Source organism: Elaeis guineensis, chromosome 10 (genome assembly GCF_000442705.2).
Source record: "Elaeis guineensis isolate ETL-2024a chromosome 10, EG11, whole genome shotgun sequence".
Lineage (NCBI taxonomy): Eukaryota > Viridiplantae > Streptophyta > Magnoliopsida > Arecales > Arecaceae > Elaeis > Elaeis guineensis.
In genome coordinates, this window is record NC_026002.2 from 65,516,804 (window position 1) to 65,588,892 (window position 72,089).

A 72,089-nucleotide genomic window follows, 5' to 3' on the forward strand; every position below is an offset into this window, starting at 1 on the left:
TTGCTCTGTTCCCGATGCGTAGGATCATATCCCCATCCCTCAGCTTTCTGCTCTCCTCAAGACCCTGCATAGAAGTGCACAAATGAGCACTAGAATCAGAGTCAAGTACCCAACTGGATGCAGAGGAAACTATAAGATCAGATTCTATAACGAGCATACCTCCAGAAAGACCATCCTTCTTGTTCTTCAGGGTGGCCAGGTACTGAGGACAGTTTCGCTTTCAATGGCCGTCTAAATTGCAGTGGAAATATTTTTTCTTTTCAGCAGCCTTCTTCTTCGGTTCCATCTTCTTCTTCTTCCCATCCATCTTCTGCTTCTTTGCAGACTTCTTCTTCCTTTCAAAAGACTTTCTCTTGGAAGAAGTTCGCTCCACAGTAAGGACTGAGCCTTTTGAACCCTTTAAAGAAAGCTCAGCCGTAACCAACATGTTCATTAACTCGGCCAAGGTACACTGCATCTTATGCATATGAAAGTTCATGATGAACTGACCATATGCATCAGACAAAGATTGAAGGATCACATCAATCTGAAAATTTCTATTTAAGATGACACCGAGCTTCTCAAGCTCCTCAAGGTCCTTGATCATTGTCAAACAATGATCTTGGACTGACTGCCCATCACGTATTTTAACCTTAAAAAGTCTTTGGCAGACTTGATACTTGGCTGTATGACTTTGTTCACCAAACAACTCTTGTAGGTGAGCCAACATTTGGCGGGTAGTCATAATATTCTCATGCTGACGCTGCAAGTCATCAGACATGACACCCAATATGTAGTACCTGACTTTGTTATCGTCATCCATCCACTTTTTCAGAGACGCTCTCTGTTCAGCAGTCGGACGTGCTGGTATGGCAGGTGGGTCCTGATCCAAGACATGAGTCAGTTTCTCGAAATCCAGAATAATTCTGTAGTTTCTCAACCAATCCTTGAAATTAGGTCCAGTCAATCTGTGGGTGTCTAGTATTTTAGTCAGGGATTTGGACACAGACATGTTTCCTGTAGAGAGTCAAAAGTTTCTAGTTAAATTTTGTAATCAGACTTAACCAATTTGTTTAGGAGTTTTATTTTTAAACAAATTAGGCTCCCACTATTTTCTCAGATCCCTACACTCCCTAGGTAGAGATGTGAAAATCTTCGTGATTAGTGATTTCTAGTGGGTGGTGCGATCTCACCGACTGGCTCACCACCTCACCTAACAGTTATTGGTGATGGGTCAACCAATGAGTGAACAACTCTTGTCCAATGATTCTCTAATCATGGTGCACCTAAAACTTGATCTCTAATTCATGAAGCTCACCGTGTCTGAAATATTGCTCCAATCCTTAGTTAAGTCAGACCCACCATTTGCACGAATTAGATTCCTGATTGGATCCCTCATCGTATCCGAAATTTTGAGCACAATCCATCCTCTAATCCATAGCATCCAATACCTAATGGATATGGTTGCATCTTCCTGGTGCAACTGAGCCACTGTAACCAGCCGAGAACAATCAACCCCAGGAGGGCCCGCACATCCACAATGGTGGAAGATCTTAGACTTAATATTTTCTTAGAAAAATTTGATTTAGGTCTCATTAAACTTGACTTGACATAGTCATAATAATTATGACTAACTTAGTGACATAGGTTAGCTCGAATTGTTAGCCACCTCAAATCAGAACTAGGTCGACACATATGGCGAGGTAAGTGAGACCGGTGGGAGGGATATGCCATTAACTTGACAAGAATGCATTCGAGTCGAGTAGCTCCCAATTAAAAACCAGTCAGTCGCATCTGTCCAACTTACCTTAGACACCAAATTGTCGAACCAAAATTAATTGGGTTAGTCTACAATCCAGGCTCTAACCACTGAGCCAAATTAGGTCTTAACTTGATCGAGTCACATCTAAATGTGATTCGACCTTGACCTAGACTTAATCCTATTAGGCTGGTCAATTATTAGCTTTCATAATCCCACCTAACCAACTTTTGATTCAGTTTGATCAACCGCTAGACCTAATTGAGCTACCCAAGCCTGAACTCAATTTTATGAAAATGACTTAGATCTGAAATTCTCAATTTTAGACCTAATTTGATTTCATAAGCTTAATTCATTAATTAAGTCTTGGGTTCATAAACAAAACATGTAAAATAAATCCTAGAGTTTCAGGATCTAGAATTTTGCAGAAAAGTAAAATTTAATTTCTGATTAAGGATGAACACGCAGCACCCCTACACGCCATAAGAACACCCCATTGAATGGGAGAAGAGGGTCTTAAACCTTACTTTGTTCTTATGATCGGATGGCCATGAAGAATATCTTAATCAGAAATATTAATTTAACTACAAAACTAGTTAGATCTAAGTTACATATCACATATATAATTTCAGATCTAACTTATACATGCTTTGCATACATCTCATGTATTAAAATCTGATCTAATTAGCATGCTTTCAGATCTGATACATCACATATAATATCTAAAAAATAAGATTTAAATTAAACTATTCAATATAAAATTTATTCTAGATAGTTACTAGAATAATTCTACAATTAGTCTAGGCATGCAACAAATCAATCTTATGTATTAATTAAAATTTTATTTTCTATTTTTTGATCTGAATATAATATCTATAACATCAAAAAAATAAAAAATAAATTAGATCTAATTTATATTTTAATCATATTAAAATATAAAACTATAAGACTATTCATAGATCAAACTACTCCTAGTCTAGTCATGCATCTCATACATGTTAGATCTACTTAGATTTAATTTAAATTTTTTTGATTTCAGATCCTATCACATCAGATGTGACATCTAAAATCTATTAATATCAGATAAATAAAAATAAAAATTAGATCTAAATTAGATCTAAAATAGAGCCATCAACCTGGCTCTGATACCAGTTGAAGAAAAAATTATCTTTTTCCTTGTAGGATCTTCCAGATCTAATGAGATCTGGGGTGGAATATTTTTAAAAAAAATTATCCTACGATATTTCAGATCTAAGATCTATTAGATCTAATTTTTATTATCTGATCTAAAATTAAATCTAAAACTTGAGGATTAGAGGAATACCTCTAGGGTAACTAGATTACCCTGTAGATGATCGCAGCAACGTCCGAGGTTCTAAAATAGCCATGTAGTTGTCTGACCTCTACCGGTATCCACTTGAGCAGGATCTGGATTGTCTTCTCCTCACAAATCTTTACTCCAAAAATCAGATCTAGATCTGATCTGCAAGATCTTCAAAAGATCTTCTGAAGCTGGAGTAGCAGCTTCTCGATAAATCCCTGCAGCCTTCTGATCAGGGAGCCACCACACTTTGGACAAGCACCAGATGGATGCCCAACCTCTTGGACATGAAGAGGGGAGGGAGAGGAGTAGAGGGGGCATAGAGAAGTGGAGGGATTTCACATTTTTACTGGGTGTTGAGTAGATTCTCTAAATCCTAGGCGCAGACAGGGTTTAAATAGACCCTGCTGCGCCATGCAGTGCCACATCATTCGATCAATCAGAAAATTTCAATTAATTCTGAAAAAAATTTGATTGGTGGAGTGATATCATATGATCATATCAGATAAGAACTCCACCAAACCCTCCTACTATTGGCATCCAACAGTTTGAGTCGATCATAACAGATAAGAACTCCACCAACACTAGATAAACATAGTGAGATTGGCGCCCAACAGTTTGAGTCGATCAAGGCATAGAGTTCTCATCTCATGGGACTCTATCTTTATCCACTTGGGGTGCACACCATATCTGATTATGGCACCCACTTTGAGGGTAAAATTAGCAGGTGGACACTCCACAAAAACTCTCCAATGACATCTTGCCAAGTGGCCTTCAGTCCAAGGTCCATGGGTCAACGTTTGACCAATGTCCTAAAATGAAAATGGCAGGTGACAGGAATTGGCAGGAGTTGTCTTAAATTCATCTCATGAATTAAGACAAGATTTTTTTGAACTGAACTAGCTTCAGTCAGATTGAAAAAAACCTTCTCAAGGTTCTCTGGGTGAGTCAAATCATATTTGGCTCAGTCGAGATAGAAAAGATTACACGAGGAGAAAGTTAAGCTCAATCGTGTGCTAGTACGATTTTCTTGAACCTAATTGAATCTAATCTAAATCAATCGATCTGGACTAGCTCAATTGATGGCATCTAGACCCTAACTCTTGTTTGTGTGACCCAATTAGGTTCATTTTCATACGGTAATGAGACATGTCGTGATCTCATCATCGACATCATTGAAACTCCTTTCGATAGACCAGAACTCTTCTGATTCAGACAATTAGAATGATCGATCATCAAGATCATTCTAATTGCGCTCAAAATCTACCAGTAACACCTAACAGTATATGGTGGCAATCCATCGGAAATGAAGACGAACCTCTCGATACAGCTACCTATGTGATTGAGTTTTTCTATCATGAGTCCCGACTGAATTAGGGTTAAGGTGAACTCGTAAAACCCAACATCAGTCATATGAATCAATCGATTGATCCGAGTCCGATGTGAAACCCCAATAAAAATTTTTTTTATATTATTTCACTCTGCCATGGCCATGGACTTAAGGACTCGATCTTTCGATCATCATAGGACTACTCCTCTCATCTATCGAGGTTGATAGATCCCTTCTTGGTGCGATCTGATTCTTACAATGAATATGCTACAGCCAACATACACCTCAGGGTTCTGAATGGCTAAGAGACCGAGTTATAGTGTAGTCAAACTATAACACACTCAAGGTGAACTATCGATGTATCTCAGGTCAAAAAACTAGACACACAGCTGTAGCATCGAGCTAGTCATCGACGAGAAGGTAGACTTCCTTATGACTGCTCGAGGTAGTCATGCTCAGTATTCTCGTTCTCAATGAATACCTGTACTCTCGCTCCGGTGTCTCCACATCGTAGACTCAAGACACATCTATCCTAAGAAAGCGATCGTACACCAACCTTTCAGATCGATCACCATCCTCATGATGATCCTATGGTCAGGAGCTGTTTATGAGTTAGTTATGTAAATTCATGCCTTAAATTTTCAACTTTTGAAAATATGAATTAACATTCCTATTAACTCAAAGGATGTATCACAGACATAATGTACACAATGTGATAGTAGAATAATCCTTTTATTCATTTATAGTCAAAATTATAAATTTGTCCTTACATTTGTATAAGAATATGTCAGCCAATCTAGCATTTAGAGCACACATCTAACAGTGCGGACAGAGAGATGTGGACAGTTGTCGGTGCTCACATGGAGCCGCAGGAGCTCAGGTTCGCTAGGGGCGGGGGTGAAAAGGGGAGGGGACGGTGATACGGGGTCGCGGAGGATGCAAGAGGCGATCGCACAGGGTGCAGGAGGCGTGCAAGAGGCACGGGATGGGCCTGGAGTTGGGGAGGGGAGGGGGGTTGGTGGCGTCGAAGCCAGGAGAGGGGAGGAAAGGGGGTTTGGTGGTCGTGTAGAGTCAAGTGCTGCGTGGATGGTGGGTGCGACGTGGGTAACGATGGGGGCGGAGCCGTGGCTTGGGCCTCGCGAGGCGGTCGTGGATCGTCGGGGGCACAGGGGGCTAGGGGCAGTGGAAGGAAGGGAAGGGAAGGGGGAAAACAAAAAAATATATTTTAATGAGGAAAGAAAAAAAATATTATTATTTTATTATTAATAATAATTTAAATAATAATAAAATATTATTATTTTATTAATAATAAAATATTATTATTTTTGATTAATAGTAATAAAATGTTGTTATTATTTTTGATAATTTTTTATTTTTAATAAAATAATAATAAAATGTTATTATTATTTTTGATTATTTTTGCTCAAGAAATCTAGATTTTTTAAAATATTCTTTTTTAAAAATAATATTTTTTATTAATAATTTAAAAATACTATTTATATAATAACATATTATTTTTAAAAAATTATTTCAAAAAATTAATAATAAAAAAATATTTTAAAAAATATTATTTTCAGATAATAATAAAAATATTATTTTTTTAATAATAATAAAGTAATATTTTTAAAAAATTAAAAAAAATAATACTTTAAAAAATAAAAGTGGGGAGGGAAAAGTGATGAAAATAATAATAACAGTTGACACGAGCGCAGACGCCAAACGGAGGACGGAAAGGCATGGATTTGTCAAGATCGAGAGAGGCAAAGGGATGGAAAAAAATTATTATTTTATTAATAATAATAACTTAAATAATAATAAATTATTATTATTTTATTAATAATAAAATATTATTTAATAATAATAATAAAATGATTCTATTTTATTAATAAAACAAAAACATTTTATTATTATTACTAAAATAATATTTTACTATTAATCAAAATAATAATATTTTATTATTATTCAAATTACTAAATAAAACAAAATGATAATATTTTCATTTTTTTTTTCTTATTATTCAAATTATTATTTTATTATTAATAGTAATTTGAATAATAATAAAATGTTATTATTTTATTAATAATTAAAAAATATTATTATACAAATAGTTTTTTAAATTATTAATAAAAATATTATTTTTAAAAATAATATTTAAGAAAATCCAGATTTTTTGAGCAAAAATAATCAAAAATAATAATAATATTTTATTATTATTTTATTAAAAATCAAAACAATCAAAAATAATAATAACTTTTTATTACTGTTAATAAATAATAGTAATATTTTATAAAATAATAATATTTTATTATTATTCAAATTATTAATAATAAAATAATATTTTTTTCCTCATCAAAATATTTTCTTTTTTTTTCATTTTCCCCCCTCCCTTCCCTTCCTTCCATCGCCCCCCACACCCCCGACGATTCGTGGCTGCCTCGTGAGGCCCAGGCTGCGGCCCCGCCCCGTCATTATCTGCGCCACACCCACCATCCTCGCAGCACCCGACTCTGCACAACCATCAAACCCCCTGCCCTCCCCTCCCCCAGCTCCGGCAAACCTGAGTTCCCTAGCTCCAGCACCATCAACCCCCCTCCCCGACCCCAAGCACCTCCCACACCCCATGCGATCACCCTCCGCACCCTCTGTGGCTCCGCATCACCATCGTCCCCTCTTTTTCTCTCTTTTGATCCTGGCGAATCTGAGCCCCGTGGCTCCGTTCGAGCATTGATGACCACTTGCGCTCCTCGGTAAAGTGGAGTGAGAAAAAAAAAAAAGAAAGACTAACTGCACGATGCACGAGAGAAAAAAAAATAAAAAAAATTTATATATTGAAGATATAATTTTATTTAAAATTATATTATATATATATATATATATTTTATTATCTATGAGGTGTCATCTCAATTTGGAGTCACATGATGTGATTGCAAGTTCGAAAATACATCAATAACGTGCGATTTCGTCGCATCACTGTCAAGCCACTGTAATTAGGATAGTTTCGGAAATAAATTAGATGTAAATAAATTGAAGAATAAGTTTTAAAAAAAATATTAAAAAAAAACTTGAAGGACCGTTTATGCTCACTGCGCTCCAATAGGCCTTTGACAACGATATCCCCTCAGATAAAGTATATCAAAAACTCTTATCTGTTGGTACTGGATCGGGATGCGCTAAATTAGGAAGGATAATAAATTGTCTGGTTTAGCTGGCAAAAATTTTGGAAAAAATAATCATTCAGTTTTTTTTGGTAGAAATAATCATTCCGTTTAAATGGTTCCGATGGAGCAAGCAAACGCTATTGACCCCGCGTCGCTCTCTGTCGCTGTTTCCTCTTTTGAACCAAAGATCCCAACGGCATCGACTTCTATACTTCCCTTGTTCCGGCTCTCTCTTCCTCACCCCCGCGTCTCCCGCGAATTTGGATCCATGTCCGGGCCTCTTCGCGTGGCTTCAAATATGGCCGCAAATCTCCTCCTTCTTTTCCGGAGGCGCCACTGGTGCTCCCCTGACCGACCCCCACCCCCTTCAAAAAAAAGCGATCTTTCTTCACTTTTCCTTCTTTTGGTCCGCCCCCTCGCGCACAAAGACCTCTCCTTTGAGCGGCGGCCGGCCTCCCTTCCCAGCTTCGGGAATCCGATCGGCCCGAAAGGCCTTTCGACTCTTTTGGGGAACTTTTCCTGTCTGGGTTTGATCCCTCTCGGGGTTGTGTTAAAAATTTTGCAGCTTAGAGAGTTTTCTGTTTTCAGGCTATTACTTTCTTTTTTTTTTTGGCTTTTGAAATCTGGGTGGATCTTTTTGGGATCTGGTTCCTAAGAATTCTCGCACCGGATGCTGAAAGTTTGCATCTTTTGAGGATTTCGGAGACTTGGGCGGCTTCACTTGATCCCTGTTTTTGTGGGGGGCAAAATTGATCTTTTTGAGTGAAATCAAAAATTATATCTATTTGATTCTCCTGTAGCTGTCAAGTTTTTTTAGTTCGTTCGATGAAATTTTGGACCTTGGTTTGGGATTTCTACCTATTTGGTGACCACTTGCAGGTTTGGTGGTTGTGTTTGATATCTGGTAGGAATTTCTAAATCTGGTTATCGGAGCAGTGTTACGAGAGATGAGCTGCTTCCCTTGTTTTTCATTTGGCGATAAGAAGACGAAGCAGGGCTCAAGGAAGGAGGTGGATTCGGCAGCGTCGAGTTCTGTTAAGGGCAGCGACTTGACTAAACAGCCTGGTGAGGTTCTCTTTCCTTATCTTTGATCAAGACATAATCCCTTTGATGTTAATTTCTCGAATTTATTCTGTATTTTACCATAAGATTGATAAACGGAGATATTGGGTTTGTATGTTAAAGCACCAACTCAAGTCCACCATAACAACTCAGCTAAGGTTGGTCTCTTTGGGTTTATATATTAGTTTTATGCTATCACTCCAATTTCATGGGCTCAATGTTTACTTGCCATTCGTTAATATACCTGTCACGCCCCCGATCCGAGATTGTGAATCGAAGATCGTAGCAACCGCTGCATACTCATAGAAAATTCTTCCCATAAGCATGCAAGGCATCTTATCATGCTATCCTAAAACAACAACGGAATAATTAGATAATAATTTAAATCCAAAACATAACGACCTAAATTTTTTTCTTTAATGTCTCAATAAATTCAACAATGATTCATAGTCCTTACATCAAATTCAATAAGACTTTCAACCGAAAATAAAAGTATAGAGATTCTGCTGCAGATCACTCTTCCATTTATATTTTGTATCATCTTAATTCCTCAACATCTGTAAAAACAGTAAAATATGAGGTAATGAGCTAGACAGCCCAGTAAGCAATGATCACTTTTCAACAGATTTCATTGGACATTTAAATAAATAATTATTTATAGAAAATAAGCATATATAGTTCATTAATTCGAAATCATTTTCCAATTATGTAATATAATTTATGCCAAATTCATTTCTTTTTCAAAAATTCAAGTTTCTTTTCAGATTTCAATTTCTTTCGTTCTTAAATTTTTTTCGTCAACTATGAGCTATGACCATATTTTCTCTGTGGCAGAGTCATAATACCGCGTATCTGCTTGCGGTAGGCTGCGAATCATCTAGCAGCCATGTCCTTTGGAACTGCTGGTCTCGCTGGCGGTTTGTCGCTGGTCTCTCTGACGACATGTCGCTGATCTCGCTGGCGACATAAACCCTCAGGATAATCAATTGCCAACGTATATGCCCCTATTGACGGGATCCTTTACATAGTCAGGTTGTCAATTCTTATTGTTTCTTATATCATAATTCTTTATAAATCATTTTCATATTCTAATTTCGATAATAAAACATATAATCATGTAGTACCGAAATCAATCAATATAATACATCATGAAATCAATATGTTCCATCGTGCTTCATTATAACATTTCAAATAAGATATTTTCATAACAAAATACCATTCATTCAATTCATGCATCGTTTCACAAATCATGTCAGAAAAATACATTATAATTTGTCGATAAATCTAGAAAAAGTGAAACATTACTTACCTCGAACGCATTCCAATAAATTCACATAATTCTATAAATTTTCTTTCAAAAATTCTGTTCGTAGATCATATCGCGATATCCCATGATCAAACATCCACAATCCTATACAGAATCAATTTCAATAATTAGAAAGAATACGAATACCATATTTCAATGGTTTAGATTGGGTCCGATCATCTAATTTCATCTAATCAAAATCTAATTAGAGCCTAAACGATCCAAAGTTTGACTATCAGATCAAATCGGATTCGAAGTGATAGGACCGAAGTTTCTTTATTAATTTCATAAAATCAAGTAGAGAGAGAAAATCAGAGGAGAGAGAATTCATGAGGTACAATTCGAATTGATCAGGTAACATAATCCAATATTATGATTGGTCCAATATCTCGATTGATAAAATCAACATGATCAAATCAAGTCATGGCTAGATAGAAATCATGAATGATCAAATCTAAAGATTCATGGTCTGATTAAGGTGGGTGCCAATACACTGTCTGACAACCATGGATCAGGGTTCTTCATTAGAATCAGATCAGGACTATTAAAAGAAATTTCTTCATTCACTAACCTTTTTAGGAAGAGAATCAATCAAGAGAGAGAATATTTTAGAGAGAGAAAGTTTTAGAGAGAGAAAATTCTAGAGAGAGAAAACTCATCTTGAATTTTTCAGACAATATGATTTAACAAATTCAATCGATCAGATCAAATCATGCTGAAATTATCATGTGGATAATTCAATAAAATCATGAAAAATAAAATCTAAAAATACCTGATCTGATCAAAGTGGATGTCATTGTACCATCCGACGATCACAGATCAAAAATCCATCACGAGGATCATTTAAATTCATCATCATTCTTCTCAAAATTCTAGAAATCTTAAGAGAGAGAAATAATCTAGAGGGAGGATTCTAGATAGAGAAAGTCCAATTTTAGAGAGAGAAAATACTAGTTTAGGCTGAAGAAAGAGAGGAAAGAGAGAGAAACTCTCTTTCTCATATTTTATTATTTATTAATTAATTTATTTTATTTTTTTCTTTCTTCTTTTCTTTCTTTTTCTTTATTTTTCCTTCACGGAAGAAAGAGGAGAGAAAATTCTATTTATTATTATTATTATATTATTATTATTTTATTTTCTTCTTCTCTTTTTTTTTCTTTTCTTTTTCTTTTCTTTTTCTTCTTTTTCTTTTCTTTTTCTTATTTTTCTTTTCTTTTTCTTTTCTTTTCCTTCTTCTTCTTCTTTTCTTCTTCTTTTCCTGTGGGTTTCTTTTGGGCCGAAATAGGGGACCGTGAGGTCCCCTCATTGGTGTTCCGACCGGCGGCACAGTCGGCGTGGGGCGGCCGTCGGCAGGAGGGGAGCGACCCAACGATGAGAAGAGGGCCAAAACCGATGGTCGGCGGTGACCACCAGCGCTGGAAAAACGACAAAAAGAAAGGTTCTTCCGCAACAAAATCCGACGACTCCGGTCGCCGGCGAGCGTGCACATCGGCACGGGAAGGAAGGGGGAGAAGAGAGGAAGGGGAGGAGGCTTACCTCCGTCACCGGCGAAGTTTTTTCGGTGAGAAATTAGACGGCACAGGGACGGTCTTCCGCAGTGGATTTTCCGGTGATTGCCGTCGATCAGACTTAAAATCTTCGGTGGAAGGAATAGAGGAGGGATCTCCTCCTTAAATAGAGCTGGAGGGAGCTCGTCTCCGACTCCGATTGGGAGCCGGCGAGAGGAGGAAGAAGACTCCCTTCGGGAGTCTTCTCTCCTATTTTCTTTCTGTTTTTTTTTTTTTTTTTGGGGGCTTTGTTACATGGGCTGGGATTTGTTATCGGATCGGACCATCACATTCTTTCCCTCTAAAGAAATTTCATCTTCGAAATTTTTCTTGCCTGAGTCTTCATAGTTTCTTACTTGAATCTCATCCATAAATATTTTAATATTCTAATTCTTGATATAAATTTATTCTTAAATCATTTCATAAGAAAAAAGTCGGTACATCAATATCTATCTGAAACGGAACCATTCATTTTCTTATTTATCAAAATCAACATCTCAAAGATTTTTAATGTTTCAAGATTTCAAATTTATGATCTCATTTCTTATAAAAATCATGTTTAATATCTCACGACTCAAATTAAAATTAAATCTATCTCTTGTGAATAGAAAAAGGTCAATGTCTCTATTCTTGCATAAGAACTTCATTCATCATCATTTATTTATTTATTTATTTATTTCAAAATATTAACCACTCTTAATTTCAACCCATCATAAGATAGAAAAATATATTTCTATGAATCATATGATGGCATCCCAATCAATCAAAATTTAAAATTATTTTCTCTTATTCGTACTTTCAAAGGTTGAAGATTTATCATTTCAATCTCATTCTCGAACTTTTGATATTTTAATTCTCGATACAACTTCAGCATTAAGTCTTTTCATAAAGATCAATATCACCATTGTTGATTGAATCAATATCACTATTTCTAGTCATCGAAATTTTCTTACTCAAACCCTCAAACTCTTAAATATTCTAATTCTTGAATCAAATTTTTATCATTAAGTCATTCCATAATAAAAATCAATAACTCAAAAATTGATCTAAATCAAAACTATATTTTTCTTATAATCGAAATTGTTGGTGCAAAAATTTGCTTGCACCGGAGAAGCTGGAGTCGGGGAAGTCATGGTCGCCGCCGGGACCTGCAAGGGAAGTCTAAATCGGAGGTGGGATTGCTCCGGCAAGACCCTCCGACGCTCAAGTCAGTTCTCTGCCTCAACAAGAATGGAGCGCTCGAACGGAGAATTTAGCAGAGTTTTGAGATAAGAAATGAGCTTAGAGAATAACGTATCTGGGTCCCCCTGACTATGGGCGGCCCACTACCAGATGGTTACAAACGTCGTCATCAATCCGTTACCTCCTCCGCCTATAACGAGCAACCTCGGCCTGGCAGCGTTCCTCCGCCTGGAGGATGTCCCTCCTCATGCGGCTCACCACCTCGATATAGGCGAAGAGCTGGTGCCCAATCTGCAAGGGCGGCTAGGGAATTAGAACAAAGGTCGAGTAGCCGTGTAAATAAAGATCCGCTTACCTCAAGGAAGGACCCCAAAGAGTCCCAAGCCCGCTGCTCTGGATCGGCGCGGTCGATCCTCTCCACGACGTCAGACAGAATGCAGCCGTCGATCAGCCGTCTGATCAAGTCCCTATCATTGAAGGGATTCTCCGATCCCTCCTCGGAGCAAAGGGACTCGTCCGCAGTATTTCGGCGGCTACTCCTCCTGCGGGCCATCGATTTCTTTCTTTTCCCTGCGGCGGGCGCCTCCGTAGGGCGAACCCCCGGAGCGGGGGCCCCCGTCGGCGGACTCCTCGAGGAGGCCTGGGGGGCCGTTGGCTCGGCATCCGAGGGAATGTCGATGGCCGGGGCCACCTGGACGGGTGCAGCTAAGCTCGTCTCCTCCGCCCTGGCCCTCTTCGCCGATCCGGAGGTCACGGCACCCTTTCTCTTGTGGGCCCTCATGCCCTTGACGAGCATCCGCGCTGCTTCGGCGTCCATTCCTAAAAAAAAATAAAAGAAGAAAAAGAGAGAGAGAAAAGGAAAGAAGAAGCAAATCAATCAGTCAAAAAAAAAAAAAAGAAAAAAAAAAGGGGAGAGAAGGAAACAGGGGGAGAAGGAAGAAGGGGAAAAGATAAGAAGAGAAGAAAAGCATGAAGAAAAAAGATAAGGTAAAAGATGAATACTCGCTGGATCCTGGAGGCTCAAGCCGATGTTGGAAAGAAACTGCTCCCTCAGAAGATTGGGAAGGGAAGGAGCGGAATAAGCTAGAAGCTTCTGGGCGGCCTGGAGGTCATCCTCCCCCAGGCTGGGAGCCCGACGGACAGAATCCCTCAGAGAGCCCCAAGGGGGCAGGCCCAGCCTCAGGGTCGGGCAGTGGACGAAGAGGTATTTTTCCTTCCAATTATGGATCGAAGAAGGGGCGCCTTTCAGCAATCCCTTCTTACCGAACTGGGGGGAGAAGTACCACCAATCCTTCGCCGAAGGATGGCACTTGAAGGTGTAAAAGTGCCTAAACAAGGAGAGAGACGGCTGGACCTCGACTACGTGGCAGAGGGAGAGAAATCCTATCAAAAACCTAAAAGAATTCGGGGCCACGGAAGCGAGGGAGATGTCCAAGAAACGGAAGAGGGCAACGACAAAGGAAGGAAGCGGAAGTCGGAGTCCAGCACGGAACACTTCCTGGTACAAACAAAAGCGACCGGGAGGGGGAGTGCTGGCCCGGTCAGAAGGGCCTGGCAGCTCCAAGTCGTACTCCGGAGGAACTCCATACTGAACCCTTATCAGAAGGAGTTCCTCCGAGGTCAAGGAACATGGAATGGCGCCCGGCGCGAAAACCGGGCGGAGCCCAGCCCCAGACGCAAGTTCATCCACAGAGACGGGGACCTGGGGGTTTGAGGCAGAAGAACTCCCGGAACTGCAGGGAGCAGAAGAGCCAGAAGACATTTCGAGTAGTTTTGAAGGGGGGATCTAAAGGACCCTAAGAAGATGGACAGAAGGGGGAACGAGAGGCCACAGGAAGCTAACTCGGAAGGATGCAAAAAATAATAACTGAAAAGAAGTCCCTAGGTGGTGAGAAGAAGGTTGGCGGTGCTGGAACTAACCTATATCACTCTGAGGGACCTGAGGGACGAAAACAGGAGACGCCTATGGCTCGAGAAGACGCCCACTGAAACAAGGCTCTCGAAGAGAAGGCAGACGCTGGTAAGAACTCAGGAACGGAGTAGGACGCCTAAAGGTGGGGGGACGGGTTTAAATAGACCCTGGGATCCGGCGCCATAATGATCGCGAATCCCCCCAGGCCAGTCTGCATTCGACACGTGTCCCACTCCCCCCGACAGGCGGCTAAAAGTGGCTGACGGTTGGCAGGATTATAATTGCTTCGTACCTAGGCCAGTGTACCTGCGGGAATTTCGAAGCGTCCCTTCATACCGCCCCAATTCGAAAAGACTCCGGCACGCGCGCAATTAATGCCCAAAATATCTGGGGGCGGCAGTGCGCGGGATTTGAGGGGACGGCTTCGGCTGTACCCATCTCTCTGTACTTCCTTCGTTCGAAATTCAAACTCGGAAGTAGGGGGACTGGTGTTGGGTATAAAATACCCACAGCCGAAGTTCTCAGCAGAATCGGCTACAGGACAACTCCGTCCGGACTCCTACGGGAGCCGGGCTCCGTCACCGACATCGACTACAGGACAACTCCACCCGGACTCCTACGGGAGCCGGGCTCCGTCACCGACATCGACTACAGGACAACTCCGCCCGAACTCCTACGGGAGCCGGGCTCCGTCACCGACATCGACTACAGGACAACTCCGCCCGGACTCCTACGGGAGCCGGGCTCTGTCATCGACATCGACTACAGGACAACTCCGCCGGACTCCTACGGGAGCCGAACTCCGCCAACAACTTCAACCGCAAGTAGACTCCGCCCGGACTCCTACGGGAGCCGGGCTCCGTCCTCAACAACGACTGCTGGTAAGCCCCGTTCGGACTCCTACGGGAGCCGGACTTCGCCTTTAACTTTAATTGCAGGAAGACCACACCCGGACTTCTGCGGGAGCCGGGCTTCGTCCTCGGCTCCAACGGCTGCAGACAAATTTAGTCCGAACTCCTACGGGGGTCGGACTCCGACCGCTGCCGAACTTCAGCCGATGGATCTGCACCCCCTGGCAGGCCACCATAACGGCCACGATCCCGCTCCACTTCCTGTGGCGGATTCCGCGCAGCTCCATCACTCCCTGACAGGCCGCAGTAACCGTCGCAGCTCTGCTCCACTTCCTATGGCGGATTCCGCACAGCTCCACTACCCCCTGGCAGGCCACCATAACGGCCACGATCCCGCTCCACTTCCTGTGGCGGATTCCGCGCAGCTCCATCACTCCCTGACAGGCCGCAGTAACCGTCGCAGCTCTGCTCCACTTCCTGTGGCGGATTCCGCACAGCTCCACTACCCCTTGGCAAGCCACAATAACGGCCACGATCCTGCTCCACCTCCTGCGACGGATACCGGGCGATTCTTCCATCCGCTGGCAAGTCATGACAACGGATGCTGCTCCACTCCTCGCAACTGATTCCACATGGCGAGCTATGGTGATAGCCACGATTCCGCTCCACTACCCTTCGCAATAAATTCCCCCTGACTATGGGCGGCCCACTACCAGACGGTTACAAACGTCGCCATCAATCCGTTACCTCCTCCGCCTATAAAAAGGGGGACCCAGATACGTTATTCTCTAAGCTCATTTCTTATCTCAAAACTCTGCTAAATTCTCCGTTCGAGCGCTCCATTCTTGTTGAGGCAGAGAACTGACTTGAGCGTCGGAGAGTCTTGCCGGAGCAACCCCACCTCCGATTTAGACTTCCCTTGCAGGTCCCGGCGGCGACCGCGACTTCCCCGACTCCAGCTTCTCCGGCGCAAGCGGATTTTTGCACCAACAGAAATCAATGTCTCTATTTTAAGTAAGTATATCAATTTTCTTTATCTAAACATTAACAACTCTTAATTAATCGATTCATTATCAAATTAAATTATAAATAACTCCAATCCATCTTTGGTAGAACAATCGTCAATATCAATAGATAACCTCAATCTTTTTCATTTAGTCAGAGAAATAATAATAATCAAAAGAATCCAAACTTTAAATTTTATTATACCCTGGAGATAAATATTTGAGTATAATAATCTAAGATCGAAATCATCATTCGATAAACAATCTCAAATTCTTCCTAATAAATCGAAAATTATAAAATTTAATTCTAGGATAGAAAAAATTTATCTCTAAATATTCTAAATCAAAAATCAAAAATCAAGGGTCCACTCATCTTAAAATCAGGATGCTAAATATTTTTGTAGCATAGTAGGTAGAAGCACTACTTTTAAAAAAAATCACATTAGGGTATCTAAATAATTCAAAATTTTTTAAAATATTATTCTTTCTGATATCAATGAATTTTTTTTATATCAAACTATATCATCTATCATAATTCTTTAACTCAAAGGGTCAACATTCCTGACTTACTCAAAAAAATTCAGATTATCATGCTTCCGCTGCGCACTCTGATCTAACAATCAAAATTTCTTAGGTTCACCAAAAAAAAAAAATTAATCAAATTATTTCTTTATCTTATCAATAGAAAAGATCTAAAGTTTTAAATTTCAATTAAAGTCAAAGATTAGCTTTTGATTCTCATTCATACTTCTATTGGTATACAATAATCTTGATTAACCTTTGAGTCCAATATCATATTTGAACCATCATCTAGATTTACTATAATCAATATGAATCAAATCTTAATTCTCATATCAATTCAATTCGATAATTTCTAAATCAAAATCTTCATAAATCAAATCAATGAAAAAAATCCTTCGATACTCCATCAAATTTGGACATAATCAGAATATATAAGAATTTTAAATCATTATTTTTTTCTAAAATTTCTATCATCAGGATCCTCAATATCTATCAAATATCCTTTCATAATAATCATTCAAGCTTCAAAAATCAAATCTCCATTTAATAGTAGATTCAATTAGGGACCTTGTTAACAAAAGCAAAGGAACTCCATATCAATTCCTAAATCCAAAATTTTTAAATTATAAATTCACATGGATCTCTTAATCTGAAATAAATATAAATCAGATCTTTTTTCTTAATCTAAAGATATCAATTTTTTTTATTAACAACCTCAACAATAATATCAGAAAATCTCTTGATCAACTTAGATACGAAATTTTTAAATTAAAATTTCATACACATCATGTAGTCTCCAAGAGACATAATAAGATCTATTATCTAGATCTAAGGATGATGATTAAAGATTTCAGTACGATGAATATTCTACAACCTCAAAATCAATTTCATCAATAGGCTTCTTTGCAATATCTCCAAATATACATTCATCCTAATATGCCACTTTATATATGATCCACATACCAAGTTCACTTTCGATAAATATTTCAATCAAGTATCATAAGAGACTTTCTTAGTCCATCCTGGAACAACATTTTATCATCAAATCTTTATCTTATCAATAATAATCAACTTTTCAATTAGAAGTAATATTATAGTATTATTCTCACATCGAATTTGAACTTACGATTCACTTGAATAACCAATGATCAATTAATAACCATAATGCACAATAAAATTTTATGTCAATCCTTTTGTGATTACTTTCGATCAAAATCAACTAATCATATCATGATCTATAGATTATCCATCATATTTCAAACTCCATATGTCATAATCTCTTATGATCCTTTCATACATAATCTCAATGTTTAATCCAAATTTTTAAATATTTCTCCCACTACAATCATCAAAGATCTACGCTATAATGTTCCTAGTGTCTATCCACTTACACCCATTCTATATCTGATTCTATGTTTTATAATTCATCCACTTATGCTCTGATACCACTATAACTGTCACGCCCCCGACCCGAGATTATGAATCGAGGGTCATAGCAACCACCGCATACTCATAGAAAACTCTTCCATAAGCATGCAAGGCATCTTATCATGCTATCCTAAAATAACAGCGAAATAATTAGATAATAATTTAAATCCAAAACATAACGATCTAAATTTTTTTCTTTAATGTCTCAATAAATTCAACAATGATTGATAGTCCTTACATCAAATTCAATAAGACTTTCAACCGAAAATAAAAATATAGAGATTCTACTTCTGATCACTCTTCCATTTATATCTTGTATCATCTTAATTCCTCAACATCTGTAAAAATAGTAAAATAGGAGGTAATGAGCTAGACAGCCCAGTAAGCAATGATCACTTTTCAACAGATTTCATCAGGCATTTAAGTAAATAATCATTTATAGAAAATAAGCATATATAGTTCATTAATTCGAAATCAATTTCCAATTATGTAATATAATTTATGCCAAATTTATTTCTTTTTCGAAAATTCAAATTTCTTTCCAGATTTTAATTTCTTTCATTCTTAAATTCTTTTCGTCAACCATAAGCTATGACCATATTTTTTTTGTGGCAGGATCATAATACCGCGTATCTGCTTGCGGTAGGCTGCGAATCATCTGGCAGCTATGTCCTTTGAAACCACTGGTCTCACTGGCGGTTTGTCGCTGGTCTCTCTGGCGATATGTCGCTGGTCTCGCTGGCGACATAAACTCTCAGGATAATTAATTACCAACGTATATGCCCCCATTGGCGGGGTCCTTTACATAGTCAGATTGTCAATTCTTATTGTTTCTTATATCATAATTCTTCATAAATCATGTTTCATATTCTAATTTCGATAATAAAATATATAATCATGTAGTATAGAAATCAATCAATATAATGCATCATGAAATCAATATGTTCAATCGTGCTTCATCATAATATTTTAAATAAGATATTTTCATAACAAAATACTATTCATTCATTTCATGCATCGTTTCACAAATCATGTCAGAAAAATATATTATAATTTATCGATAAATCTAAAAAAAGTGAAACATTACTTACCTCGAATGCATTCCAATAAATTCACATAATTCTATAAATTTTCTTTCAAAAATTCTGTTCGTAGATCATATCGCGATATCCCATGATCAAACATCCACAATCCTATACAAAATCAATTTCAATAATTAGAAAGAATACGAATACCATATTTTAACGGTTTAGATTGGATCCGATAATCTAATTTCATCTAATCAAAATTTAATTAGGGCCTAAACGATCCAAAGTTTGACTATCAGATCAAATCGGATTCGAAGTGATAAGACCGAGGTTTCTTCATTGATTTCATAAAATCAAGTAGAGAGAGAAAATCAGAGGAGAGAGAATTTATGAGGTACAATTCGAATTAATCAGGTGACACAATCCAACATTACGATTGGTCCAATATCTCGATTGGTGAAATCAACATGATCAAATCAAGTCATGGCTAGATCAAAATCATGGATGATCAAATCTAAAGATTCATGGTCTGATTAAGGTGGGTGCCAATACACTATCTGACAACCATGGATCAGGGTTCTTCATTAGAATTAGATCAGGACTATTAAAAGAAATTTCTTCATTCACTAACCTTTTTAGGGAGAGAATCAATCAAGAGAGAGAAAATTTTAGAGAGAGAAAATTCTAGAGAGAGAAAACTCATCTTGAATTTTTCAGACAATATGATTTAACAAATCCGATCGATCAGATCAAATCATGCTGAAATTATCATGTGGATAATTCAATAAAATCATGAGAAATAAAATCTAAAAATACCTGATATGATCAAAGTGGATGTCGGTGTACCGTCCGACGATCACTGATCAAAAATCCATCATGAGGATCATTTAAATTCACCATCATTCTTCTCAAAATTCTAGAAATCTTAGGAGAGAGAAATAATCTAGAGGGAGGATTCTAAAGAGAGAAAGTAGAGAGAAAAAGTCCAATTTTAGAGAGAGAAAATACTAGTTCAGGCTGAAGAGAGAGAGGGAAGAGAGAGAAACTCTCTTTCTCATATTTTATTATTTATTAATTAATTTATTTTATTTTTTTCTTTCTTCTTTTCTTTCTTTCTCTTTTTTTTCCTTCACGGAAGAGAGAGGAGAGAAAATCCTATTTATTATTATTATTATATTATTATTATTTTATTTTTCTTCTTCTCTTTTTTTTTTCCTTCTTTTTCTTTTCTTTTTCTTTTCTTTTCCTTCTTCTTCTTCTTCTTTTCTTCTTCTTTTCCCGTGGGTTTCTTTTGGGCCGAAACAGGGGACCGTGAGGTCCCCTCATTGGTGTTCCGACCGGCGGCGCAGTCGGCGTGGGGCGGCCGTCAGCAGGAGGGGAGCGACCCAACGATGAGAAGAGGGCCAAAACCGGTGGTCGGCGGTGACCACCGGTGCTGGAAAAACGGCAAAAAGAAAGGTTCTTCCGCAACAAAATCTGACGACTCCGATCGCCGGCGAGCGTGCACATCGGTACGAGAAGGAAGGGGGAGAAGAGAGGAAGAGGAGGAGGCTTACCTCCGTCGCCGGCGAAGCTTTTCCGACGAGAAATTGGACGGCACAGGGACGGTCTTCCGCGGTGGATTTTCCGGTGATTGCCGCCGATCGGGCTTAAAATCTTCGATGGAAGGAATAGAGGAGGGATCTCCTCCTTAAATAGAGCCGGAGGGAGCTCGTCTCCGACTCCGATTGGGAGCCGGCGAGAGGAGGAGGGAGTCTTCTCCCCTGTTTTCTTTCTGTTTTTTTTTTTTTTTTTTTTTTGGGGCTTTGTTACATGGGCTGGGATTTGTTATCGGGCTGGGCCATCACAATACCTTTCACCACCTTTTCATCCTATAAGTGGAGCAGTAGAGCAAATTACAAACAATAAAACATTCTAAAAAACAAAACTTTTAGTCCCTTTAATGCATGAGGTTAAACGACCAGTCACCAAGATGCCTTTCTTCTGTGTGTTGACAATGTGGAAGGAACTGTTCCAAATGACAGGTTTTGAAAAAAAAAAAAAAAAGGTAAATGTAAGGCAGCTTCAAGCATTCATATATGACCCCTTTAACTTGTTAGTGGAAAGTTTGAATTAATTGCTACTCACAAGGGTGCAGACTCAAGCTCTCACTTGGTCAGGAGTAGGCATTTCTGCCATGAAGTTTTCCACAAGCATTAGAAGCAAATGTTGTCAAATGAACAAGTCATACTCGATTATTGTCATGTTCCTAGGTTAGTTTGGCCTTCAAACTTCCGATATTTTCAACTGCAATTAAATGACACAAAGCCTGGCCAATATGGCTATCTAGGCAATCAAGTATCTACATCCATGTTGACACAAATATCAGGTTTCCTTTCCTTTTATTAATCATGTCCGTGTTCTTGTTCTGAGGGGTTTATATTTGCAAGAAATGCGGATCAAACCTTGGAAGTTTTAGTAGGTTTTTTGACTGCCAGAGATGCTTTTACACATGTAAGATACATACTGCTCAAAATTTTCTGCAACAGATGTTTATCTAAATGATTCCAAGCAGATACTTGGATGAGGCTGGGGCAAAAATCCAGAGCTAGGTGAGTTAAGGTGACTGCATCCTCTTAACTTTTCCTGCAACAAAAACCACTGTGATGCTAATCACATGATCTCTGGGATGCTCTAGAAGGAGTGCAACCTAAACTCACCATCCTACGTCGACTGCTATCCTTCTATTCATCTTCTGTTTGTACATATTGGTGTTTAGTGTAAATGGTATTTTATTTTTGGGGATAGAGCAATTAATTTTCTTTTCTTTTAGAAAGAAAAAGGATTGCTACATGGTTGTCCTTTGAAAATTACCCCCTGAAAAGATATATGGTCTACTGTCCAGTTTCAACTGATAACTTGATGGCAAGATGATGAACCTTGTAGTGCATTGGCTTTCAAGCAAAATTGGGATGACAACAAGTAGGATAGGGACCTGAATCTAAACCCTGTTTCTTTCTTTCTCATGAGTTCACAGAGTGATAGTAGAACTTATAACAGTTATTTTTACAGTGCACCTTGGGTTTATGGTGCTTTTGGCCTTAAAATTGTAGATTTATTTAGCACAGATTTTAAGTAAAATACAACTACTGCATGGTGAAGAATAAAACCATTCAAAATATGACAAACATTTAATCTATAATCCAATACTGTTAGAGAAGGCAATGGGCATCCGAGCTAGGTATTTGATACTGCAATATATTTGTTAAGCATGATTGGTTATTATTACCATTTAAATCTGGTATTCATGCTTTCAAATCACTGCTGGAATACATGCTGAATTTTTACAGAAATTATTTTGAAGATGCAAATTCGCAATTCAGGTAGCGTTCAAGGCAGTACTGTCTCATGTACAATCATTTGGATATGACCCCAGTCATAATCACTTCCAATCTGATATGTTAAATGTCTGCCATTGTTAAAGCAGATATAGACTAAGACTACATCACTAGCAGCTCTTTAGGTGCCTTAGTTTCATGATTCTAAGCTTCACCCATGGTAGGCAGTTTTGAGCTTCTAGACATTGCAGTACTGCCTCTTTGATTTGCATTCATTCTGCTGTCACTGTCCTTGTAAAAATGAGGATTTCTGTCTTGTATAACAAGTGATGGACCTAATATTTTAGATCTTTGATGTTAAAATATGAAAAGCTAAACATTTCTGAGCAGCTCTCTATAATATTTGATGACTGCCTGACACCTAATCTGCAGCTTGAGGAAAGCATGAGCATGACAAAATTTTATTAGCCATTTTATTCAGAGAGCTATTTCATACATAATGCAACTTCTACCCCAGCTTAATTTCAGACTTATGGCCTGTCCCTACATGATGAATACATTTTGAAATATATGTGCATTACTGACAAAACTGGGCTGCTATTGGAAGTTGGAACAGTGGCATCCTTATTTTTCTTCTTCCTCTTTATCTTTTATCTTGGTCTCTCTTTGCAGATTTTTTTCCTCCAGTTCTTCTTCGTCTTTTCTCTTCTCAAACCCCTCTAATTTATAGTAAGATTGTGCTCTGTCAGAGTAAGAGCTATTGATCAAACAGTAGAAGTCAATGAATATAAGCAATGAATGGCCCATAAACTGCAATGTGCATTGTAATGTGCTTCTCATTAGTATGATGTAAAGAGTAGACTATGTGCAAAATCTATTAGCTTATCACTATTTTATATGCACATGTTTCTGTGTAATGGAAATATATGTAGATTATAGGCTCTTTGTTTGCAAATGTTGTTAAGATCTGTGCAAGTCAATAAAAAATAAACATGTTTCAATAAAATGCTTGTTTAAATGCTTTTGCTAATGCTTGTTATGAAAAAAAAAAAAAAAACTGACTGATTTTAAAATCTCAAAAAATGATTTGATAAGAGACAGGTCTGCTATTTGTTTCCCCATTACCCTATTCAATGCAAAATCTTATATGGTTAGCTATTATTTAAAACTCATAGAAACTCAATCAACCCTTATATTTTTTTCATCTATCTTTATTTCTGCAATTATCCATACTACTAGAGTATTATTTTAAGAAATTTGAACAACCTATCTGATTAGTTGCATATTTTCTCACAAAAAGGCAAAAAAAACCATTGTCTTCAAAGATGAATGGTATTGTTTCATGTATATTTAATCGTTAGGGTAATTTTTTTACTCAATTTAAAGCAAGCTGCAAAACCAGAACTTCAACATTATCTTATATAATCTATTTTTTCCTTATTGATATAATAAACCATTTCTACTTCTCATGAAAGGGTGCTAGCGGTCTAACACTTCCAATGCAGAACTTCCCGCCCAGCAGGCTCCAACTGAAACAAGTCAGAAAGATGTTGAAAATGGAAATTGTGCAGCACGAATATTCACATTCCGTGAGCTTGCTACAGCTACCAAGAATTTCAGACCTGAATGTCTTTTAGGTGAAGGAGGGTTTGGCAGAGTTTACAAGGGTTGTCTTGAAGGTGGTGAGGTAAATGAAACCTGTAGTATGGTTTTTCTTTTCTTTTCTATTTTTGGGTTTTTGTACTTCTAAGAGACCTCATTCTGTCGGGAATATAGATTTTCTACTAATGTCATTCTGTTCTGGTCAGATTGTGGCTGTTAAACAATTAGACAGGAATGGCTTGCAAGGCAACAAAGAATTTACCGTTGAAGTTATAATGCTCAGTCTCCTTCATCATCAAAGTCTGGTCAAACTTATTGGATATTGTGCAGATGGTGATCAAAGACTTTTGGTTTACGAGTATATGCCTTTGGGTTCTTTAGCTGACCATTTACTTGGTAAAGTGGTTACGTTCATCGAGTCATTTGCTTTCTTATTAGCCTGGCATGCATTTGCCAACCATGCATCTGACTAGACTATTTTTTTTGTTCTTTTAAAGTCTTTCTTCACGTGCACTAGCATTTAAAGTTGACCTATTTCTAGGGTTTGAACATATAAACTTCCTTTTGACGTATTGATCGATTTTGAAGACAGTAATTTTGAATTCATTGCTTCAGACTTGTGCTTCAGTTAGTGAGCAATGCATGGCTTTATTTTCACAGATTTACCACCCGATCAGAAACCTTTAAGCTGGTATGCTAGAATGAAAATAGCCTATGGTACTGCTCAAGGCCTGGAGTATTTGCATGATAAAGCCAACCCACCTGTAATCTACCGTGATCTCAAGCCATCTAATATTCTACTTGATCAAAATCTTACTCCAAAACTCTCTGACTTTGGGCTTGCAAGGCTTGGTCCTGCTGGGGACAAAGTATGTTTCTCCTCGATGGTAATGGGCACTTATGGTTACTGTGCACCTGAATATGCAAGAACAGGCCATCTCACTTTGAAGTCAGATGTATACAGTTTTGGAGTTGTTCTGCTTGAGCTAATCTCAGGGAGAAGAGTCATAGACACTACCAAGCCAACGCAAGAACAGAATCTTGTCGCTTGGGTATGAAATTGTGAACTCTTTAAGAGACCGTTATGACCATTTCCATATGTTGGTACCATTTCGTCTGGTTCTCATATTTCCTTTTTGTTATCCGTCATTTTTCATTTCAACAGGCCATGCCCATGTTCAGGGAGCAGAAGAGGTTTCCAGAGCTCGTCGATCCACTTCTTGAAAATGACTACCCACTGAAAGATCTACACCAAGCAGTTGCTGTTGCTGCAATGTGTCTTCAGGAAGAGGCTTCTGTTCGTCCATTAATTGCTGATGTGGTTGTGACCTTGAGCTTCCTTGCAACTACCCCAGCCGCTCCTGTAATGAGCCCCCCTCCAGTTCTACGGTCCCCCACAATAGAAGAGGGTTCAGAAGATGATGAGTCATCATCAGATGAGGAGAGTTCTGTGGAATCGTGAGCATGCAGCTGCAAAGCTTATCAAATGGTGCTTTTCAACTTTGAGGCACCAGCGGGGATCCCAACATGGAAGTAAGTCATCATAAAATGCCTTGACCAAGCTTGTTCCTGAACTGCATTCATAACTCATGTCCACCTGAAGGTTTCTCTTGCTTTGTGTGGCGATTATGGTTGGGTTGAGTTAGCAGCATATCGAGTGAGATTTCAGGCCATGTATCGGAATAGCAGGACTTCTTTGTGCATCCTGCTTCTGTGCTGTGCCACAAATGTGTATCTTTTGCGAACCATAAGAACAAATGACAATTATGTGCATTGTGATCTTGAACTACGAGCTGTGTTATATTGATTCAAGCTTGCTAATTCTCTACATGGCTATTTGTGATCAACTTACGGCTATCAGAGATACCACTCACTTGTGTCCATCAGAAGAAAAGAAAAAAATCATGGGTTCTTCGTGCATTGCATTGCAATGTGCATAGATCTGCGTGTTTCAGCACTGAAGTGCAGGTTCCGCTAGGATTTTTCATTTTTTAATGTTGCAAGTGCAAACTGTCCAGTATCCAGGATGCTACCGAGTAGGCCAAGGAACACCAGACTGTTATCAGGACTAGCCACCAGACCAGAAGGAACTAGGAAGATCACTGCTCATCAGGTCTTTAGTATGGATGAGGAGCTAGTGCTGATGCACCATTGGTGAGAAGTAAAAAGCTTTTGAGAGTGCATCTGTATGGATAAGTGACCTAAATATCTTCCTAAATGGAGGCATAGTCACATCCCTAAAGATCTTTGACAGGCTTTTGACAAGCTTGTTGCAGCACTATCTTGCGCATGATCGAGAGAAAGAAATGCGGGGATATTTCTCAATAAATCAGCTACATATACAGCCATCTCAAAGACTACACTTAGCTTGCTAAATGATATGTCTACTATATGTAATCAGCAGCAACCGCTGAGTTTTTCCAAGTTTGGTGTAAGATCAGACTGTTAATATGTGACTAGCCAGCACTAACATTTTCACCTCTTTATGCTTTTTTTTCTCCCTCTGTATCTTGTAACTTCTTGCTGTATTGTGTAACCTCAGACTATGCTTTGCATCTTCTCTATATTTTAAATAAACTGGGTGGTTTGTTCTGCTCTTATATAAAGATAAATTAATAAATAAAATAATAGGCGTCCTACATATAGTAGAAGATATGGCTTACCCTCATAAAAGCTGATACTTATAATGGAGCAAGCACCCCTACCATTGCTGTAGAATTAGAGCTCTGGATTATAATTTGTTTGTAATGTTGACCTCAAACTCATCTTTAGTATCCTTGTATGAGTGCCCATTTTTTCCATCATGAATGTACAAAAGAATAGTATGTGGTAGGAGTGTCAATTGTTGAGTTGATAAATTTGTTATTATCATCATAATTTCAGCTAGACTTCCTCGCAATCTGGTTCTTACTGGTTTTTAAAAAAACAATAAAGTAGGTTAACAAACACTGATCAATACTTATCGAGGAGTAAATTTAGAAATAGTTTCACAAGAAAATCCTCTAATGATACAAAATTCTCATATAAAAAATATTAAATATCTTATTTGTCATCTTTCTATCTCTTCTCCGATAAAGAATTTACAAAGTTCTGGTTAAAAGCAAAACAAAAGGAGAATCATAATATTTTTGTGTCATGTAAATAAGTTGTACAACATTTTTATGTCACATTTTAATATAACACGGCCAAGTTATAAATTCCTGGTTGAAAACAAAACAAGAAGAGGATTATACACTTTATCACATTGCATCGTTGCACTTTCGAAACTAGTTCAGTTTCTTCTATCTGTTCTAAAAAGAGGGACAAAGGTCTATCCTCGTTATAATTATGCAAATCTAAATCTTGAAGGTATATTTTTTTTGAAAAATCAAATATAAAACCTTTAATTATTAAGCAGATGGAACCGGGTTGTATCCTTCTTGCAGAAGAAAGATTCTCCTTCCTTCGCGTGAGACCTCCATTGGATTACCCACTGCACAGTTTCAAAGCACTCCAAAACCCATTCATCCATCTGCACCGATCGCAAAGAGAGCAGCTGATGATCCAATGGTGGATTCGCGAGGAAGGTGAATCCTTGCCATCGCGCGGAAGATGCACACAGGCCTGTCTCCAAGCATATAGATCACCGATGGATAGATTAAGGTTTGTGATCATTGTGTTCCATTTAATCATTTATAAAGCCGCGCGGCTAGCCATTAGCCCAATCTCTCTAATTCTGCTGCTACGGACCCCACGTACCGTAACGGTCGTATGAGTTCATCCAATATAAACAGTTTCTTGGCCGGCTCGCTCTCTTGCGTCCCACCTCCCAAAGCCCAAGAACGAGGCGAACGTGAGGACCCTCCGCCGCTTTTCTCGCCCTCGCCCCGGGCTTCGCCTTCCACCGCTCGGACCCCAAACCCTCTCTCCACCACCGCTTTCCCCCATCCCGAGATGGATGGCTTCCTCGCCGACCGACTACCGGAGGCGGCAGCGCTTCCCGACGGCTTCGTCGAGAGCTCCTGCGATTCGCTGGCGCCCCGCGCCACAACCGCCGACGCCGACTACAAGGTGCCGCTGATCGATCTCGAACGTCCCGAGGAGCTATGGAACTGGTCGCTGCCACCCCTCGCCGTGGAGATATCCTGCTTCGCCGGCGTCGGAGTGGGGGCCAGGGAGAATCCCGGAACTTGCCTCGATTTCTTGCCGGAGAGGGACATCCAAGAAGTTAGGGTTTCATCGACCCTATCGAGCGGCGCGCCTCTGGAGGCGTCAAAGAATGTGCAATCGCCCAAAGATGAGTCTTTCTTGAATTCTGCTCCCGATTTGGACGACAAGAGTTATCAGGGTTCGGGTATGATGTTTTACCCTGTTAAGAGTTCCGCAACCGTTCTTCTACTTGAGTCAAGAGCCCCTGTAACTGCCCTTCTTTCATACAAAGAAATTTGCCCAACTCTCCAGAAAGCCTTATTTTCACTCGAACAAGCAGTTTAACATAATGTTTGCTCTGTTCTTCTGTTTTCTCTCTAAGGAAAATGGTCTGTTCTTATGGTATTCTTAGAAATAGCAATTGAGCACATCAATAAGATCTGTCGAACGTACATTAGCCTTACAAGTTCCAAGAAATTAAAGATGGTAAAAGATTTGTGATTTCTAAAGTACCTGACTGAAAGCTTCTGTGCCATTCAAAAAGTACTGATATGAGTTTTTTTCTCTTTTAATTTTCTTTGTTAGTGGTAATGTTTCATAACGGCACGCCCATACCTTGTTCACTGCTGTGGTTAAGAAACTAATTTGTCGTAGTTGATTGAATCTTTTGTAAGCACCAAATCAGCTTTCAAGTCTCAAGTTATTTATCTTTGTCTCGACTAGAGGTGGATTAATGCTGGAAAGTCAGAGTTGTGGGCTTTATGTTGGAACAGATGTATTAAATCTAACGTAAAGATCTTGATGGTGACACTACTTTGACAAAAAGGTTGCAGAAGAAGAAACAAGAACTGATGAAACCTTTTGACAAATCACCAAGTTGAACTGGCAACTTGACATAGAGAATTAACACCATAAGTTTTATAATTCATTCATTCATGTATATGAAGACATTAAAATAGTTCTCTATTATAATTACCAACTCTCGGAACAACCCTAAGCCCCTCACTTGATTCAGCTAATGTTTGAGACTTGAGGTGTTGCCAAGGCCCTCTCTTTCAATATTCCCACTCATCTTTCAATATTTTTATAATTTGTTGTCATGTGAAAGAGCTTCTTTAGTTGTTAGTTCATTACTTTTTTCCATCTATTTGTTGCTTAATCAGTATCTGATTTTTTTTCTTCTTCTTTTTTGTTTTTGGTGCACAATTTCTTAAATATGAAAGCTGTTGTAACCCAAGAAAGGCTTGAGTCACTTTGTCGGGAGCTACAATCTCAAAATAAAATGCTAATGGTACTCTCTTCAAATCTACTTATATATTTTGGAATTATATTTTTTTATTTATTTTCCTGTTATGTGTTTATGACAAAATATTTTAAAATACTGAATTAATAGCTAAGTTCTGCTCAATTGCATTTGGATAAAGCAGTAAGTATTTGCCCCTTGATTATGGGTGTCAGAACATCAACTAAATCTTATTTTCATTATGTGTAAACTTGTGAAATTCAAGTTGGGATGCATTAAACACATTATAGGTCTATAATTCAGCATGAGAATGACTATCAGTTATATGTTTTAATAGAAGGTTTTATGTACCAATTTTGATTGCTGTACCAGTATCCAACTACTACAATGGTGATATGGTGCAATTTTTGGTATTGACACTTGGTATAGAAGGTATGCCATATATCAGTTCCCTACCAATACGGGATGGTACACCTAGTACAGACCAATATTGTCTGGCACTTAAACGATGGATCAGTATGCGTAGGTGATATTTGAGGGGGAGATATTTAGGGCATGCAGTTCCTTTACAAGATACCTAGCCTTCTCACTGGTTTGGGACTCAAGGGCTTTGGGAGCATGACTTAGAGTCATCTATGAAGAAGTTTGGTACAAGGCCTGTATTTTGGAGAGAAGTGTTATTTCTTGGAGGTGAGCCTCAAGAGATCATCTCAAATTGTTCATTGTCTTTTGTTCTTATGTGCACTTATAATCTGATGTCAGGTAAGTTGGAAAATTGCAATACGAGATTGGTGAAAGTGATAGGATAAGGTTTTGTTGGGGGTGCTACTTGTCGAGTAGCATAGGATGTGCAGTTTTGAAAGTTGCCTTGGATTGACAAGGCTAAGGATGACATGTTTGAATTTGCTAAGAAAATAGCTGTGAAGATCTAGTGAAAAAAGGAGGACTAAAGAGGGCTTAAGAACTGCATTAAGGTATAAATTTTATGTAGGTAAGATGGAATGGATGCTTGGTGTTCCAAATGTGCACATGAAACATGGGTAAGATCATAAGGAGACACATGTTTCACTCCTTCTATAGAATGAGATGCATGTATGCATTATGCATGCATGTATCTTTTACTTTCCTTTCCTTTTTTTCTTTTGATTCTTCACATTAAATTTTTGGCTGTGGAGCTGAATAATTTTTGGTCATTGATGTGCTTCGGATTTGCACCTGCAAAGTGATAGATTTGTGGAGGGATGGGGCATGAGTTTCATAAATTCTTGACATATACCTGAAGCTAATATGGGAAAAATTCAATGTATTTCTGTGGTCAAAATAATTTTTACTCATGACCAAAAGATAAAATTGCACTTTGTAGTTTATCTATATATATATTGTTGATAAAGAGGCTTTATATCAAAGGTTCGAGAACACCAGTTCTAATTTAGGGAATCCACTGTCACAAAAACACCAGTTAGTTAAAGAGCCTTGGATCAATTGCAACATGGGCAAATGTTGCATGATTTGACTTTGTATTGATTGTTAACTAACTAATTATTGGTTGATTTATTTTTTTTGGAAAGATAAGAATTCCTCATCTGTAATTTTATTGATTATACAACTCAGTTGTTTCAAAAGGAATGCTTGATCTTAACACTGCCAAATAAATGGAAAATGCCTACTTTGGGGCATGCAAATATCTTGTGTCAGATTTCTGTAAGGCTTCAGCCAGGTACCAGTGAGCCACACGATATGTTAGGTGGGGCCAAAGAAGGCAAGTGTTGATTGCACATGTCATGTTGGTGTTTTCATTTACAATAGTACCTATCTGGTTCTTTTGTCGAAAGGTTAGAGTCATGTTGAGTTTCAGTATTTCGTTAGTAGAGGTTGTGTATCTGTGCAACTGAGGAACCTATTGGTGGTTAAATGACAATGTAAGAGTTAAAATAGTGACTAAAATTGTTTCACTTTTAAGGTATATATTTTTGTCCACTCTTGCAAAAAGGGTGAAAAGCATATTATTTCAGAAACCAATGTTTAATTTGCATAAAGTGGAGTTAGCAGAGTAAGCTTTTGCATACAAGGGAATTGTGAAAGTGCACAATTATGTCTGGACTTGCATTGTAATGATTACCTTACCAAGAATATAAGCAACAGTTTTTCTGCTAATTGAGAGTTTAATCAGTGGTGTCAAGAAGTGTTCGACCTCCAACATACATCAAGCTTTGGATTTCTCTTGTCAAAATCTTGCTTATATTCTTTCGGCTTTGCTCCTTTTATTGTTTTACTGTAGCTATGGATTGAGGTGGTTATATCCAATGCTGGAAACAAAATCAAGTCTGAAAACTATCATGACAACCCACAAGAACAGTTTGCAACTTTGATAACATGTTTCCTTAATAAGTATTTGAATGTTGCCAGAATGCAATGAATCCCCTGGAGGGTCTTATGGCTTAAATTGTACAGTTATAATTGGCCATAGGTTCGCATGGAATGAGTGTGTCATGCATCAATATGCGGCATATGTGCATATACACTGCAATCTTATAAAACCATATACCAAAACCATTTTAACATTCAGTTTTAAGTTCAAAATATGATTTTTCTAGTATTATGCAGGTTTTCTTTGTACATCTAAAGTTTCATTTCAACCTATTTTTACCCCTGTTGTGTTATTGATTGTAAATCTGAGTATGTTCAGCTGTATATTTAACATGTGTATTTGCAGGACGAGTGCCAGAGAGTATCAACAGAGGGACAGAATATGAGATCAGATCTGTCTATGATTTTGAAGGATACGGTTAAGGTATGCATACTAAGATATAGTTCAAAGGGTTATAAAATATGCTTGTTCTTGTTATGGTTAGTTTTCCATTATATTGTCTGAAATAGCAGTACACAATCTAGCGATTCAACCTTTACACAATCTGGCGATTCAAGTCTTGCAAATACACTTTTTGCTGTAGCAATATTAGGCAAGTAAGGTAGATATTATTAAGTTGCAGTTTATACCAGCAAAAGCAACAAAGGTAGTCTAGGTTATGCTTTAATGTCGCTATACAGCTTTTCTTATCATCTATTAAAGTAATGTATTAATCAAATAAAACAACTACTTTATAACTATTGGCACAAGTGCAGATGGGGGAGGAGAAATGAGGAAATCATATTTAAGAAAGCAGCAGAGAGGAGAAAATGAGGGATAAAAACATGCATTAACTTCCAGAAACAATATGGATTCATTTCTCTGTAATATGTTCCCAGGACCTCTGAAACAGAGCAGCTTCTTCCCCTACTTAACACCATTTTATTTTCTGCAGCAGTCCTGTGGATCTTGCCCCTCCAGACATGGTCATTCCTCTTGTTCAGGAATCCAGTGCCGTAGCATGTGGCCATTTATCTTTGTTGGGAGGAGATCAAGCATCTCTGCTCCATACTTATTTCTGGAAAGTTTCCCAAACTGGAACCAATCTGAAGGATGTCCAAGTTTATCGTGGAATTGTACATTCTTTGAACAAAAAGGTGTATATTTGGACTCCTTTTCAAGCAGTAGACAGCAGCTAGGCCCATCCATAGAAGATCCATGTGAAGTCAGGATCTTATAAACAAAGCCAGCTAGGTGAAAGCAAGGGATTTAGGGAGAATGCAAGGCAACTTTGATGCTTCTATCATTCAACTTATTCTATCTGCAGACATGATCGTGGCTTAAATGTGAATTTTCCATATTCGTACTGCTCCCAAAACTTTTATCGGCATTTTTGTTGGAACTAGAAAAATGTTATTTAGAAGTGAAACTGCAAGAAGGGCTTATGACTAAACGTTTGGAGATTGCCAAAATATAGACAGCTTAACCCTGATTGTCAACAGAAAGTTGGAACGTATTATAAGAAGGTAAATTGAAGAAGATGGAGAACAACTAATAGACTGTTTACAGTTAGATGAAGGAATCTGTTAATACTTATTTTACTGCAATTGCTTTATGGATATTTTGGAGCTTGGAAATTAGGAACATGAACTTGATCAAGAAACAGTGGGGAATGAAAGAATATTAATTATTTGTTCATAGTTCAAGACAGCATAAGGAATGGATGTTGGTATCTGGGAACATGTTAAACAACATTTGATGTGATGGTGTTTGTATACAACAACCCCTGCTCTTGAGATTCAAAAATGAACTGGTGGATCTCTAGGGACTAAGTGGGTGATCATAAATGCTTGGTATATCATGGTCCAGAACTGAAGTTGTTTTATGAAGAACGTTGAATTTTGAGGATGATTCAACATATGATGTGCATCTTGTTGAGGGAGCATCACAAAAGAAAATCTTTTGAAGAGATCCTCAGAAACAATCTTTATTTGATGCATTATTAGGCTACTTCTAAGGGAGATGATTTTTAATATCCATGTTTTAGATGTTAGGAAGAAGTGGCCTTGTAATAAAATTTGGATGAGATATATTTTGGTCAGTATGGAAGAGCTTTATTGTGGATTCTTGTTATGTACCATTTCTGTTCTTCTTCCTTCTTTTTGATAGGTAAAACCACTCTGTTGAAAAACAGTATTGAGCCAACTGCCAGTCAACCAGACAGGTTGATATTGTTCTTGTGTGCAAGGAATGATTACCTAAACAATCACTTGCTCAGTGAATGTCCAAACGCCTAGCCCTTTAGCCATACAAATCAAGATGATTCCATTTTAATTTTTTCCATTACTTTTTTTTTTTTAAATCCTGCTACCTTGTATAGAAATTCATTCAAAATTATTGATAAAGAAAATACATATAGCTAAAAAGCTTCCCAATGTACATGTACCAAGGTGATAAGGAGGATCCAACGTCACCTAACAAAGAGTTATATTAGAATTTTGTTGAGATTCTGTTCATTATATTACACTAACTCTTGCAAGCTACATAATTTCTGCTTTCCTAAACCTATATGGAAATTTGTCTTTTCAGTTTTATCATTTGCTTTCCTGGTCAAAATCAGGATTTACTCAGGAACAAGCATTCTTAAACTTCAGTGGTTGTCTAACAGCATCATTCTTGGTTGCATCATTTTTTTTGTCAATTTAATACCTAAGTAACCGCACTAGCATGTGTATCATTTTCTTCTTGGCAATATCAGTACATCTATGTTTTCCTTTTTATGGTGTAATGCTTCTGTTTCTGTTATGTACTAATTTGTTATTAATGGTCCTTTCAATGTTGTGATTCTAGGATGTAAACAGTAAGCTTGAAGAGCAGAAAGATGAATGTCTTTATCAACTAACAGAGAATGAGATGTAAGATTTCAATGAGGAATTGAAAGTTATTGTTTTTCTTAGACTGCCTATATTAACAAAGATGTTGTTGCGTATTGAGACCTATACACTGGATTGTCTTTGCTTGAATGCATGGTGAATATTCTCTCTCTCTCTCTCTCTCTCTCTCTCTCTCTTCTTTTTTTTTTTTTGGCATGGGGGGGCGGCATGGGGGTGGGTCGGTCAAGCATGAATTCTACTTTCAAATATTTTTCATTATAAAATTCTGTAAGTTTGTTCTACCTTCTATTATCGTGGATTACCATTTGAAATGATGAAGAAACCATAATAACAATTCTTTTAAAAATGTCAGTTAATTATTTTGTGTGTTAACAAGTTCTTTGAGGTTATCTAGTAAATTATGGAAATGATGAAAACACCTGTTGGGCATAAGGTAGCCGGCAACCTTGGAGATTCACTTTTATTAACTATGGGTCTGGAACTTGAAACGCAGGACTTGGTAGTATGTGGACCAAAAGGGATGAGCCAGTGGGCAATCACTTGGATATATTAAGCCCATTGTCTGGGAGTAATTAGGATCGCCCATCTGCTTTTTTTCCCCTTAATGTCAAGGATTCAGGGCATGTGTTACAGAGTAGTTTGTTCCTTAAGTTGTCTTTGACTAGGAATTTAAAACTTAATATATGTCTAAGATATAAGCAGCCGGATTTTATTACAAATGATAAAAGAGAATTCTGATTGGCAGTCAGTTATACCAGTAGAAGGTTCGACCATGAAGCTGAAGTACAGCTGTTTGATCGACGATGCAACCTGTGGTATGATCTGTGGTTGATCACGAACTATTCTCTTTCCTTTTCTCTTTTTATTTGGAAGCTTATTTGAGATCTAAGAAGAAGAGACAAGGGCTGATTTGAATTGTATTGAAAACTAGAATCTGAACCAGTAAATCTTTCTGGTTATGGTAAATTGTAATTGGCAGAGCATAAATGCAATTGAGTAGTAGTCACAAAAGCAGCAAAGGTGAGGGTCACCAATCTACTGTCAAACTGTAGTAACAACTGATATTCCATTAGTGGAAAAAGGTAACATCACTATTCAATCCAAGTCCTCCCTCGTGAAAACCAGAAAAGTTCATGACTGCTAGCCACATAGCATCTAACCCACAAATGAAATCATTATGTAAAACTATGATCTCAGCCCCTTCCACCTAGTCAGCTGGGGGTACTGACTCAACGCTGCTGGTAATATGCATATTTCAATAACTATTACATGTAGCTGTAACTAGTAAATTAGTTTAATCTTCCCCCTTGGACTAAGTTGCATATGCAGACTGAGCCAGCTTAAAACCAGGTCAGATGGAATATTTGGTCATATGAAGTCTCCAAGCATATCTGTGCATGCTTGGGAGTGTTCTTGATTATAATTTTTAAAAAGTTAATGTATGTACATTTTAATATTAAACAATTTTCCCTGCATTCAAAAGAATTCATTATTATGACTCATTTTGTGTGGGTCCTCCTTAGTCTTTAACCTGGAATGTGGTTTATAGTAACATTTGGATCAGTGTCGCTAAAATCAACTGGTTCCAGTAGTTTAGTTGAAATTGACCAAGATTCACGACTTACTATGCTTACTAATTATTTTGGTGTGTATTGTCATTTGGTGATCAATTCTTTATTTCTTTAGCTATCTTTGTCTAAATTATTTTTATCTTTGGTTGTTTTTTTTATTGTGCTAAAAGAAGAGATGCAATATTATGACCGATAAATCTAACCTCTGAAGTATTTTATTAGGACTATACATTTTTTGGCATTTGTTATGAAAATTGGATGCACCTGGGATTTTGGTTCTAAGAAGTTCAAAAGATCAGTAGCTTTCCCATGATGTAAGATACTTATTTTTGGGTCTTCAAGTGGTTTTTCAAAGGTAAATAGGAGAAAATGAGATTGTGCAGTAGATATTCACAAGGCTTAAGTTTGCTTTGCTAGAACTTAGCTTAAACCTTATATGCATTTACGTGAGATATTACTTAATTGTAGTCTTTTATTCATACTTCATAGGTCATACCATCATAGATTATCTTTTGGTGTTTGATACTTGATATGATGGTATATTTGTTTATGTCCTCAGCTTGTTCTTGTTTTTACTTATGTTTCCTGATATTTTCATCGCGCATTTGGCCCACACTTGAAACTGCAGAAACCAAATTTCTACTGGCCCAACCTAAACAAAGTTTTCCAACCTTGATCTGAAATGGTTCTTGATTTTCTCTCCCTTGCTGTTCATCATAACATGCTATTATTTAGGCAGCATGACAGGTTGACACCTGGACAATTGGAATCGAAAATGACCGCTAGTATCATCAAATTTGTTATAAATTGAACATATCTGCTTCTGCCCCTCTTGTGCTGCATTAATGATTGACTGAGACTTCATATTTGGTCAAACCCATTGATTCTAGACTGACTTCTCCAGTTTATGCAGGTGTTGAAGATCTTGTACATTTTCAAGGGATATTGATGATCAAAAATGACTATCCAACTACTCTTCATTCATTAGAAGTTCCTTTTTTTCTCAATAAGAGGTCTAGATGATAAATTCCTTGCTTCCATCGTCTACTATCAGTCATCAATAGTTGCAATCTAATGAAACTAACCATTATAGGGATTAGGGAATCTATTGAGCGGATGGCCCAGCAATGTTGCTGATGTTGTGATGGAAGACATGATACTTAAAATCCATCATCTAATTAGAGTGCTAAGGACTATGACAGTATAACTGGAGTAGTCAATAATGGGAATACGTCATGAACATATGCCAACGTGGTTTTTTCATTCCAAAACTTTTACAAATTTCTCAGTGAATTTATACGAATCTTGTTTCTGTTATTTAAGTTAAACTGATAATGTAAATGGATCGCTTTATGATTAATAAAGTGATTCTATACGGAAACTGCAGCTCTGTACTGAGTTAGTCAAAACTTATAAGGGCTTGTTTAGTATTGTTGTTGATTTTGTGTTTTTGTTTCTCTACCAATTAGTGAAATACCACAAACAGATTGATGAGATAGTATTTGCACAAAACTCATGGCATTTCTTGCTTTTGTTTTCATTCTTTTTTGAAAACAATAAATCTTTGGTACCAAAATATCTAGAGGTTTTACAAATAATTTAGGGTGCATTTGGTTACACTTTTTGATTTTTAATTTTTAATTTTTAAAAAGTATTTTTTATTTTTTTTGATTTTTGCTATCGAGTAAAAGCAAAAAAGTAAAAAATATGTTTGGTAACTATGTTGCTATAAAGCAAAAAACAATATTTGGGGATGGCAGATGAAGAGTTCGACGAGGGAGAAGGGTTCAGAAAGAGAGGGAGAAGGGGATGGGGAGATGAAAAGCTTGACGAGAAAGAAGCATTTGGGCTCTTTACTTTTTGATTTGGCATTTTAGACGTGCGAAAGCAAAAAAACAAATTTTGAAAAGCAAAAAATTTTTGCTTTGCATATAAAGCAATTATTTTGATTATTTTGATTTTTACTTTTTGTTTTTCATGATGTTACCAAACATTGCTTTTTGATTTTTATTTTTTAAAAATTAAAAAGTAAAAAAGGTATTTTTTTAATGGCTAACCAAATGCACCCTTAGAAAAGGGTTTCATCATACTGATGTTCTCTCCAGTCCATTTCTCCTTTGGCCTTTGAAAAACCAGAACCCAAAAGCAATACCCATCAGGCCCTAAGAAACCATATCATTTTTGTAAAACCAATTTTTGTTAAAAGCATTTTAATGAGATGAGAAAGAAAACACCATAAAACAATGTCATAACAAATTTACCAACTCAATGATGACAGTCAAGTTAATATAGGCTGTATGATGTTTGAATCTTCCTCATCAACATACGGTTACTCAATGATATTATTCCCTAATTCTATCAAGATCATACATCTGTCTTCATAAAAATTCTGGTTGTTGTCTTTTGTCATGTTGATTGGTTACTAAAACTAATCTAAATAGTTTTAGGTTTCGAACTTGATTTAATTCTTTGGTTTTAAGAGGGTCATAAATAGGCTGCTTCACCCCATCTCTCTTGTTTAATAATGTGAATTAGTTGAAAAAATACAATGGTAGACACTATTAAACTTTTTAACCAGATGATCTGCCATCTCTTTCAATGCCCATCCTTATCATGTTTCTCCATCAATCCTCCAAGCAAGAGTAAATTCCAGTTTGCTTTTTTTGGTTATCTCCTAGAACGTTAATTGAGGTGAGTTTTTTTATTAGGCTAAGAAAGAAGTTAGAGCATCTTGCTGACGAGTATGCACTTGCTGAACAACAATTTGCCCAAGAGGTATCCTTCACTATGCCAAACTAGTATTGCCCCAATTTTATTGTTATACTTTTCCTCCAAGATTTAAATTCGGGGTTAATTTTACTGCCTTTGGAATTGTTTGACTAACCACCTGCTCCAAAATATGAATCTGTAGATGAAGCAGAAAATTCTGGAACTTCAGCTTGTTGATCTGAACATTCAACAACAACAAGAAAGGTCAACTCAGGATCAAACCCAGATGCAGTTATATGTTGAACAGATTGAAGAAATATTGGCCACTGAGAAGAATCTGCATTTACAGCTAGCAGATGATGGAGATAAATTTCAGCAATTCCAAGTACTTTTTAATTCTATAAGCTTCTGATACTTTGAAATCATATGAATAAATTCATTATTACTCCGCTGTCAGTTATTTAAAATTTTGATATTATTTCTGCAATACAGATCTGCATAAATTTTTGATTCATGATGCTAGCACTAGAGCATTTTTTGAAACAAATGCAATTTAGATGCTTATGTGTTGAGACTTGGCATGAATATGACGACTCATGTGATGAAGATTTAATGAATTGAGAAGTGTGATGTGTTGTACCAGTGTATCCTTGCATGATATGTTTACCATGTTGAAAATTGCCATTCATTGACAAAGAATGGTACACAACTACCATATGCATACTCTAGATAGACACATGTCACTCTAGGAAAAAATAATTTCAATATTTGGATAGTTTATAATAACTGATAAGTCATGTTTTTTGCCTTAAGTTTGTTTCTTGTAAACACATCAAAGGCTTCGAATTTTCTGAGATATGAATTGCTTTTTTCTGCTATACATAATTGGTAATGGACGCTAAACTATATTCATAGTTTTAGAGCAGACGACTTTTTTTGGAGAATGAAAAAAAATGACAATTAATTAAAATATTTCACGGAAAAGAACAATCTACAAAATCTAGGCCTGATGTACACTAGCACACTCCCCCACCCTGTGTGCTCAAAGTACCAAGATTGGCAATCATGCCAATTGACGTTAGCACACTATGCAATTTTGAAGTAGATGATACTTTAGACCATGTTTAAAATACCAATACCAGTACTTGTTTAATACCTTGCTAGTGTGGTATAGACTGGTTGATATGATACCAACACACAATGTGCTCTTGGTGCCACGACAACAAAATATAGGTCAAAACCATGTGTAAATATGGTACAGGAACTATCAGGACTGCTGGGACAGAGCAGTGCACACCAGGATTTGGACCTTGCTTTAGACCTTAGATCTGATACCATAGTGCATCTAGTAATTATATGTGAAGCTGAAGCATAGTTATTAGGTAAAAGTATTTTTCTATTTTACTCAGTGTTTCAAATGATAATTCAGAAAGGTAATACAAAGATACAAGCTTGTAGATTCATAAGTAAATACTTGTGTTGATACTGATATTGTAGAGTTTTATGACCTTGGATTAAGGTTAGTAATGTCCTGCCAGACTTCTAGAAACTTTTGCACCAGCTTTCAACTTTTGCAACCACCTCTCAAGTCTCTACTTGACATTGAACCTAGTAATACTAGTTTATCATAAATTTAGAACTGCAAATACATTACAAGCTCATCTTGTTATCTATACTAAGCAGATAATCTGTTTTCATTTTGTCTTTAATATATACATTTTTTAAATAGCCTGTGCAGATATTAAGTTCAAGCTTTGTTTCTTCAGGATGCACTGTTGAAAAGTAATGAACTTTTTGATTCATTTAAGCAGGAGATGGAAAAGGTATGTATACTTCTATTTACAAATTTAGTGCTGATAAGAGTTCTAATCCAATGCCTTGTATTAGGACATTAATTTTAATTTGAGCTGTTTATGTTAACATATTTTTCTGTTGTTTAAATTTTGATCAGATGGCAAGTTCAGTAAAGGAACTTAAGAAGGAAAATGAGTTCTTAAAGAGCAGATGTGAGAAATCAGATATCACACTTGTAAAGCTTGTTGAGGAGGTAGGCTGAACATTCATTAAAATCTATTGCTAGAAGCTAGAAATTGGAATATTGTTTAAATGAGAATATTTCAATGAGCTTTTAAAAAACTTATTCACTGTACCTATTTTCTTTATTTGTAATGTGTAATTGGTTCTTTTCATCTCTACGAGACCTTCATATTTGGAAATTTCTAATGTTTTTGATATCTTTTCTCAGAGTCCATCATGTCAAAATTATGCTTCTAAATATAACATATAGTTTAGGAAAAAAAATCTTTGAGGATAATCTGGAAAGAAAGGTCTTAAATCTCCTGGTGCACATTGAGATCTTGGCAGGTTGTCAATCACATTGTTTAAGAATGATGCTAATGGGAACTTCCATAACCATACTTGTGAAGGCTCTCCTTATACCATAATCATATTATCGATCCCAAGTGCTGTGACTGATCTCCTTATAAGGCACATGTAATTTGCTGTTTGTTTTTCATAAAATGGCAACTGGTTTTCCACCAAAAGAATCCTGTTCATGGTTTTTTGAACCATTCTGGCACAATGACTGTTATATGCTTGTTGACACTATTGATGTTCTAGATGATGTTTCAGACAAAATGGAAAAAAAAAAAATCATAAGCATATGTTGAGACATCAAGACCTTATGGTACAAGGCTGCATTTGTTCTCATATACATGGTCAGAATTTTCTAAACTATCCTTGGAGAATTACTCTTTTATCTACTTGAGAAAAAGGAGAGGTAGGGCCCTCCAAGCATTTTAATTTGTGAAATGGACACCTTATGTCCGTAGAGTTCAGGAGCCTGAGCTGAAGCGGGATTTATTTGGCTGCAAGAAAGAACTGATGCTGCAAAAAGGATATTAGACAACATAGAGAGCATCCATATTGTGTATCACTAGATACCAAAGAAATATAAAGTAATTCTTTTTGGTCTTTTACTTCCATTGAATATTGGCTGTTGCATTGGAACAGGCACATCTATTGAAATAACTCAATACCTGATACATTTTTAACTGAGGTAAGATTGATCTTGGGAAAATATGGTGGCTGTTTTAATTGCTTATGAAAACAATGGATTGGATTCTGCAAGAAGCTGTTGTTTGAGATCAAGGGAAGGGGAACTTCAAAATGGGTGCACCAACAAGGTAGAATTTTGTCGGTAGTCTGAGATATTCACCACTGTAACTGACACATACAACATAGCCACATCGCCACATCTCTGTCTTATGTGTAACGAGGCTCCAATTTGAAGGAATCCAGCATATAAATTCATCATAGCCATTCAATCTAAACACTCGTAAGTCGTAACCTTTTAATATACCTCTGCCTTAACACAAATCTTATAGTATGATAAGGATTAACAGGCAAGAGATTATTACTGCTTGTTTAGCTACTTGCTGTGTCTAGGCTAGGTTTAAATGTGTTGCTATATCAAAGTAATATTTTCATACGCTTAGCTAATGACATTATTCACCTTACAACCAACCAACCCTAGGAATAAAGAAATTGAGGACCATTCTTTTGCTAGATCCATTAGTATACACAGAAACCCTCTTTTTGAAGGGGATGATGCTATCTATATATTTTCTTTAGTATCTTTTAGCCTGCAAAGAGAGCATGAGCAACTGCTTGTGATTTTGGGACAAAAACAGCTTGTAGAAGTAGCACTTTGGAATGAATGAAACAAAGAACAACAATTTCTTATACAATCAACAGGTTAGGTTTTATGTTGCACATTCACTTATTTGCAGCTTACCTTCACCATAACAGTCAATAGTGTAGCATACTTATTTTTTCTATATTGACAGTCAATAGTGTAGCATAATTATTTTTCTATCTTGAATGAAAGCGTGAACACATGAAGAAGCAGCTGGAGAAAGCAAAAAATCAGAAGGAAAAGCTTGAATCTTTGTGCCGATCACTGCAGGCAGAAAAAAAAAAATAGAACTCAGTAGTGGGTGATAATGGTGATCCAGTTACCATGCAAGTCAGATCGGAATCAGCAGGCAAGTCTCCTGAAGCCCACAGAATTTGGCAGTTTGCATATGCAAAAGTTTGCCAGACATTCATAAGATGCTGTTTTGCAGGTAGGCCGACTGAAATGTGATTCTTTCTTTCAGCATGTGAGTAACATGAGATCATTTGCCTTGTATTATCAGAATATATGATACTAATCATGTTGGAAAGCAATTATTCAGGGGGAAGGCAATATTGCCTTTTTAAATATATAAATACAAAGAAACAATTTTACCACCATAGCTTCGTTGTGCTAAATACAAAGAAACAATTTTACCACCATAGCTTCGTTGTGCTCTGACATCCTGTCAGGAATGTCGCACATCCATTTGATAAGGGAGAATCCGGACTTGTTTGCCAGTATGTGGGGGCATGGGAATTGATTTATAAATGCTTTTGATCTTTTCTTTGGATTACGTTGACCAGCAATTTGCTGTTAAACCTTGTAGCTGATCTCAGGTATGAGCTTTATTTCTATATCCTACTGTCCAATTCAGAAAGTCTGCCATATTTCTGTTCCCCTAGTCCAATTCAGAAGGCCTGCCACTTTTTTAGGTACATGCGAAGGGGCGCAACTTGACTACTGGAATTATTTCTGCTTTGCCATCTGGAATTCTTCGGATCCCACATGATGTTTCAAATCTCTGCTTGATGTTGATGCGGGAGGTTATGGGCATCAGAGCCTCAGTGGACGCATATGATGTCAAGTAGCTTGTGTGGAATCACACGTGGCTGGAGGAAAAAAAAAAGAATTATTGCTTGATGTATGCCCAGCCCGTGTCTTATGCCGCTGAGGATATTTATGGCCACCATTAGTCTATGGACAGACGGGGAGAAGAAAGAAAAATCCATGATTGATAACCATAGTTGATTCTACCGGAAGCGTTTACCGAAAAAAGGTTCAGTTACGGGTGAAAATGAGGAAACTTGGCAAGCAGTCCCGTTTTGTGATTCAGGTATCTTCAGGTGAATGTGAGAATGGGTGCTGGGACCGATACGTTCTCTCTGTTCCAAAAGCATAAGCAATGAACACGACTGTAAGGAATGGAGGTTGTATGGACCTTCTCAGTCAGATCTCATCCAAGCTAAGGAACACGTGCTGCATGGATTGCTTCACCACCACAGAGAGTAGAGGACATCTAAACATGACAGCCAGTGAAACAGATGAATTTATGGAATTTCTTCCAGATGCTCCAAGATCCATCCTTGAACCTGAGCACTGGCAGCAATTGGATATCCAAGCAAAATAAGTTTTTCTCAGAATCTAATGCACAAACACTTACTAAAACAATTCACAATCCTTAAAAGAACGAATGATAAGCAACTATTTGGGACAAGGCTCAGTGAATACCCCTACGAAAGTTAAGCAAGACGTATGAATAGAACTTACTCATCAACAGCTCGAAGAGCTCCGAGGAGAGTAGAAGCAAACGCGGAATTCGGTCCACGTATCCACCAGTTGGGTTTCCTCCGCAGATAGATGATGCCGCTGTCTGCCTGAAACCGAGTAGCTTCTCGACGCCAGCGGCATCATCTCTCCTGCGTAGGAAACCTTTGGGTGACGACTCATTTCTCCCTCCAGGCAAGATGCCAATGGCTGCGTTTGTGAAGCCTCTGTAGTCTCTACGTACGACCCACGTTGCAGAATACAATTAGAAGTAATGCCTTGTAGTCTGGATGGAACAGACCATACCTTTCGTGCTTTATGTCGTCTCTTTCAGCAAATTGTTCTTGTACCAGCGTGACGACATCCTGACATCAGGGCCCCTGTGTCAGCTAAGACTCTAATGCTGGATGCTGCGTCGTGTAGTGTCTGTCTCAAAGCCCAAACAGCCAATGCTACAATAGTCCAATGACCATAAATATTCCATGTGGCTTTAATCTCTTTTCTTTGTTATTGCCTCCTATCAGTCGGTGAAGGCGATGTTGCCGGTTGTTGGGCATTTGTTTGTTTGTTTCCCGGGATTCCAGGACATTGGATCACACGAGCAAATTGAGGTCTTCATAATTCGAGTGGGGTTGCCAAAGCTAATGAGGGATAATAAATTCAGGTTTAGACTTGAGGGCTACATGCAGGGGGCTTCTGTTGGTGGATTCTGTGGGCCCTCAAGTCTTGTCAAGTGACGTGGCCTGATGGCCCACTTTGTTGGTCAATAGGTGCTTGATACGTGTGCACAGGTGGCTGATTGCTGTTTGAGAGATGGCAGCGGAGTCGGGTCTCTAGGATTGTTTAGATATTTTAGATATGGATGCTCAGCTACATTGGATGATACGTCAGCAATTTATTATCATATACTTTGATGTTTTAATTTCTTCGTCAGGTTGCCTGCTGGGGACAGCTGGTGGAAGACGAAACCTGGCTCTGGCTGGAACGCCACAAAGCACTACGGATGCTGTCTGATGTCGTTTGGCTTTTGCCATACAGAACATAAAATAAGTAGGCTTTGGCCGTGCCAACTAGTTGGTTCAATATTTATTATAGGTCATGTATATTCTTCGTGCCCATTAAGATTGATTCTTTTGAAGATGAATATTAGATGATTTTGACTTGATGTCTGTATTAGAGCACCTAACTATAGGCAGGGTATTTCTTTAGGAATTGCTAGTGATTCTTTTAAATTATCAGTATGATTCGCATGTAAACACTACAGGGTACTTAGGAACATTATTCATGAGTTGATTTAACATTGTTGCTGTATGAACTGCCAGAGTAGATTGAAAAGGATGGGCTACCAAAAAATAAACAAAATTATTAAATTCGACACCAAAAAACAAAAGCTGATATGTCTGGTGGGCTATGCCAATGTCGATGTTATCATCCGAAGTGACGGAACATGGGGTTTTGTTGCTGCAGTGTTGGAATTGGAGAAGATTCATGATTGTGCTTGTGCACATTGCATACTTGGGTGGAAAGAGGTGTGATCATGCTTCACTGGATGTATTTATTTTGTGGCCTAATTATTTGTTTCTCTTGGTTTACACATGCGCACGCACACACATATACATACATATATATATATAGGAAGCATATCAAGTGAGACATAATAATAATCATTGGATTAATATCAATAGTTCAGATAAGAACGCAGATATTCAAACTATCCGAATACTTTTAGGGTTTATCAATTTCTTCCTTTTTTTTATGTGCGTAGAACGCTCATCTGAATCGTTGATTTACATCCAAAGGTTATTATTATGTTCCCACCTTCAGATATTAAACCACTCTCACTTGATACACCCCCTATATATATATACATACATACATATACACACAGATACATACATACACATACATACATACATACATATATATATATATATATATATATATATATATATATATATATATATATATATATATATATATATATATATATATATGTGTGTGTGTGTGTGTGTGTGTGTGTGTGTGTGTGTGTGTGTGTGTGTGTGTATCTATGTATGTATGTATGTATGTATGTATGTATGTATGTATGTATATCTGTGTGTGTGTGTGTATGTATGTGTATATATATATGTGTGTGTGTGTGTATAAAAAGAGTGAACTTATACACAAAGGTACAAGATAGAAAGAAGAAAAGAAATTATTGGTGGAACACTCCCTCACTGGCTTGTAACTTCTATCTGGATCTTAAGATCTTCAATAAGCTTTTCAGGGAAGCCTTCTGGCTCTTAGGATAGCTCTTGAAGCTTGGGAGTCCAGGGGCTTATCCTCCAATATTAGCATTGGGGGTCTTTTCATAGAAGTTTGGCTGGCTCATCTTTACTTGGACTTCAAGTAGCTTGACATCAAAGTAGCTTGGTGGTGAATCATCTTTAATAAAGTTATCTTGGAGCTGAAGTAATCATCTTTGCTTGTGAGTGAAGCAACTTGGTGACTTGTCGAGGAATCAACTTTGTTGGTGACTTGTTGTCAGTGGACCATCTTCCTACTATAAACTTGTTGGTGAAGTAGTAGAGTAGTAAAGTGATAGGTGCTGTTGAAATACTGAGGTGGTTCTTTATGAGAAATAACTGAGCTTGTCTTCATATTTGTCTGCTTCTTCTTCATTCTTGAGAATCTGCCTACGAACATCGTTTGATGCTGGTGAGTAAGTTGTGTCTGTCCAGATGTGCTGTCTTTTTGGTATTGGAGTTTCTGGACTGGATGATGAACTGGCACTAGATGCTGGAATGTTTACTTGCCTTGGTTGTGATGGCATGCTTCTCCTACATCCTAGTCTTCCTCTATACACGTTTTCAAATCCAGAGGAGATCAAGGGAATGGTAAGTGCTGGATTTTGTTAGTGGACTACTGCATATTGGCTATCTGGTGAAGGCTGCTGCTGTCGTAGTTAATGAATAGGAGTATTGGTGGCTGAATGCCTGTCTCCTGAAAAAATTTGGTTGATGGACTAGAGGTGGAGTTTGGGCAGGTGGAGGAGTGCGTCCTTCACTTGGGTTATATAAATGATGAGGAATTGGTGTAGATTAGTCGTGAAGACTTGAATAGTAGTTGAGGAATAGGATCTTCTTTGGTTTGGAGAATGGTGGTGATGAAGATGTCTTCGAGGATGATGCCTATGGGAATATCTATGACAATTTCTTCGGGATGGCATTGGAAAGAATTGGTCTGGCAAAGGTTGAGGAATGAGAGATGAGAGGGGATGAAGAATGAGAGATTCATAACTATATTTATAGGCCGATTTAGTATTTGAATTGGCTGTCTTTGGATTCTCTTTGGATGCTTCATCTGTTTTGAATGATTCAATGTTCTAAATTTTTTCAAATGATTAACGAAAAATCAAATCACTACCTCTTAATAATAGCTGTTTGAATGGATTGACTGATGGGTAGTCTTATCTCTGCTGCTTTTGTTTCTTTAGATTCCTTACTTTTGGATGGTAATATTTGTGGTTAGGTTTGGAAAAACTCTCGTATGGAATCTTTTTTGATTCTCCCAAACAGATGAATACTTTATGAAATGGCAAAGTGGGATAGATGAATGAACACTTCATGTGAATTTAATGCAGATGATTTGAAATATATTTTATCATTTATGTAATGAATTTAAATAGGGTATACTTATCTCAAAGATATTTTGTACTTTACTTTGAATCTTATCAGGATAATTTTTTGGATTTAAAATAATATTCTAATTTTCTTCTCTTTCTGACAGAAAATTAGATTGATTTATCAGGTCTGTTGTGACCCATATTCTACCATCTGATCAACATCTATAATACTGAGATTTACAAGCTTCTTAGTAAACATCAGTATAATTAACTAAAACATAATCTTCTATATCAAAATTTTTTATGTTTTGGGTTTTTAAGATTCCATCAAGAAATTGGGTATGTGTAATAAATTTGAAAGGGATAAACAACTTCTGTTAAATTTCTTTCTTCGATTCCACTGTAAATTATCATGTCTATTTTGTTTCTATCATCTTTGAGTTTTCTTAAAATTGTAGAGACTAATTTTGGAAACATATCTAAAGGATAATTGTAATCTATAGAGGCTATTCTAATTAATCCTTTATTTAAAGATCTAATTATAAGATCAGAAGGGTTTACATTTATATTTGGGATGCTCAGCTTTGGCCAACACCAATCTATTATAATATATTTTTTTAAGATTTTCAAGTAATTTTTTAATTTTTTTTGGTTGAAGAATATTTTAAAGTTCAGAGGGTAATATTTTTTGGGTCTTATTCCAAATTCTTAACCTTTGTTGACAAATCATCTATTTAGAATTTGGACTACTATCCCCCATAAGGTCTAGTTCAGAGTTGGATAGAGCTGGGGGTTGAAGTTTATTTTTATGCTGAGTATCTTCTTTTGAAGTTTCTTGAATAGTTTCTTTTCTTTTGTTCATATTTTGGTTTTGACTTAGTGATTTAGAGATGCTAAATGGAAAGGAATTCTTTCTGGACTTCAAGGTCTTATGGCCTAAAGATTTTTATGGGCCAAAGGCTCTTATTTTTTAATTTTAAGTTTTCTTTTGGATTTTTTCAAGGATTTAAGTATTGAATTAGGTTTCCATAGAAACTTATTTAAGGCTTGAATCCTAGTACTAAGCTTTTCTTTCTTTAGTATGATTTCATGATTGAGATAGGATTCAAGAGTTTCCTTATTATTTTCTAGAAATTTTAAAGTCCTATTAAGTTCTCTTGGTTGATCTAGAATAGGAGGTGTTTCAAAGATGATTAGATTTTGATATATGACCAATTTTTCTGATTGAGAGATTTTAAAGTTTAAAGATAACCTTATTAGGATTCCTAAGTTTCTTGATATTTTCCATAGTAAGGCCAGAATTTTTATAGATTTTTATTATAGATTTTGATTGGGTCTAATTTATTTTTTGGGGCCAAGTCTAGGACCTTCTTCCTAGATAATCTTTTCCTTCTTCTTTTAGATTTTAAGAATTTAGGATGAATTTCATTTTCTGTATTTTTTGAAGGAATTAATGTTTCAGATATTTCAGATGATCCTGTTTTCTTATTGTCTAGGTGAGTTATATTATCTATCTTGGATTGATTTTCTTTATTTTTAAACTCAGATTGATTTATTATTTCTTCTGAATAGGCTTTATCTTTAGACTTAAAAGTTTTAGTATCTTCAAATATTTTTATTTGTTCAGATATAGTTTTTTCTTCAGGTGTTCCTCTTTTTTTATTCTTATTTAAGTATTGTTGGATCTGAGGTACTTTTAGGATTTTAGAATAAGTTGTGGTTTCGGATGACTCTATTTTCTTAGGTTGAGGTTGTTCATTTTTGTTATTTTGAAGACTTGGATAAGAATATTCAATAATTCTTTTGTCTTTCTCCCAATAGATTGATATTTTCTTAGTTAAACAACTACAATCTTTACCCTTTTTTACAACTTTAGAACTATGTTTATACCCTAAATTAGGCCTATTTGATTCAATACTAGTCTTAAATTTTATCCCTAAATCATATTTTTCAAACCAATCAAAAAATTTGATAGTAATATTGTTTGATCTCATAAAAGTATAGTATCTAGATTGGATTGCTACAGTTTGAGTTATATTATAAGTATTAAGGACTTGTTGTCTTTTATGCTCATTATGTTTAGCAAAAAAATCTTTTTTGAATAACTCTTCAAAGTCAGAATCTTCTTTACTATAGTGGGATGAGGATTTGTTTTGGAGATTTGATTGTTTAGATTCAATTTTAGAGATTGGCCTGGGATTTATTTTTGATATAGGATATGAGAATGATTAATATTGAGAATAATAATCTGGAGTTTCATTCTCATTGTCTGATTCAGAGTAAAAAGACTGCGTGTCATTGTTTGGGTAGTCTAGAATATCTTCTAGATATATGTCTTTATATGAATCCATGTCTTTTTAGAAGAATTATCGAGAGGTTTTAAAGATAATTATCAAAAAGGTGGCTAGGATTTTAAAAGTATAAGTGTATGATCTGAAGGGGGTTTAATATTTAAGAAATCCTAAGTGAGTTAGTCTATTTATGGTTAGATATCTGGCTACCTTTGTAGTCAAGATATAAAAGAATTTCTATATTCTATATGGTTAGATTTCTTATAGGTTAGATACCTAGCTATCTTAGTATTCCAGGTATTAAAGAATAAAGTTTCTAGATAGATATAAAAAAGAATAAAAGAATAAGACTTCTAGTTGCTTACGCACCTAGAGATCTAAAAATGTATTATAAAAGAATGGAAGAATAAGGATACCTAACTACTTAATATTAGTATAAAATACCAAAATATAAAAAGAGCGAACTTATTATATGTTAATCTATAAGTATTCTATGTTAGTGACTAAAGACATTCTAAAATACTTTGTCTAGATACTAAAGAGATATATACATACGCGCCACAGTATCTGATGCCATGCATGCCATGATATCTACCTTACAGTATCTTCTATGTAGTGGATGGTTCTGATACCATCATCCATACGATACCTAAAATAACATGTTATAATATCAAAGTATAATGATATCGTGGGTGCTCTAGGACCAACTCTGAGGGAGCTTTTCGGTTAAAGGAAGAACCGTAGTACTTCTAACCAAAGAATTTATATGGTAAGACCTATGAGCAGGATCTTGCTCACTCAAAGAGTGAGGCCCACTAAGATTCTACTAACAGATCATAAATTAATTTTATCCTATAGTACTTAAACCTAATCCCAAGGGTTATGGATGAGACCTAGAAGTAGAACCTTACTCACTCAGGAAGTGAGGCCCGCTAAGGTACTACAGATAGATCACAAATAATTCCATCTTAGGATGGCTCTATCCTAAATCTATCTAACCTAAGATTCTTAAACGACTCTTAAACCTAGGGTTTATGTACTAGAATCTATTAGTACAAACTTACTTACTCTAAGATGACAGAGAGTAAGGCCCGCTAAGATCTACAAACAGATTATAGATTAACTATGAACTATAAATTTATATCATTAAAGATCATAGCTCAGATATGTAAGCCTTTATAACTATAAATCTCCTAAGATACCATTATAGCACACAGTTCAGTGAAATCAAACTATCTATGCTAGACTATCTATACTGAGTCTATTCTACTATGACTCTTCTAATATATAATCTAGACTCTAAGGTCCTTTATACTAAACTCTTTGTACTAAACACTCTAAACTCTAAACACTATTCTTTATACTAAGCTCTAGACATTATATGACTCTTCTGAGATACTATACTAGACCTAAAGTTTTCCTATAGATTATCTATGGCTAACCTAGAGGTCTTCTAACCTAAACTCTAGTTAGGCTAATGTAGACTATCTAGACACTATGGTAGTCTGGGTGGACTCTAGACTCTTCTAGTGGACAGGATGGTCATATTCTACAGGGTGGACATAGAGGTTTCTAAGAAGGAACCTAACGGTGAGGTGAACCTAAAGGTGGACTCTAAGAAGGAACCTAACTATGAGGTGAACTTATAGGTGGACTCTAAACTTAAATAATAAGGATATATGGTGAAATCTAAGATTGGTCTGAATCCTAAAGCTGGATAATACCTATGGGTAGGATCGGTTGGACAACACCTGTGGGTTGGACACTGGCTGGACAACTATAAGGTTGGACACCTATGGATATAGTTACTATGGGGTGAATAGGATAAACAATCTATAGGTTGTCCTTCAGGTTGCTTAAGGGTTAAGGTATCTATGGGTTTACTATGGGTTATCTGAGGGTGACTCTAAGATTTACCTAACGGTGGTAACACACTAAAGGTGACAACATTCTAAAGGTTTCCTATGGGAGTGGTTTTCTAAGGAAACCTATGGACTTGCTAAAGGTTTACTAAAGGTTAACCTATGGATTTCCTAAGGGATAACTATAAGTTAAATCTAAGTTATATTATGGGTTAGATCTAAGTTATACTATGATCCATACCTAAGCTATTACTAGCTATGTTATTACTAAGTTACTACCTAGGTGACTTACTAGGTACGATGGACTTACTAGTGAAGTTGCCTATAGGTCAGTTATTTTTTAATCTTTTTAATTTTTAATTTTTTATATTTTTTAATTTTTTATATATTTTTTATATTTTATATGCAAGTTATCTACTTACCATATGCATGTTCCTAATTACTATTATTTTTTATTATTTTTCTTAAGCAAATAGTGATGCAATAGTTTTAAAATAGTAACTTAAAATAGTGTTTTAAAAACATGCATGCAAGTAAATGATGAAGGAACGTGGAAGGAAGGAGTATGGAAGAAAGGAATATGCAAATAATACTTCTACTATGCAAATGATATGCAAATAATATTTTATGAAATAGTAATTCTGCAAATAGTATGAATAATAATGAATAGTAACTATAAATAGTATCTATAAATGCAGAATGCATGCAATGATGAAGAAGATGAATAGTGTTTAAAGCTATATTTAAACAAAATAACATAAACAAAATGCAAAGTAAACACAAACAAACAAAGGAATGAAATAACTAGTACTTTATTAAAATAAACGGATGAAAATGTACATATGAAAAATACACGGATATGAAGAATATAAAACAAACCTACAAAAGGACGAACAGTACAAAATGGAGATAATTTGCAGGAGCTTGCTTCTCCGACTAAAGAACTCTTCACACTTAGAATAAGAAGGAAGTGGAAGGCTATACAGGACTCAAGAGAAGAATATACATAATAGTACAAGACAGGAGGAAGAAGAGAAACTATTGGTGGAACACTCCCTCACTGATTTGTAACTTCTACCTAGATCTTAAGATCTTCAATATACTTTCCAGGAAAGCCTTCTGGCTCTTAGGATAGCTCTTGAAGCTTGAGAGTCCACGGGCTTGTCCTCCAATGTTGGCATTGGGGGTCTTCTTATAGAAGTTTGGCTGGCTCATCTTTACTTGGGCTTCAAATAGCTTGACGCCAAAGTAACTTGGAGTTGAATCAACTTTACTAAAGTTTAACTTGGTGCTGAAGTAATCATCTTTGCTTGATAGTGAAGCAACTTGGTCGTTGAAGTGATTTGATGGAGAATCATCTTTGTCTATGTGGTGGCCTACTGTTAACTTGTTGGTGAAGCAATCTTTACAGCTTTGTTGGTAGGGCAACTCATGTTGGCGAAGCATTTGCCTATTGTTGGTGAATAAAGTAGCTGGCTTCTTACTTGGCAGTGAAGCAAAGTCTTTGCTTGTTAGTGAAATCAACTTGGCTCTAAGCAAATTGTTGCTAAAGTAACTCTGTCCATATTCTTGCTAAAAAAGTGACTTTGGTGGGGAATCATTTGGTTGGTGACTTGTCATCTTGCTGGTGGAGCATCTTGCTGGTGAGGTAACTTATCAATGGAAAAAAGTAACCTTGTTGGTGAAGTATTTGGTAAAACATCTTCTGAATAAGGTAGCTTTGTTGGTGATTTACTGAGGAAGACTACTTTTGCTGGTGTAGAATCAACTCTTGGTTGGAAGGAATCCTTTCAATAGGAGTGGTTTGGCTTTTATAGCAGCTGAAGTTTGGTCAGTAGGTGAGTCTTTTGGAATGCCCTGTGGAGGCTTTTGTTGTTGACATAGTTTTGGATGGAATGATACTTGTTGATGGAGAGATAATTTTTGTTGGCAATATAACTTGGATGTTGATTTTGAATTATGTAACCAACTTGGAGAAGGATTAGCATAGTCTTTTTCCCTTCTCTTGTTTGGAAGAAAGATTTTTCCTTCTTCGTATATTATTATTTTGAGGAAGTAAAGAATTTTATACCTGTATAGAATGATGTCTCCTTCTGATAATTTTTTTGGTCAAAGTTTGCGGATGGGTTTGGAAAACTCTCATGTGGAATTCTTTTATATTCCTCTTCTTTCTCAAGGGAAGATATGGCAAAGCAGTTTATAAAAGAGATTTTATCTATAGAGTTTTTAGGAATGAATGAAAGTTTAGTAGTAAGAAAGAAGGTTTTGAAAAACTTTTTCATATAAGAGTCAGTGGATGCTTCTTCTTTTTCAGAAGAATTGAAGGTAAAGAGAGTAAAACAGATAAACTCGTAATGAGGACGTAAATATGTAGGAAACATTTTATTTAAAATAGTTCAATAAAATCATTGATCATTATACTATGAAGATTTTGTACTTTGTTTTGTTAGGATAGTTTTTTGGGTTTAGAATAACATCTCAATTCTTTTTCTTTTCTGATAAGATATTAGGTTGGTATACTAAGTCAGTTATAACCCATATTCTATCTTCTGTCCAACATTTATAGGTTGCTGATGATCTTGCAGCTTCCCAATAAACATCAATATAGTTAACTAGGATATAATTTTTTATATCAAAATCTTCTATAGGTTTATTTTTTAAGGTATCATCTTTATCTGAAAATTGAATATGCATAAGATGATAAATTTGAAAAGGATAAATAGTTTCAGTTAATCTTCTTTCTTCAATTTCACTATAGATTACCATGTTTATTTTTTCTTTATCATTTTTTATTTTTTTTAGGATTGCAGAAACTAATTTTGAAAATATATCTAAAGAATGGTTGTAATCTATGGAGGTTAGTCTAACTAGTCCTTTATATAAGGATCTGATCATAATACTAGAAGAATTTATATTTATATTTGCAATACCCAACTTTGGCCAACACCAATCTATCATAATATACCCACTAAGATTTTTGAGTATTTTCCTAATTTCATCTGGTTGAAGAATTTTATCAAGAATAATATTTTAAAGTTCAAGAGGTAATATTTTTTATACTTTATTCTAAATTTTTTATCTCTATTGCTTAACAGTATGGCAAGTTACTTGTCTAAGGTTTGAACTATTATCATATGTAGAACTGGGTTCAAAATTGAATAAGGTTAAAGATTTAAGGTTACTTGTGTAAGGATGGTTTCCTATTTCTTTAAAGAAATTTGAAGTTTTTTTTCTCTTGGATAATGTCTTTTCCCTTATCTATATTTAGGTATGGTTTGGACTTGAAGGGATCATAAAAGTAGAAATTTTTTCTTTTTCTTTTAAATTTTCAAGAGGGTCGTAACAAAGGTTTAACTGGAAGTCTGGATTTAGTGATTTTTGGCGTAGAATTGCATTCTAATGCCAAAATACTTGGATAAGGGAGTATGGGTGTCTTATAACTAGTTTTCTTTTGAAGGATATTAAGAAGATTTAGGATAGATAAAGAGCTTTTATGTCTTATAGGCCAAAGATTTTTATATCTTAATTTTAATTTTTTTCTTTTAGATATGGGCAATGATTGAGATATCCATATAAGTCTGGATAATGGTTGAATACTAGACTTAACTTTTATTTTTCGACTGAAGATTTCCTTATTAGTTTCTTTAGATAAGGAGAGTTTTAAAAGTTTATTAGATTTTATTATCTTATTAGGAATAATAGAATAAGAAGGGGTTTTATCATAAAGGGTGAGTAATTTATGGGATATAATAAGTTTTTGTGATTTTGGTTTAAAGTTTAAAGATAATTTTACTAGGATTTCTAGATCTCTTGGTATTTTCCAGGATAAGTTAGGCCAGAATTTTTATGAATTTTTATTATAGATTTTAATTGGATATAACTCTGTATTCTGACTTAAAGATCTAGAAGGATGTTTGTTTCGAACTTGGTTATTTTCTGGTAAGGATTCTTTAAAGTTTTTAGAAAGGATTTTGCCTAAAACCAAGTTTAGCATTTCTTTTTTAGGATTAATATCTTCCAGAGGTTTGATCTCCAGATGGTCTTCTTCCTGAAAAGCTAAAGGTTTTGGGTCTGTTAAGGTTTTAATTTCTTCAGATATTTTTACTTGTTTTGGTAAGTCTTTAATATCTCTAAGTATTTTTATTTGTTCTAGTTGGTCCTTATAATGAGTTATATTTTTAAATAGCTTTAGTTTCATTTTTAAAGGTTTAAAATTTTTTAAGGATTGTTGGATGTTTATGTCTTCAATATTATTACCAAGTTTTAAAGGATTTTCTTTTATAAGTTTAGTGTCTTCCCTGTCTTTAAGGGTTTTAAGGGTTTAGTTAGTTTTTCTTTAATAGATGGACTTTGTATGGTTTGATTAATTATGTTTTTTATCCCTGAAGGGGAATTACTTTGTTGTAGGCATGGATAAAAATATTCAACAACCTATTTACCATTTTTTATATAGGTTAATTCTTCCTTGTTTATACAATTACATTTATTATCTTCTGTTTTATTTATAACCTTAGAGTTATGTTTATTTTTAATGTTTGTTATTAGCTTAGGTTTTGTCTTAGATTGATATTCTTCAAACTATTCAAAGAACTTAATATGAATTTTATTTATTTTTATAAAGACATAATATTTAGATTGAAATCCTTCTATTTGAGCTTTATTAAAAGAGTTAAGAAATTGTTGTCTTTTAAGTTTATTATGGTTAGCAAAAAAATATTCATTAAATATTTCTTTATATTCAGGGTTATATTTATATATATAAGATAAAGGTTTATTATGGAAATCTGGTGTTAAGTTTGGTCTATATTTGGGATATGAGAATGACAAATATTGAGGGTAATAATCTTGAGGTTGGTTATCATCTTCATTGTTAGATTGAAAGGATTGAATATCATATTGATCATCATCTGGAAGGTCTAAGATGTCTTCTAGATATATGTCTGCATATGAATCCATATCTTTTGAGAAGGTGACTAGGAGTATAAGTGTATGATCTGAAGGAGATTTAAAAAATAAGGAACCCTATTTATGGTTAGATTTCTATAGGTTAGATACCTAGCTATCTTAGTATTCTAGGTATTAAAGAATAAAGTTTCTATGTAGTTAGTATGAAAAGAATGAAAGAATAAATTTTCTATAAGATTAATATCTTAAAGAATAAGAAATTATAAGATTTCTAGATGCTTACGCACCTAGAGATCTAATGATGTATTATCAAAGAATGGTAAGAATAAAGATACCTAACTACTTAATATTAGTATGAAATACCTAAATATGAACTTATTATATGTTAATCTATAAGTATTCTATGTTAGTGATGTCTTAAAAGTTGACTAAAGACCCCCTAAAATACTTTGTCTAATATATGTGTTAGTTTATAAACTAGATACTAAAGGGATATAAATGTTAGTAACTAATTGTTAGATTCTATATAGGATTCTTACTACCACTTTACGATAACAATTTTAAGATAGAAAAAGTTAGTAAAGGAAGATACCATTCTTATAATATAGTAAAGCTAGAGTAAGACTTTTCTAATACAGAGAAAGATCTGAAATAGTACCTACTTTAGGAAACTTAACACAGGAGGATCTGAAACGAGGATCTGAAATGGTTACCCATCTTAGATGCCAAAGATAGTCTCCTCTGCGGGCTTACTGCCTGGTGTCTTAGCGGCTCTCTCCTTGGCCTAGTGACTATGGCATGTCATGAAGCGATCCTACATCCGAAGGTACACTCGAGTTTTCATCAGTTATACAACCCGTCAGTTGTACAACCTCTATGCTCCTCAAACCAAGCTTAGGTAACTACCAGTTCGACTACAACAATGTAATAGATCATTCTTACCTAGACACTACTATATCATAAGTCTAGATCTTGCTAAACTAGTTCTATTTCCTCAGACTTTGCTAACAATAATTAGGTAGTTGGAAACCTTTAGACTAACTTTTAACTTACTAATATACTACTCTCCCTCTCCGGGCTCTGAATGAATACCGAAGGGGTGAAATCTCCCTCCTCGTGCTCTGATACCATACGTGCCACAGTATCAAACTGCAGGCTCTGATACCATGCATGCCATGATATCTACCTTGCAGTATCAACCATGTAGTGGATGGCTCTGATACCATCATCCACACGATACCCAAAATAAGATGTTGTAATATCAAAGTATTATGATACCGTGGGTGCCCTAGGACCGACTCTGAGGGAGCTTCCCAGTTAAGAGAAGAATCGTAGTACTTCTAACCAAAGGATTTATATGGTAAGATCTATGAGCAGAATCTTGCTCACTCAAAGAGTGAGGCCCATCAAGATACTACCAACAGATCACAAATCAATTTTATCCTATGATTCTTAAACCTAATCCCAAGGGTTATAGATGAGACCTAGAAGTAGAACCTTACTCACTCAAAAAGTGAGGCCTGCTAAGGTACTACAGATAGATCACAAATAATTCTATCTTAAGATTTATCTATCCTAAATCTAACCTAAGACTCTTAAACAACTCTTGAACCTAGGGTTTATGTACTGGAACCTATTAGTAAAAACTTACTCTAAAATGATAGAGAGTAAGGCCCACTAAGAGTCTACAAACAGATTACAGATTAACTATGAACTATAAATTTATATCATTAAAAATCATAGCTTAGGTATGTAAGCCTTCATAACTATAAGTCTCCTAAGATATCATTATAGCACACAGTTCAGTGAAATCAAACTATCTATACTAGACTATCTATACTAAGTCTATTCTACTACGACTCTTCTAATATATAATCTAGACTTTACGACTCTTTACACTAGACACACTATTCTTTATACTAAACTCTAGACACTATATGACTCTTCTAAGATACTATACTAGACCTAAGGTTTTCCTATAGGTTATCTATGGCTAACCTAGAGGTCTTCTAACCTAAACTCTAGTTAGGCTAATCTAGACACTATGGTGGTCTGGATGGACTCTAGACTCTTCTAATAGACAGGATGGTCATATTTTACAGGGTGGACATAGAGGTTTCTAAAAAAAATCTAACGGTGAGGTGAACCTAAAGGTGGACTCTAAACTTAAACAATAAGAGTATATAGTAAAATCTAAGGTTGGACTGAATCCTAAAGCTAGATAATACTTATGAGTTGGATCGGCTGGACAACACCTATGGATTGGACATTGGCTGGACAACTCTAAGGTTGGACACCTATGGATATGGTTACTATGAAGTGAATAGGATAAACACTCTACAGGTTGTCCTTAAGGTTGCTTAATGGTTAAGGTATCAATAGGTTCACTATGGGTGACTCTATGGGTTACCTGAGGGTGACTCTAAGATTTATCTAAAGGTGGTAATACACTAAAGGTGACAACATCCTAAAGGTTTCCTATGGGAATGGTTTCCTAAGAAAACCTATGAACTTTCTAAAGGTTTACTAAAGATTAACCTATGGGTTTTCTCAGGGATAACTATAAGTTAAATCTAAGTTATATTACGAGTTAGATCTAAACTATACTATGATCTATACCTAAGCTATTACTAGCTATGTTATTACTAAATTACTACCTAAGTGACTTACTGGTTACTATGGACTTAGTTAAGTTACCTATAGGCAGTGTTATTAAACCCGGCCCGGCCCGGCCGGTCGACCAAAAACCCAGTGACCCAGTCAGAAGACCGGGCCGGTTATCTAATTAAATCATTTATGCTTAAAATCTGATTAAAACCGCATGAACCGGCCGATTGAACCGTGAACCGTCTGACCCAGTCTAACCCGGTTGAGCTGTAAAATTAAAAATTAAAATTTTTTGATCTTCGAGATCGACAGTTCGACTTTCCGTCGTCCCTTCATCTGTCTTTGTTTCCGAGCTCAAACCCCAGCCTCAGTCCATCTTCCCTCGGTGATGAAATCAGTAGCGGCAGCGAAGGAGGAGAACCTCAACCGAGTCTTCTCCATCTCTGGTGAGTAATCTGTTATCTAACTTTTTTTTTTTTCCAAATCTCCGGAGTCCGGCAGTGAATAGGACCCAGGAATGAGGAATCAGCCCCTCCATCCGCGACCGCCCTCCTCTTACAATTTTCACATGGAATTTTTTGGTATATGACGGTACTTGGATGTGGAAGATGTATGCTTTCATAAAATGGTATATGCTATTTTCGGGATTTCTTAGGTACTTTTACTCCAGAAGGTATGTGAAGATATTAGAACTACCAGATTCTAAGCATTCATGAGAGATCTCGACAATGTCTGAGACATGAATCTCAAGTAATCAACTAGTGCTTTAAGCTATTATTTACTCGAGAATTTGGATTGATTAACCATGAATTATAGCTGATCATGTTACTGTTATCCTTTGGAAATGATATTCCGTTTGAGTTGTATTGTATCGATGATCAAATTTGTATTCTGCTCGCCCCCTCCCCTCCGGACCTCCCTCTGCCTCTTTCTTCTCCACTCGGCCACCTTCCCCCTCCGCCTCCTCCTCCTCCACCGTCCGGGAATCCACCGTCCGCCTCCTCTTCCTCCGCTCGACCCCCTCCCCCCTCTGCCTCCTCCTCTGTCGGCTCCTTCCCCCCTCCGCCATCTCCTCCTCCTCCGTACGCTCAACTCCCTCCCCCCTCTGCCCCCTTCCCCCTCTGCCTCCTCCTCCCTCGGCTCCCTCCCCCCTCCGCCGCCTCCTTCTCCTCCTCCGTACGCTCGACCCCCTCCCCCCTCGACCTCCTCCTCCGCTCCGTTCCCTCCCCCCTCTGCCTCCTCCTCCTCCTCCGTATGCTCCCCCCTCTGCCTCCTCTGCTCGGCTCCCTCCCCCCTTCGCATCCTCCTCCTCCTCCTCCTCCATATGGCCATCCGCCTTCCACCCCCTTCCGCCTCCTCCTCCTCCTCCGTATACAGCCGCGGACATGGCGAAAAAAAAAATTTTTTTTTTAAATGCTGTGACACAGTGACAGTGTGAGTGTGTGACTGTCTGCGGACACGATGAAATTTTTTTTTTTTTAAATACTGTGTGACTGACTGCAGTGTCACAGTAATACTAGACACCACAGTACAGTAAACACCCGTGAACATGAAGAATTTTTTTTTTTAATGATGCTATGCTGATTGTTATAGTAAATATTAAATATTATTTTTTTAATTTCTATAATCTGTGATCACCGTGAGTTTGACTCTATAGGATCATGGGAAAAAAAAATTGGATAGAAATAAAAGAAGATGTCGATGACTTGATCTTGTTATTTATTTATTTTATCTTCTACTTATAAATTATAGCTTAATTTAATTTTCTTTGCAGATTAAGAATGGCCTCTGTTGAGGGAAGTATGCCATCCATGGATGATTCAAGTAATACTTCATCCACTCAAATAACTGGGGTTAGAGGTAAAAGTGATCCTGCATGGAATCATTGTAGAGAAGCTCCTGAACTTAGTGGTAATACCAAAAGGATGAAGTTGGCATGCTTGTATTGTGGAAAGTCATTTGCTGGTGGTGGGATCAATCGCTTCAAACAACATCTTACAGGAGTGAAAGGAGAAGTAGAACCATGTCGCAAGGTGCCGGTGGATATTCGCCATCAAATGATACAAAATATTCAAGCTATTAGTGAAAAGAAGAAAAGAACAAAGGAAATGGGTGAAGATTACAATCCCTTTAGTGCAAGGCATAAGGAACATGAGGAACAAGTATATTATAGGCAATTAGGTGAAGATGATGACATACAAGAAATTCCTCCCACATCAAACAAGTCTACGGGTAATACAAGAGGTAAAAATATAGAAGGTCGAAAAGAAAAACAACTAGGAACAATTGAAAATTATTTCATGCCAAGAACAACTCCTGGTGCTCAACCAACTATAAAAAGCTTGTTGCAAAACAAAGAAGCAGTTGAAAGGTGTGATCTTGCAGTGGCAAAATGGATGATAGATGCATGTGTGCCATTTAATATTGTCAACTCTAAGTATTATCAGTGCATGATAGATGCCATAGCTAGTATGGAGACTGGTTACAAAGCTCCAAATTTTTATTCTGTTCGTGGTTATTTGTTAACCAAGAATGTTGATGAGGTGAAAAAGTATGTTGAAAGCTTTCATGCCACATGGAAGAAAACAGGATGCACAATCATGGCTGATGGATGGACAGATTAGTGTAGGAGAACTTTGATTAATTTTTTAGTTTATTGTCCTAGAGGGACCGTATTTTTGAAAAGCGTGGATGCTTCAGATACCTCAAAGACAGCTGATATGTTGTACAAGTTGTTCAAAGAAATTGTCATGTCCGTTGGTTTTGAAAATGTGGTTCATGTAGTGACTGATAATGCTGCAAACTATGTTGCTGCTGGTAAAAAGTTGGAGCAAAACTTTCCTACACTTTTTTGGTCACCATGTGCTGCTCATTGTCTTAATCTCATCATGCAAGACATTGGCAAGTTAGTTTCAGTGAAGAACACTGTAGCCCATGCTGCAGGTATCACAAAATATATTTATAATCATTGTTATCCTTTATATTTGATAAAAAAATTTATTGGTGGAAAAGAGATAATTCGTCCGGCACCTACATGTTTTGCTACCAATTTTATTGCTTTACAAAGCATATTGGGCCACAAAGATGCATTAAGAGCAATGGTGACTTCTAGAGAGTGGACAACTTCAGCTTATGCTAAGGATAGTAAAGGAAAAAAGCTCGTCGATGACGTGCTTAATTCTCTTTTTTGGAATGAATGTGCAACCATTGTTAAACTAACAGAGCCTTTAATTCGAGTTTTGAGGATTGTTGACAGTGATGATAGACCTTCAATGGGTTACTTGTATCATGCTATGCATCAAGCTAGAGATGAAATGATCAAGAGATTTAGAATGAGAAAGATTATAGTCGAACCTTATTTGAGAATAGTTGATTCTCGATGGGATTTGCAATTACACCAAAATCTTCATGCAGTTGGATTTTGGTTGAATCCATGTTTTCAATATGACTCAGAACTTATGGATAAACATCCTCGTAGTGTTTCTGGACTCTTAGATGTCATAGAGAGATATTCATTTGGTAATCCAACCTTGCAGGAGAACTTAACTAATGAGATGAGGTTATTTAAAAATACAGAAAATGACTTTGGACGCTCATCGGCTATAAATGATCGAAGTCGCTTGGCTCCAGGTAAGCTTGTTCCTTAGTTATGTTCTTATGCTTTCATTAGTTTCATTGATATAAAGTTTTTTCAATTACATTCTATTTTAACAAATATAATATTTTATATCTAGATGAATGGTGGGTCACCTATGGAAGTTGTGCACCTAATTTGCAAAAGTTAGCTATTCGTGTTTTAAGCCAAACTTGTAGTGCGTCCGAGTGCGAGAGAAATTGGAGCATCTTCGAACATATTCATTCTAAAAAGAGAAATAGGTTAGAGCATCAAAGGCTTAATGATCTAGTATTTGTGCACTATAATTTGAGACTACAATAAAGGTAATTTTATTATGAATGATATCCAATTGCTTGTATTTATTTCTTGTTATTTAATTTTCAAACTAACAAATATTAAATACAGGTTTTATTTCAAAGGTCGTAACAATGATCCTATTGACTTGGAATTGTTTGGTGATAATGATGCGTGGATATTAGTCGATGAGCCATCGGAGTTAACTAGTGAGGAATTAGAAACTTTTCACCGTGAATTGGCATCATGTTCTATTCAAGAAAATAATAATAATGGTGAGCGAATTATTTTATTATATAGTTTATGAATAAAATATTATTATAATTTTATTACATATGATTTTTTTTTTTAACTTTTTGTTAAATTTGTGATTTTGTAGATATATTGAACTTGGAAGATTTGGATGGTGATGATGGTGAAAATGATGGAAATGATGCGAATAGGAGAGAAGATGGAGGAGATGAGAACATTGCAACTCAAGAAGATGTTTTTGTAAATATTGACATAAATTTCAGTCCATTAGCTTGAATTTTTATGTTGTGTACTGGTTTATCACTTTTAACTTTTTTTTAAAAAAATATTGAAGTAAAATGTCGTACATTATTATGTACTTATTTGTTAAAACTTTTCATTTTGCTAGCAGATGTGGATAGTTATATTTTAAACTACTAGTTATTATACATTTATAACTTTATACCATTAAATCTTTATATTCATCAATATTTTAGTCTAATTATTTGTATTTATAGGATTACAGTTTTGTTTCATTTGTATTTTGATACTTGTAGCATTGGAATATATATTATCAGGACTATTATTGTATTTCTGGATATAAACAGGTTATTAAATTTTGGATTTTATGGTTTGTGCATTGACCCGTTGGTTCAACCATTGACCCGATGGTTGGACCGCTGACCCACTAACCCGGTGCCTTATCCGGGTCAAGGCCCGGGTCGGGTTTAATAACTTTGCCTATAGGTCAGTTATTTTTTATTTTTTTAATTTTTATTTTTTATATATCTTTTAATTTTATATTTTTTATATTTTTTTAATTTTTTAATTTTTTATGTATTTTTATATTTTATATGCAAGTTATCTACTTACTATATGCATGTTACCTAGTTACTATTATTTTTTATAATTTTTATAATTTTTTATTTATTATTATTTTTTTATGTAAATAGTGATGCAATAGTTTTAAAATAATAACTTAAAATAGTATTTTGAAAACATGCATGTAGGTGAATGATGAAGGAACGTGAAAGGAAGGAGTATGGAAGAAAAGAATATGCAAATAGTACTTCTACGATGCAAATGATGTGCAAATAGTATTTTGCGAAATAGTAATTCTACAAATAGTATGAATAGTAATGAATAGTAACTATAAATAGTATTTAAGGATGCAGGATACATGCAACGATGAAGAAGATAAACAATGTTTAAAATAGAATAACTGATTTATGTCACAAATTGACATAAAAAGTATCAATTAATATCTAAATTATCTAACTTTATTAAAAAATTGATACTTGTTATTATATTTTGCAGAAGAAGAGATCATCAATAGAAAGAACAAGGAAAGAGGATTCCAACGATGCAAATTTTATGCAAAACGGAGTTAAATTGACCCAGGAATTGAAGAATGAAGAAAGAAGACTCAATTGGGTCAAACCCGAGTCAAATCAGATCAAAATTGATCAAAAATCAACTGATTTGGTGATCTGATTAGCCGCCTGGTCCACAGCAACAGGCGCGTGGATCATGGACCCATCGGTGTACCATAAACCCCCCTAACAACTCTCTAAAACCTCTTAGTCCCACATCGAAAGTTTTGAAAACCTTATAACCCCCAAATGCCTATAAAAAGCCCCCAAAGGCCCTTGTTTTATGTATTCTTCCTTCCGATCAAGCTTGTAACCCTAGATAGTGGGGTTTTTAGCTCTCTTTTCAAGCCTCGAGCTTTGAGATTTTTGTAATAAATTTTTTTTATATATAAAATCTTATTTTTATACAATTTCATCTCTTTACATTATGCAATTTATTTTTCTTGCAATTAGGATAGTTTAATTTATGCAATTTAATTTTATGCAATTAGGTTAGTTTAAATTATGCAGTTTAAATTTATGCAATTAGGATAGTTTAATTTATGAAATTAGGGTAGTTTATTTTTCTGTATTTAAATTTTGCAAGTAGATTTAGATCATGTCTAGCTAAGCATCCCTTCTAGGGTTTGCGATGAAGCTAGATCATGAGTAGGAATTTTACATAGGGTTCTTTCTTTTTCTTAGTGCTTCTTTTTCTTCCTCTTTTGCCAAAAATTTTTGATGAACTACAGTTGGGTCAGAGTCCCTTCATAGTTCATGCTTGATTCAGTGCATAGGAGGAGAAAACCCTAAGGGATCCTAGTTACTACTCCCCTGTAAAGAATCTTGATGGGTTATCGTTGGGCCTTAGTCCCTTCATAATCTATGCTTGGGAAAGATAAGAGGAGTAGTCGTTAGGATCAATAAGAAAAATTCTAGGTAGAATTCCCAAATCTAGATCTAGTGGATTCAAAAACCCAAGATCCTTAGTCTTATTGTCTTTAGCAAACAACTTTCGACTTTCGATTTTTGTTAAAGCTCGCTTGAGCATAGATTTGAAAATTATTTTTAAAACCAAGTCTCTGTGGGATCGACCCGTACTCGCTGGTCGTGCTACTCTGCACACCGTGCGCTTGCGGTTTTATTTACAAATTTTAAGATTTGAACATCAAGTTTTTGGCGCCGTTGCCGGGGATTTGGCGTTTTAAATTATTTTCAAATATTTGTTCTTCGTGCGTTATAACTCTCTTTCTTTTTTCTTTAGGTTTCTATATTTAGTTGGTGATTGCTGGAAAACTCAGGTATGCTTCTAATTTTTCTTTTATTATTTTTAGTTAATTACTTTTGCTTTTAGACCTAATCATTTGAATTTACTTAATCACAAAAAAAATATATATATAAAACAAAATAAAAGACATTTCATAATCGTGAAGTAAAATATCAAAATAAAAAAAAATTCTAAATTAAAATCTTTTACATTCTTGGTCATCTTGTTTATTTGTATTTGCATTTTCATAATTAATCTAAGGGCATCAACCCATTAACAAGATAAGGTGGGGATTTCATTACCCTTCCTTAGCCCAAAAACCATCTCCATCATATTGCATTACCTAGATTTTTAATCTTAAAATCAATTAGACGTCAACCTTAAGGAATTCGAGCTCAATAGGACAAGGAACCCTAAGAGTTCTACCAAGTTTGAGTTGTTTGATTAGTTGGTGTCTAGGCAAGTCCCTGAGAGTGGTTTGTTAAATTGGTTCAGTTGCTGGCCTGGCCAACTCGTTTGGTGTCTAGAAAGGCAACGATGAGTGAACCTCCCACCTCTTATACTTACCTGGCTAACTAGTTGATCAATCTCCACTTGGAAGGTTTGAAGGGTCATCTTGGAACAGTTAGGAGCTGTCTAGATTTAGGTTAACCCTAGGATAGATTGAGTTTAATTTATTGATTCACTTGTTTGAAAAAAAAAAAAATTTAAATTTAAATTAATTTGGTTACTTTTCTTTAGATTTAGGACTCCTTAGGATCTTCTCTTTAGAACTTTTTCTCTTTTCTTTCTTTTCCTTATACATAAAAATTTTATTAAAAAAAAAAAAAAAATTGTATAAACATCGAGAACCGTACACTTCGTGTGTGGAGAAGAGTGTCGGGTCGTCTAGTTAGAATTGAGTCAATTCCTGTTGTTCCAATGGCTGAACCAATCCAACCCATGACCCTTAAGGATTTGTGTTATCCAGTTGGCTCCATCCAACCATCTTGTATCAGGTTGCCACAACCCACAGCTAACAATTTTGAAATCAAACCTCAAATCATAAATATGCTTCCAAAATTCACAGGATTAGAGGATGCTTATATATTTATTAGAGAATTTGAGGAGGTATGTGCAACCATGAAACTGCAATTAACAGAGGATGAGGTCAAACTTAGATTAATCAACTTTGCCCTTAAGGACAATGCTAAGAAGTGGCTTTATAGTCTGCCAAACTATTCTGTCACTACCTGGGAGGGCTTTGTGAGAACATTTTTAAAAAAGTATTTCCCCCATCATAAAACAGCTAGGATTAGGAATGAAATAAATCAATTTTACCAACTAGCTGGTGAATCATTTTGGAAGTACTTTGATCGTTTCAAGAATCTTTTGACCCAATGCCCACACCATGGAATAGAAACTTGGAGACTATGCCAGATCATCTATGAGGGGTTAGATTCAAACTCAAGAACCATGCTAGAGTCCATGTGCCAAGGCCAATTTATGGACGAAGAAACTACTGAAGCTTGGCAATTCTTAGAAGACCTAGCCGAGAAAAATTTACAGTGGAAAACAACTAGGGAACCTGATAAAGCTACACCTTCAAGAGGAGGAATGCATCAAATTCAACCAACCCTAGCATCAGAGGCCAAGATTGCAACCTTAACACGTAGATTGGAAGCCTTAGAATTACAGAGACCAGCCAATGTAAATCAAATATCTGCACCCATGTGTAAAGGGTGCAATGCACCAGACCATGTCTTAGAAGAATGTTCCTACTCGAATGAGTCTGCACAGGTGAATGCCACCTATCAAGGACCATTGAACAATCCTTATGCACCCACATATAACCCAGGTTGGAGGAATCACCCGAATTTCTCATGGTCCCAGAATCTTAATGTAGGCAATCCAAATTTCAATCAGCAAAATCTAAGGTCCAACCCAGTAATGAACAACCCGCCAGGCTTCCATGATAATGATAAGAAAATTACCTCTTTAGAGAAAAGCCTAGAAGCCATGATGAAGACACATACCAGCTTTATGCAAACCACGGGTCAACTCATAAATAATAACACCCAAGCTATAGCCCGTTTGGAAATGCAAGTAAGTCAGCTGGCTTCGACCATTAGAGAACGAGAACATGGTAGGTTACCTAGCCAACCTGAGCCAAATCCTAGGAACCAAAATGGTCCACGACCCCAACAAGGAAACCAAGTTAATGGTGTAAATGCCATTCATACCTTAAGATCAGGAAAACAAATAGACAATAAGGTAGTTGCACTTGATGATATAGATGACTCATCTGCCGAGTCACCTTCTAAAACTACTACCTTTCAACCTTAAGCACCAGAAACTGAAAATTCACCTAGTCCAGTACTTAAAAGTCCTAGAGCTCCTTTTCCAAACAGACTGAAATCCAATAAATCTGAATATTTAGACAAAATTTTAGAGGTATTTAAACAAGTCCAAGTTAATATTCCTCTTTTAGATATAATCCATCAGGTTCCAACTTATGCCAAATTTTTAAAAGATCTCTGCACTAGGAAAAGGACCACTAATGTACCAAAGAAAGCATTTTTGGCTGCAAGTGTCAGTTCATACCTATCTAGCCATGTGCCAATTAAATATAAGGACCCTGGAGCTCCAACAATTTCTTGTGTTATTGGAGAAACCAATATAAAAAAGGCCTTGCTAGATCTAGGAGCTAGTGTGAATATCCTTCCATATTCGGTGTATGAACAACTAGGATTAGAAAAACTTCAACCTACTGAGATCACATTACAGTTAGCCGATAGATCTCTCAGGATCCCTAAGGGAATGGTCGAGGATGTTCTGATAAAGGTTGAAAATTTTATTTTTCCTGTAGATTTTATTGTTTTAGAGACTGAGCCAGTTGCGAATCCTAAAGGACATATACCTGTCATTTTAGGAAGACCATTCTTAGCTACGGCCAATGCTGAAATCAATTGTCGAAATGGTCTAATGAAGTTATCCTTTGGGAATATGACCATTGAGCTTAATGTTTTTAACTTAGAATAGGAATCCTCTTCTCATGCTGATGTCAATGTAGTCCAAGATGGTATTTATGAATCCATTGACATTAGTGATGATGAAGTCGACCTAGAGTCTAACCCCTGGTTAATCCATGAGTCTGAGGATGTCAATGAAATACTTAAAGAAAATCAGATTAATCAAGAATCGACACTTCCTACTGAACCAATCATTGAGATGGTGAAACCATCACCTAAACCATCGATAGAGGAAGCACCCATTTTAGAACTGAAACCCCTCCCAGAACATCTCAAGTATGCATATCTAGGACCCAAAGAAACTTTGCCTGTAATTATTGCATCAGACCTAGATCCCAAGCAAGAGGAGGAGTTAGTGTCAGTTCTAAAAGCAAATCAGGAAGCAATAGGTTGGACCATAGCAGATATCAAAGGAATAAGGCCTTCTATAGTTCAACATAGAATATACTTAGAGGAAGAGGCTAAACCAACAAGAGAAGCCCAAAGAAGGCTTAATCCAGTTATGAAGGATGTAGTTAAAAAGGAGATTCTGAAACTCCTAGATAGTGGAATAATTTATCCTATTTCTGATAGCTCTTGGGTAAGCCCAGTTCAAGTAGTACCCAAGAAATCTGGGGTAACAGTGGTCCAAAATGATGCAAACGAACTTATCCCAACTAGGACCCAAACGGGATGGAGGGTCTGTATAGACTATAGAAAGTTGAATGCTGCGACAAGAAAAGATCACTTTCCTTTGCCATTTATTGATCAAATGTTGGAAAGACTAGCCGGACAAGAGTTTTACTGTTTTCTTGATGGATACTCCGGTTACAACCAGATCCCCATAGCCGCTGAAGATCAAGAAAAGACTACATTCACCTGTCCATTTGGTACTTTTGCCTATAGACGAATGCCCTTTGGACTATGTAATGCACCGGCAACCTTTCAGAGATGCATGATCAGCATGTTTTCAGATATGATAGAACGATTTCTAGAAATTTTTATGGATGACTTTTCTGTTTTTGGTCTAACCTTCTTCGAGTGTCTGAATCACCTGCAATTAGTTCTAGAACGATGTAAGGAGAAGCACCTAGTTCTCAACTGGGAAAAATGTCAGTTTATGGTCAAACAGGGAATAGTTCTTGGCCATGTCATTTCTAAAAAGGGGATTGAAGTGGACAAGGCCAAAATAGATCTAATTGTAAGTCTTCCACCACCTAAATCTGTGAAAGAAATACGTTCATTTTTAGGTCATGCTGGATTCTATAGAAGGTTTATTGCCAACTTTAGCAAAGTAGCACGTCCACTGACTAATCTTTTGGCAAAGGATACCAAATTTGAATTTACTCATGAGTGCTTGGAATCCTTTGAATTTCTAAAAAATGCACTTGTATCAGCTCCAATCATTCATCCTCCTGTCTGGTCTGAACCATTTGAATTAATGTGTGATGCGTCCGATCATGTTGTGGGCGCAATCTTAGGTCAACGAATAAATAAGCTGCCTAGAGTGATATATTATGCAAGTAAAACCTTAAATGATGCGCAGCTTAACTACACCACAACTGAGAAGGAGTTCCTTGCCGTTGTCTTTGCTTTAGAGAAATTTAGATCTTATTTGGTTGGGACCCACACCATTGTTTACACCGATCACTCAGCCATTAGACATCTCCTAGCAAAGAAGGATGCCAAGGTACGTTTAATCAGATGGATTTTGCTCCTTCAAAAATTTGACCTAGAAATTAGGGACAAGAAAGGCACTGAGAACGTTGTAGCAGATCATTTGTCCCGAATTCCAGTTGCACCATCTAGTGAACCACCCATCAATGAATCTTTCCCAGATGAGCAACTCATGTCTGTGTCTACTGAACCTTGGTTTGCTGATATTGTAAATTATTTAGCCATAGGCAAGATACCTTCTCATTGGACTAAGCAGGATAAATATAAATTCTTTGCCCAAGTGAAGTATTTCATTTGGGATGATCCTTATCTTTTTAAACAATGTCCTGATCAAATTATTAGAAGGTGTATCCCAGATAACGAAGTCATGAATATTTTATCTTTTTGTCATGATCAAGCATGTGGGGGTCACTTCGCGTCTAAGAAAACTGCTGCTAAGGTTCTCCAATGTGGTTTTTATTGGCCCAATTTGTTTAAGGATGCATATGAATATTGTAAAAGTTGTGCTCAATGTCAGAAAATGGGTCGAATCACCAAGCGACACATGATGCCACTCAACCCAATCTTGGTAGTTGAAGTTTTTGATGTTTGGGGAATCGATTTCATGGGACCATTTCCAAATTCCTTTGGAAAGAAATATATTCTAGTAGCAGTTGATTATGTTTCAAAGTGGGTAGAAGCAATTGCATGTAGAACACCCGATAGCAAAATGGTCATTAAGTTTCTTAAAGAAAATATTCTCTCCCG

The 72,089-nt window shown here is 36.4% G+C and overlaps 3 protein-coding genes and 1 non-coding gene across 6 annotated transcripts; 3 read left to right on the forward strand and 1 right to left on the reverse strand.

The window, feature by feature from the left end:
* The first annotated feature begins 7,717 nt into the window (after positions 1 to 7,717).
* On the forward strand, positions 7,718 to 26,097 carry LOC105035116 (probable serine/threonine-protein kinase PBL25). Its single transcript, XM_073244979.1, is given in 7 exon segments — positions 7,718 to 7,886; positions 8,427 to 8,612; positions 24,212 to 24,393; positions 24,515 to 24,704; positions 24,969 to 25,360; positions 25,474 to 25,755; positions 25,757 to 26,097. Coding segments are annotated over 6 exon segments (1,263 nt in total). The 5' UTR covers positions 7,718 to 7,886; positions 8,427 to 8,494; the 3' UTR covers positions 25,856 to 26,097.
* Positions 26,098 to 28,040: 1,943 nt separating this feature from the next.
* On the forward strand, positions 28,041 to 43,496 carry LOC105035117 (uncharacterized). Of its 3 annotated transcripts, none has more exons than XR_012134885.1 (10): positions 28,041 to 28,641; positions 29,660 to 29,727; positions 32,393 to 32,470; positions 34,877 to 34,941; positions 39,200 to 39,266; positions 39,403 to 39,585; positions 40,967 to 41,023; positions 41,152 to 41,247; positions 43,090 to 43,246; positions 43,332 to 43,496. XR_012134885.1 is itself a non-coding variant. In XM_029261840.2 (9 exons), the coding sequence occupies exons 1-9, from the start codon at positions 28,059 to 28,061 to the stop codon at positions 43,183 to 43,185; spliced, it is 1,293 nt and encodes a 430-aa protein (XP_029117673.2). In that variant the 5' UTR covers positions 28,041 to 28,058; the 3' UTR covers positions 43,186 to 43,496. The 3 variants fall into 3 exon arrangements, 1 of the variants encoding a protein (XP_029117673.2); XR_012134884.1 differs by having other exon boundaries at positions 28,042 to 28,641; positions 43,090 to 43,250; XM_029261840.2 differs by having other exon boundaries at positions 43,090 to 43,496.
* An 18,200-nt stretch (positions 43,497 to 61,696) lies between these two features.
* LOC140852223 (uncharacterized) lies at positions 61,697 to 63,852 on the forward strand. The gene is made up of 3 exons (XM_073245195.1): positions 61,697 to 62,466; positions 62,581 to 63,545; positions 63,650 to 63,852. The coding sequence occupies exons 1-3, from the start codon at positions 61,697 to 61,699 to the stop codon at positions 63,850 to 63,852; spliced, it is 1,938 nt and encodes a 645-aa protein (XP_073101296.1).
* A 4,113-nt stretch (positions 63,853 to 67,965) lies between these two features.
* LOC140852270 (small nucleolar RNA R71) lies at positions 67,966 to 68,072 on the reverse strand. Its single transcript, XR_012135172.1, has one exon. It is a non-coding gene; the product is annotated as a small nucleolar RNA R71 (small nucleolar RNA).
* Between the last annotated feature and the right edge of the window lie 4,017 nt (positions 68,073 to 72,089).

Excerpts from the sequence above, each read along its gene's own strand:
- LOC140852223 (XM_073245195.1), top strand. The coding sequence starts at position 61,697 with ATGGCCTCTGTTGAGGGAAGTATGCCATCCATGGATGATTCAAGTAAT. Across the intron at positions 62,467-62,580 it reads AATGTTGATGAGGTGAAAAA|AGGGACCGTATTTTTGAAAA; the intron begins GTATGTTGAAAG and ends TTATTGTCCTAG. Across the intron at positions 63,546-63,649 it reads TCGAAGTCGCTTGGCTCCAG|ATGAATGGTGGGTCACCTAT; the intron begins GTAAGCTTGTTC and ends TTTTATATCTAG.
- LOC105035117 (XM_029261840.2), top strand. The coding sequence starts at position 28,059 with ATGAGTTCATCCAATATAAACAGTTTCTTGGCCGGCTCGCTCTCTTGC. Across the intron at positions 32,471-34,876 it reads TTTTGAAGGATACGGTTAAG|GATGTAAACAGTAAGCTTGA; the intron begins GTATGCATACTA and ends TTGTGATTCTAG. Across the intron at positions 41,024-41,151 it reads TTAAGCAGGAGATGGAAAAG|ATGGCAAGTTCAGTAAAGGA; the intron begins GTATGTATACTT and ends AATTTTGATCAG.